Source organism: Panthera leo, chromosome D1 (genome assembly GCF_018350215.1).
Source record: "Panthera leo isolate Ple1 chromosome D1, P.leo_Ple1_pat1.1, whole genome shotgun sequence".
NCBI lineage: Eukaryota > Metazoa > Chordata > Mammalia > Carnivora > Felidae > Panthera > Panthera leo.
Genome location: NC_056688.1, coordinates 61,186,124 through 61,258,212, shown reverse-complemented (window position 1 = coordinate 61,258,212; position 72,089 = coordinate 61,186,124). Strand labels below are relative to the sequence as shown.

The 72,089-nt window shown below is 37.3% G+C and overlaps 5 protein-coding genes across 5 annotated transcripts; 4 read left to right on the top strand and 1 right to left on the bottom strand.

Annotated features, from left to right (window-relative positions):
- Nucleotides 1-22,142: 22,142 nt before the first annotated feature.
- Nucleotides 22,143-23,089, top strand: LOC122201226 (olfactory receptor 52A5-like). The gene is given in 2 exon segments (XM_042907143.1): nucleotides 22,143-22,398; nucleotides 22,401-23,089. Coding segments are annotated over 2 exon segments (945 nt in total).
- A 6,755-nt stretch (nucleotides 23,090-29,844) lies between these two features.
- LOC122200467 (olfactory receptor 52A1-like) lies at nucleotides 29,845-30,783 on the top strand. The gene has a single exon (XM_042906089.1). It carries the CDS (start codon nucleotides 29,845-29,847, stop codon nucleotides 30,781-30,783), a length of 939 nt encoding a protein of 312 aa, XP_042762023.1.
- A 10,783-nt stretch (nucleotides 30,784-41,566) lies between these two features.
- On the top strand, nucleotides 41,567-42,523 carry LOC122201225 (olfactory receptor 52A5-like). The gene has a single exon (XM_042907141.1). It carries the CDS (start codon nucleotides 41,567-41,569, stop codon nucleotides 42,521-42,523), a length of 957 nt encoding a protein of 318 aa, XP_042763075.1.
- Nucleotides 42,524-48,041: 5,518 nt separating this feature from the next.
- Nucleotides 48,042-48,992, top strand: LOC122200165 (olfactory receptor 52A5-like). The gene has a single exon (XM_042905635.1). The coding sequence runs from the start codon at nucleotides 48,042-48,044 to the stop codon at nucleotides 48,990-48,992; it is 951 nt and encodes a 316-aa protein (XP_042761569.1).
- A 7,712-nt stretch (nucleotides 48,993-56,704) lies between these two features.
- On the bottom strand, nucleotides 56,705-60,474 carry LOC122200164 (olfactory receptor 51V1-like). The gene is made up of 2 exons (XM_042905634.1): nucleotides 60,452-60,474; nucleotides 56,705-57,650 (listed from the first exon to the last, which is right to left on the bottom strand). Exons 1-2 carry the CDS (start codon nucleotides 60,472-60,474, stop codon nucleotides 56,705-56,707), a joined length of 969 nt encoding a protein of 322 aa, XP_042761568.1.
- Between the last annotated feature and the right edge of the window lie 11,615 nt (nucleotides 60,475-72,089).

Sequence of the window (72,089 nt, the reverse complement as noted above, 5' to 3'; positions counted from 1 at the left end):
AAAGCACACAACACAATAGTATATTAAAATGATCATAAATCATGATTAAGTGGGATTTATCTCTGGGATGTAAGGATGAGTCAACCTATGCCAATCAATAAATGTGATATGCCACATTAATGGAATAAAATAAAAAGTGATGTGATCATCTCAATAGATACAGGAAAAAGAATTTAACAAGGTACATTATCCTTGCATGGTATAAACTCCCAAGAAATTGAGTATTGAAGAAACATACCTCAACATAATAAGGGCCATATAAGACAAACCCATGGTCAACTTCATATTCAATGGTGAAAGGTTGAGTTTTTCATCAAAGATCAGGAATAAGACAAGTGTGTCAATGCTCCCCACTTTTATTCTACAAAACTGAGAATCCTAGACAGAGCAGTCAGGCAAGAAAAAAAGGGCATCCAAATAAGAAAGAAGAAATAGAACCATCTCTGTTTGCAGATATGATCCTATACAGAGAAAATCCTGAAGATTTCACCAAAACAAACAAAGAAACAAACAAAAAACAAACAAAAACAAAAAACAAAAAACAAAAAAAATCCCTGCTATATTTAATCAGAAAATTCAGTAAAGTTGCAGGATATAAATCAACATACAGAAAACAGTTGTATTTCTATACACTAACAACAAAGCATTTGAAAAAGAAGTGAGGGGGGCGCCTGGGTGGCGCAGTCGGTTAAGCGTCCGACTTCAGCCAGGTCACGATCTCGCGGTCCGTGAGTTCGAGCCCCGCGTCGGGCTCTGGGCTGATGGCTCGGAGCCTGGAGCCTGTTTCCGATTCTGTGTCTCCCTCTCTCTCTGCCCCTCCCCCGTTCATGCTCTGTCTCTCTCTGTCCCAAAAATAAATAAAAAACGTTGAAAAAAAAATTAAAAAAAAAAAAAAAAGAAGTGAGGAAAGCAATCCATTTACAATAGCATAAAACAATAAAATACTTAGGAATAAATTTAACTGAGCAGTTACAATATAACACCCCCCATGTCCATCACAGCATGATCCACAACATGGAAATAACCTGTGTGTCTACAAATGAATGAATAAAACAACATGATATATGTATAAATAATATTATAATAAATAAATATTAATAATAAAATATTATTCAGCCATAAGAAAGAAGAAAATCCTGCCATTGTGACAACTTAGATAGAACTTGAGAACATAATACTAAGTGAAATAAGTCAGACAGAAAAAGGCAAATATTGTACAATACATCTTATATGTGGAATCTATTGAAGTTGAAGTCAAAAACAGAGTAGAGTGGTTGTTCCCAGGGACAGGTGGGTAAGAGAAATAGAGAGATATTAGTCAAAGGGCACAAACTTCCAGTTATAAAATTAACAATTTCTGGGTATCTAATGTATAGCATGGCCATTATAGCTAATGATACTGTATCATATAGGTGAAGGTTGCTAAGAGAATAGACTGTAAATGGTCTCACCACAAGAAACAAAAATGATAATTATGTGACAAGACAGAGATGTTAGCTGATGTTATGGTGGTAATAATTTTGCAGCATGTAAATGTATCAAGTCAACATGTTATACACCTCAAACTTTATACAATGTTATAAGTCAGTTATATCTCAATAAAGCTGCAGTTGGGGAAGAGACAGATTGAGAAAGTTTTCTATTGACGGAAAGCAGTTGCTCACCAACGTTGAAAAGTCTCTGGGGCAACAGATGAAACAAGAGTGTCCACTCTGAGGTAGCTGATGAGAGTTGAAAGGCTGGTTTGTGAAGAAAGGGAATATGATAGAGTATCTTAGGCTCACAGATGATCTTGTTGAAAGCAAATAGAACTGATACATGAGATAGTTTTAATAACCTTTTAAAGAATAGAGAGAACATGTGAAGTCTTTATAACCCTCATGCCATAGAAGCAACAGGCAGAGAAAGTTGATTGCAGTGAAACTGAAAACTGAGCAGAGCAGTTAAGAGCATTGGCCTTGAAGCCAGCTTGCAAAGGTTCAAATATTCACTTACTGTGTGTCTTTACCACGCTGCTTAACCTCTCTTGAACTCAACTTATTCATCTATAAAGCATGGCTTATAACAGCACCTGCTACTTAGGGTTTGTGTGATATTACCTATTTTTTAAGTATAACTAATGTACAGTGTTATATTAGTTTCCCAAATATTTTTTTAAAATTCATGAAACAGTGTTTGAACAGTTCAGAGCATCAAATAAATATGTGTTTGTTAAATAGAACAAATGTTCTCCCCATGGATAATTCCAGATTGCAGTCAGATGATAGATGTTTTGATCATTCTCTTTGAAGTGTGAACAGAATATCCCTAGGGGCATGATGTCCATTTATACCAATCTCCTTTCTGATGTACATCACAGCCCTCTAGCTCTCTCTTCATGCAAATACTTACAAAGATACGATCTGCTTTCTTGGGAGCAGAGAAACAAATATACCTGAATTTTGTCAACTGAGTTAAGACTTGAACAGGATTGCCAGATAGAAGAGACAGATGGAATCACAGGATATATGAAGAGATATACTGAATCACACTCTGAAGGTGAAGGGCAACTACTTTTCACAAATACTCTGAAAGATTAATATACATGTGGGAAGTTAAAATTTATCATAATCTCTAGTTTCTTGAGAAAAGACAAAACTGATGTAAGATCAGTTTTTCCTTTGTCTACCCTCAATGTTTTACTAAATAGAAATAGTAGTAGAAATAGTAGAAATAGTAGATTCTTAAGTGTGGAGACGTACTTGGATAACAGATGTGAACAATAGTGAATGTGACTTTTTTTTTGAAAGAATTCAAAAAGAGCCAAATAATGGAAGGAGCCTAAATGTCCATCAACTGATGAATGGATAAAGAAATTGTGGTTTATATACACAATGGAATACTACTTGGCAATGAGAAAGAATGAAATATGGCCTTTTGTAGCAACGTGGATGGAACTGGAGAGTGTGATGCTAAGTGAAATAAGTCATGCAGAGAAAGACAGACACCATATGTTTTCACTCTTATGTGGATCCTGAGAAAATTAACAGAAGACCATGGGGAGGGGAAGGAAAAAAAGTTAGAGAGGGAGGGAGCCAAACCATAAGAGACTCTTAAAAAATGAGAATAAACTGAGGGTTGATGGCGGGTGGGAGGGAGGGATGGGTAGATGATGGGCATTGAGGAGGGCACCTGTTGAGATGAGCACTGGGTGTTGTATGGAAACCAATTTGACAATAAATTTCATATTAAAAAAAAGAAAGAATTCTGTATTATATACATATACCACTTTTGCTCAGATTGGTCCTGTATGAGATAACAGGCTATGTGAAAGTTATCTACCGAATGAACATAAGTGCTGACTCCTAGAGAAAATACCTCAAATTATCTATGCCTGCTTTCCCTGATTATGACACCAATTCCTCAACCTTTCTCTCTGTGAAGACCCAACAGATCCAGGGCAGGATTCAGACGTGGTTCTCCATGAAGAGGGAATAAACCATTTTAGGTTAAACAGACAGACACAGATCATTTACATGTAGAAAACTTCAGGCAGGGAGAGGGAAGGAATCTATTTATTTAAGGAAGTTAAAACTGAGGCAACTGAAACCTTAGACTTACAGGATATGCCAAGTCTTGAAAGATTTCTGAGTGTCAAGAATAGTAATTAAGCCAAGGTTTCCCAATTTAACTATAATGTTGTAAGTTCTGATAGTACAGTCATTCATCAAATATTATCATTTCTTACTAGGAAAAAATAATACTCACATTTGTTCAGAAAAGTTTAACTTGCAAGGAATATCTACAAAAAAGTGCTCCAAAGACACAGTGAACATTCATCAGTGGAGGCACAATTTTATCACCACTTGGTGTGGTTGCCTTGATCCACATAGACATTACAGTTGGTCTCTAACCTTAAGTGATATTTTCAGGCCGGTTAGTAGTTTGATCATAAGTCATTCCAAAGCATCATCACCCTTCTTTTCTTATTTAACTTTTTAAATGTGTATTCATTTTTGAGAGACAGAGTGTGATCAGGGGAGGGGCAGGGAGAGACAGGGAGACACAGAACCCAAAGCAGACTCCAGGCTCTGAGCTGTCAGCACAGGACCTGACGCAGGGCTCAAACTCACGAACTGCGAGATCATGACCTGAGCTGAAGTTGGATGCTTAACCGACTGAACCACTCAGGCACCCCACCCTTCTCTTCTTATTAATTCATCAACAGACAACTCTGTTTCCTGCTCCTCAGAAGAACTTCTATCATTTTTTTATAGATCTCTAAATGACTACTAAAGTGACTATCTTAGAGTCTTACAGAAATTGATGCCCTTTATTGTGTAGAATATATACTTCACTGATCTGCTTTACTGGATCTTCTTTTTTCTCTATGGACTTATAAGTATCAGCAAGATGAGCTTTTTTATTTTTATTTTTTCCATAGGGACATTTCCTATTGATGGGGCAAATTTGTGTTACTTAATAATTAAGGGGAGGTCAGATAACTAGCCATTTGGGAAAGTAAAAAAGCCCAGTCTGTACTGCAAGCCATGTGCAATTGTCATTCATGAGGATCTTGAAGAGAGAGAAGATACTGTTACCTTTTTGTTTTTCTAGCAACAACTCACCTTCACCATTTTCACCCTCTTCACCATATTAGGAAAAATACTCACGCATATGCTGGTAGGTAGAGCCGAGCTTTATTGCTTTGTGGAACTCTGTGCAGAAGTTTCTGAGAGCAAACGTGGTAAACATTTCATCTCCTTAAAGGACTTCTCTAACTTTGCTAATTCACAGTCCTCTCCCTCTTCTATTGTTGGAGATTCTGAATCATTAATCCCATGATTCAATTGCTATGGCATGGATCCCTGAAGAGGCAGTCCTGTTTTGACATACATAAAAATGTATTAAGACATGTGGATGTATATGAGATCATCTGATTGATAGCAAATACATAAATGTATAAATTGATAGCTGTTAAATTTCAGTCTTTCAGAAAATGTATAGAGATAGAAGAATTGGCAAAAAACTCTACCTAGGGAAAATGTATGTTTGTTAGTAATTCCTTTGAAGTCCTTACTTCTATTTTGGAAACTCAAGATTTGAACAAATCATTAATGACATAGTGGACTGATAATAAAAATAACGGTCAATCTTCCAGGGTAATAGGACATCAGGTTTACATATCATATTGGCCTTTGTTCCTACTTCCAACTAACACGCATTTACATGTATATCAAAAGGTAAAAGTTCACAACAACTTGAAAATAAGAAAAAATAGTAAAATGACTGAAAACATGGAAGTTATTTTAATAATGTAAATGAGGCTATACTCTAAAGGAATCTGGTTCAAAACATACACTTGATGATTCATGCCTCTTGACTTTATAAACATGAACAGAATCACCAATCCAAATAGAATAGGGAATACATTTTTTCCTTTCAACTACTAATCAAAGAGACAGAGTTGAAAACAACAATGTGTATTAAAACAGATTTTTCATAGATTATGTCACAATTTTCTTTAAAGTATGGAAAAAATAAAGAATTTTCACTATAGGATGATAATTTAATTGTATTCTTTTATTAGTCAAAGAAATGAATTCAGACATTAATTTAAATGTTCATATGAAATGGAAGAAGGCAATGTTCTTATTTACTTCAAACTTATTCTAAATGTGATATTCAATAATTTTTTTCTAACAATTTGTTGAAATTATAAGCATTTAGCAAACAACACACCCTAAAAATAAGCCTTCCATTTATTTATATTCAAAAATACAATAGAAAGCAAACTAGAATGACAAATCCCATTCACAAATGCAGCACCTGTAGATATAAATGTACATAAACACATGTAGAAATCATTAACACTCCGATGGGGCTTGTAATGGCATGCACCTGAAATAGAAATATATTCTTTACGTAACTATATCTATTCTCCTAAAACATTTCCATAGTTGCACTGTGACTAAACAAATGGCAATATTTTTAACTTAACAAATATTTTAAAGCTTCTTAGGGAAGATTAAAAGTCAGAGAGATAAAAGAATTAAGGGGCCCCTGGGTGGCTCAGTCGGATGAGTATCCTGTTCGTGATTTTGGCTCAGGTCATGATCTTAAGGTTCCTTGGGATTGAGCCTTGCATAGGGCTCTGCACTGAGTGTGTTTCCTGTTTGGGATTCTCTCTCTTTCTCTGTCTGTCCCTACTCTGCTCACATGTACACACTCTCTCTCCCTCAAAAAATAAAAATTAAAAATACACTTCAAGTAATGCTTGGCAGTAGTTTCTATAATTAATAAAATACATATAAAGCAACAATATTTTATACAATAAGAAATATGAGGGAGGAGCCAAGATGGCAGAACAGCATGGAAGCTTTTTGTGCCTCGCATCCATAAAATACAGCCAGACCAACACTGAACCATCCTACACACCCAGAAAACTGATTGGAGGATTAGCACAACAATCTGCACAACCTGAACCACAGAATTCAGCAGGTACATGGAGTGGAGAGCTAAACTTGGGGAGCAAGAAGCCCCGAAAGGTAGGTAATCTCTTTTGCGGGCAGAGAGAGGATGGAGATTGGGGAGGGGGGGAGAATACGGGAAAATCACCCCTCCCCAAAAGCAGCTGGAGAGAAAGCAGAAAATTGGAAACAGCTGCAGGGACTAACCTAAAAAGGGAGAAGGGAGAAAGGAGAAAGGAGAGGGTTTAAACTCTATTAAGACTGTAAACAAGGGAAGCAGAGTCTGCAACTCTGCAGCTCGATACCTGGCGGTGCTCTGGTGGGAAAGGTGAATCCCCAGGAACAGAGTGGGGCCCGGGAGGTTCTTGGGCCACACGGGAAAAAGCAGTTCCACTGCTGGAAGGACATTTGGTAGAGACTGTTGAAGCCACCTGGTCCCAGCAGACCCCAGAAAATGGCCACATTCGCTGGTGCTGTAACAAGGTCGTTAAGGGTGAAACCTGGTGCCAGATGCGTGTTGCGATTTTCCATAATCCCTGAAATGCTGCTGCTACACTCTCTTTTGAACTTTTTCTCAGGCGAGCTGGTACCTGGCCACAGTCTCGGGGCACCAGCAGCAGCAGGGTCCAGAAAGTATTCCTGGGTACAGCCGACCTTCAGCCATTGCTCATTCGGCCATTGCTCGCTGAGACCCTCCTGAAGAGGGGCGGGACGGGTCAAAGCCGTAGTCCTTCGGAAGCAAGGGGCCAGGGAAAATAGCCACATATCTGAGACACAACTCGGGAGACAAGTACTGCCTGGGGCCTGGTCACGGAGAGTGAAAACACGGGGAGTAGACGAAACCTGAAGACAAAGGTGTGCGATTGCTGATCAGGGAGAACAGAGTTGGTAGCTGGGTGATGCCATTTTTGCCACTCCCGCGAATGCGCATACACATGCACCTAGGAGCCCTGCAACAATCCACCCCAGTAGGCTAGCAGCGCCACCTAGTGAAAAGCGGAGCCATTACACTGAGCCCCGCCCAACTAGGCCAACATTGCTCTTCAAGAACACAAGACTCACCGCCAGCTTAATTTATGGACTATAAAGAGCTGCATAGACTGACTTCTAGGGGAAAATGAATCACTTTCAGTCCTACTTCAATATGTTAGCAGGTTCATCTATTCAATTTTCTTTCTTTTTTTTTTTCCCTCTTTTATACTTCTTTTCTGTTTCTTGAATACAGAAAGAGAAAAGACTCATTTTTATTTTCCATTTTAATTAAAAATATTTTTCCTTAATTTTTATTAGTATATTTTTGATGTTATGTACATTTTTTCAAATTCTATTTACTTCATTTTAGTTTAGTAACTTCAGTTTAGTAAATTCTATTTACTATCATTTTAGTTTAGTCTACTTCAGTGTATTCACCTTTTCAAATTTTCAAACGATATCCTTTTTTTCTTTTTTCTTTAGTTTTTTCTTTTTCATTTCTTTTCTTTTTCTTGAGTGCAGATAGAGAAAAACTTCATTTTTACTTTAAATTTCTATTAAAAATGTTTTCCTTTAATTTTTTCACTATATTTTTTGCTTTTATGTAAATTGTTTCAAATTCTATTCACTTCCATCATTTTATTTTAGTCTACTAGAGTGTATTCACCTTTTCAAATTCTCAAACGATTTCCTTTTTTTATTATTTTTTAAATCTTTTTTCTCTTTTTTGTTTCTTTTCTTTTTCTTGAATACAGGAAGAGAAAAGATTCATATTAATTTTTAATTTTTATTAATTTTCGTTGATTTTTTTCTACTTTATTCTTTACTTTTCTGTATATTTTTTCAAATTCTATTTTACTCATATTATCTCATTTTAGTCTACTTCAGTGTATTCATTTTTTCAAATTCTCAAGTGATTTCATTTATACTTCTTTATTTTTTATTATTTTATTCCCTCCCTTTATTTTCTCTAATCTGTCAAACCACTTTCAACACCCAGACCAAAACACATCTAGGATCTAGCATCATCTATTTGATGTGTGTGTGTGTGTGTGTGTGTGTGTGTGTGTTTGTGTTTAATTGTTTAATTTTAATATTTTTTATTTTAATTTTTTTAACTTCGATTTTCCTACCTCATTAATTCCTTTTCTGCCTTAAAATGACAGAACAAAGGAATTCACCCCAAAAGAAAGAGCACGAAGAAACGAGAGCCCCAGGAATTTAAGCAACACAGATACAAGCAAGATGTCTGAACCAGAATTTAGAATCACGAAAATAAGAATACTAGCTAGAGTCAAAAAAAAATTAGAATCCCTTTCTGCAGAGATAAAAGAAGTAAAAAATAGAATGAAATTAAAAATGCTATCACTGAGCTGCAATCATGGATTGACGCAGCGGCGGCAAAGATGGACAAGGCAGAACAGAGAATCAGTGATATAGAGGACAAACTTTAGAGAATAACAAAGCAGAAAGAAAGGGAGATGAAGGCAAAGAGCACAATTTAAGAATTAGAGAAATCAGTGACTCATTCAAAAGGAACAACATCAGAATCATAGGGGTCCCAGAAGAGGAAGAGAGAGAAATAGGGATGGAAGGGTTATGTGAGCAAATCATAGCTGAAAACATTCTTACCTGGGGAAAGACACAGACATCAAAATCCAGGAAGGAGAGGACCCCCATGAGACTCAACAAAAACCGACCATCAACAAGACATATCATAGTCAAATTCACAAAATACTCAGGCAAGGAGAGGATCGTGAGAGCAGCAAGGGAAAAAAAGTCCCTAACCTACAAGGGAAGACAGATCAGGTTCACAGCAGACCCATGCACAGAAACTTGGCAGGCCAGAAAGGAGTGGCAGGATATATTCAGTGTCCTGAATCAGAAAAATATGCAGCCAAGAATTCTTTATCCAGCAAGGCTGTCATTCAAAATAGAAGGAGAGATGAAAAGTTTTGCAGACAAACAAAAATTAAAGGAGTTTGTTACCACTAAACCAGCCTTGCAAGAAATTTCAAGGGGACATCTCTGAGGGGAGAGGGAGAAAAGATATATGTATATATGTATGTATATATGTGTATATATGTATATACATGTATATATACATGTATATATACATATATACATGTATATATATACATATATATATATGTATATATATATATATGTATATATATACCAAAAGCAAGAAAAATTAGGGACCAGAGAACACCACCAGAAACTCCACCTCTACAAGCATCATAATGGCAATAAATTCATATCTTTCAGTACTCACTCTAAACGTCAATGGTCTCAAGGCTCCAATCAAGGACATAGGGTAACAGAATGCATAAGAAAACAAAATCGATCTATATGCTGTTTGCAAGAGACCCACTTTAAACCTCAAGACACCTTCAGATTGAAAATAAGGGGATGGAGAACCATCTATCATGCTAATGGTCAACAAAAGAAAGCCGGAGTAGCCATACTTATATCAGACAATCTAGACTTTAAAATAAAGACTGTATCAAGAGATGCAGAAGGGCATTATATCATAGTCAAGGGGTCTATCCACCAAGAAGACCTAACAATTGTAAACATTTATGTACCAATGTGGAGGGATGCAAATATATAAATCAGTTAATCACAAACATAAAGAAACTCATCAGTAGTAATACCATAATAATAGGAGACTTCAATATCCCATTCACTGCAATGGACAGATCATCTAATCAAAAAATCAACAAGGAAACAATGGCTTTGAATGACACACTAGACCAGATGGACTTAACAGATATATTCAGAACATTTCATCCTAGAGCAGCAGAATATACATTCTTCTCCAGTGCACATGGAACGTTCTCCAGAATAGAACATATACTGGGACAGAAACCAGTCCTATGTATGTACAAAAAGATCGAGATCATACCGTGCATATTTTCAGTCCACATGCTATGAAACTCGAAATCAACCACAAGAAAGCATTTGGAAAGGTAACAAATACTTGGAGACTGAAGAACATTCTACTAAGGACTGAATGGGCTAAGCAAACAGTTAAAGAAGAAATTAAAAAGTATATGGAAGTCACTGAAAATGATAACACCACAACCCAAAACTTCTGGGATGCAGCAAAGGCGGTCATAAAAGAAAAGTATATAGCAATCCAGGCCTTCCTAAAGAAGGAAGAAAGGTCTCAGATACACAATGTAACCTTATGCCTTAAGGAGCTGGGAAAAAAACAGAAAATAAAACCCAAAACCAGCAGAAGACAGGAAATAACAAAGATTAGAGCAAAAATTAATGCTACCGAAACCAATAAACGAGTAGAACAGATCAATGAAACCAGAAGCTGGTTCTTTGAAAGAATTAACAAAATTGATAAACCACTAGCCAATATGATCAAGAAGAAAAAGGAAAGGACCCAAATAAGTAAAATCTAGTATGAAAGAGGAGAGATCACAACCAACACAACAGAAATAAAAACGATAATAAGAGAATATTATAAGCAGTTATATGTCAATAAAATGGATAATCTGGAAGAAATGGACAAATTCCTAGAAACATATACACTATCAAAACTGAAAGAGGAAGAAATAGAAACTTTGAACAGACCCATAACCAGTAAGGAAATCGAATTAGTAATCCAAACTCTCCCAAAAAACAGGAGTCCAGGCCACATGGCTTTCCAGGGGAATTCTACCAAACATTTAAGGAAGAGTTAATACCTATTCTCTTGAAGCTGTTCCAAAAAAATAGAAATGGAAGGAAAACTTCCAAACTCTTTCTATGAGGCCAGCATTACCTCGATTCCAAAACCAGACAAAGACCCACTAAAAAGGAGAACTATAGACCAATTTCCCTGATGAACATGGATGCAAAAATCATCAGCAAGATATTAGCCATATGGCTCCATTAAAAAAATTATTCACCACGATGAAGTGGGATTTATACCTGGGATGCAGGGCTGGTTCAATATCCACAAAATCCACAAAATTAATTAACATGATTGATCACATCAATAAAAGAAAGGACAAGAACCATATGATCTGCTCAATAGATGCAGAGAAAGCATTTGACAAAATATAGCATCCTTTCTTGATAAAAACCCTCAAGAGGGTAGGGATAGAAGGAACATACCTCGAGATCATAAAAGCCAGATATAAATGACCCAACGCTAATATCATCCTCAATGGGAAAAACTGAGAGCTTTCCCCCTAAGGTCAGGAACGAGACAGGGATGTCCACTCTCACCACTGTTATTCAACACAGTATTGGAAGTCTTAGCCTCTGCAATCAGACAACACAAAGAAATAAAAGGCATCCAAATCGGCCAGGAGGAGGTCAAACTTTCACTCTTTGCAGATGACATGATACTCTATATGGAAAACCCAAAAGATTCCACCAAGAAACTGCTAGAACTGATTCATGAATTCAGCAAAGTTGCAGGACATAAAATCAATGCAGAGTAATCGGTTACATTCCTATGCACCCACAGTAAGCGACAGAAAGAGAAATCCAGGAATCGATCCCATTTACAGTTGCACAAAAAAACATAAAATACCTAGGAATAAATCTAACCAAAGAGGTGAAAAATCTATACACTGAAAACTATAGAAAGCTTATAAAAGAAATTGAAGAAGACACAAAAAAATGGAAAAAGATTTCATGGTTCTGGATAGGAAGAACAAATATTGTTAAAATGTCAATACTACCCTAAGCAATCTACATATTCAAGGCAATCCCTATCAAAATAACACCAGCATTTTTCACAGAGCTAGAAAAATAATCCTAAAATTTGTATGGAACCTGAAAAGACCCCGAATAGCCAAAGCGATCTTGAAAAAGGAAACCAAAGCAGGAGGCATCACAATCCCGGACTTCAAGCTATACTACCAAGCTGTAATCATCAAGACAGTATGGTACTGGCACAAGAACAGACACTCAGATCACTGGAACAGAATAGAGAACCCAGAAATGGACCCACAAACGTATGGCCAACTAATCTTTGACAAAGCAGGAAAGAATATCCAGTGGAATAAAGACAGTCTCTCCAGCAAGTGGTGCTGGGAAAACTGGACAGCGACATGCAGAAGAATGAACCTGGACCACTTTCTTACCCCATTCACAAAAATAAACTCAAAATGGATGAAAGACCTAAATGTAAGATAGGAAGCCATTAAAATCCTCGAGGAGAAAGCAGGCAAAAACCTCTTTGACCTTGGCTGCAGCAACTTCTTACTCAACACGTCTCCCGAGGCAAGGGAAACAAAAGCAAAAATGAACTACTGGGACCTCATCAAAATAAAAAGCTTCTGCACAGTGAAGGAAACAATCAGCAAAACTAAAAGGCAACTCACAGATTGGGAGAAGATATTTGCAAATGACATATCAGATAAAGGGTTAGCATCCAAAATCTATAAAGCACTTATGAAACTCAACTCCCAAAAACCAAATAATCCAGTGAAGAAATGGGCGAAAGACATGAATAGACACTTCTCCAAGGAAGACATCCAAATGGCCAACTGACACATCATGAAAAAATGCTCCGCATCACTCGTCATTAGGGAAATACAAATATAAACCACAATGAGATACCACCTTACACCTGTCAGAATGGCTAACATTAACATCTCAGGCAACAACAGATGTTGGCGAGGATGCTGAGAAAGAGGATCTCTTTTGCATTGTTGGTGGGAATGCAAGCTGGTGCAGCCACTCTGAAAAACAGTGTGGGGGTTCCTCAAAAAACTAAAAATAGAACTACCCTAAGACCCAGCAATTGCACTACTAGGCATTTATCCAAGGGATACAGGTGTGCTGTTTTTAAGGGACACATGCACCCCCATGTTTATAGCAACCCTATCAACAATAGCCAAAGTATGGAAAGAGCCCCAATGTCCATCCTTGGATGAATGGATAAAGAAAATGTGGTATATATATACAATGGAGTATTACTTGGCAATCAATAAGAATGAAATCTTGCCATTTGCAAGTCTGTGGATGGGACTGGAGGGTATTATGCTAAGTGAAATTAGTCAGAGAAAGACAAAAATCATATGCCTTCACTCTTATGAGGACTTTAAGAGACAAAACAGATGAACATAAGGGAAGGGAAAGAATAATAATATAAAAACAGGGAGGGGGACAAAACAGAAGAGACTCATAAATATGGAGAACAATCTGAGGGTTACAGGAGGTGTTGTGGGAGGGGGAAATGGGATTAATGGGTAAGGGGTCCTAAGGAGTCTACTCCTGAAATCATTGTTGTACTATATGCTAACTAATTTGGATGTAAATTTAAAAAAATAAAAAATTAAAATTGCAAAAAAAGTAAAGTAGAGGGATTTAATTGTTTTTGGGGGTGGGGACATTTGGTTTAAGTGGGCCTCAATTTAGATTTTCCTTATCACCACATTGATTGAAAGAGTTCATCTGTACAAACAATTCTTGGCTAGTGAGTTTTCCAAAAGCAGGCAGCAAGCCATTTTAGGATGGTCCACTATAATTTCAAGCTTATCGGGAGAATTTTGAAATACATGTAACAATGACCAGTCCTGACAGTTATACTAAAAATAGTGGGAGTCTAAAACAGACATGAGACAGGACATGAAACTGGCAACTGTTTGCACCATCCTCAGTTGTCAATGTGTCATACAATATCTGGTCTAGGATGCGGATGTTTCCACTATTGTAGCCTTCAATCATCAAGACCAGCTCCAACCTGAGACCTAAAAATGGAAAAGAAAAAAACAAACGGCTCATTGCAAACCCAAGAAGATAAGCAGCACTCTCTATCCTCCCACACACTTGGCCAGGAAAATTATAGAACATATTCTTGAACATAAAATTGCCTGGAAAAGAAAAAGGCATATTTTGTAAAGGGTAATGTTACTGATTTCTAGAAACTTCAAAATGATCCTTCGAAAAGAGTACATCAATTACAAAAGTGACTAATAGCACGCTATATGTCTGCGTTCTCAAAAGCACTGGTTATGATTGAGATTTTTAATCTTTGGCAGTCTGATTGGTGAAATATGATTGTCTTTACAAGTAGCATTAACAAAGAGTACAATAACTCTTTGCTGCTGTTTTCCACTTGTATATCCTTTCTTTGAAGTACTTTATTTTGTCCTTTGATTATTTTCTGATTTGTATTCATTTTTGTCTTTGTATGCTTGAAATCTAACAGCTAAATAATCAATTAATATTTTCAAGGGCTTTATTCCTCAGGAGTGATTTCAGAAAAAGAAAGAGGTCTTCATAATGGTGAGTTTTGACATATCAGGTGTGGGAGTTGACACTTGTCACTCTTGGTGCTGGTGTTCAGTTGAGGGAGCAATAATGCATTGACCCTTTGGATTTTTTGAACGCTTATTTAAACGTTCAATTTGTACAGAATAACATGCAACATTTGGCCCCTCTCCACTCTTGTCATCTTGGTAGAAAACTCCATTGGCTGCTATAAAATTCACCCTCTAAAGTGTACAAGCCACTGGTTTTTGGCATATTAAAAAAGGTGTGCGACAGTCTCTTCTCTAATTCTAGAACGTTTTCATGACCCCCAAAAGATACCCCATTCCTACTAACAGACACTGCCTCTCACCCTATCCCCAGTTTATGGAAACCCCACTACCACTTTCTGTCCCCATGGATTTGACTAGTGTGGATATTTCACGAAACTAGATCATATAACACATGGCCTTTTACATCCGGCTTCTTTCACATAGTGTCAAGTTTTCAAGTTTGCACCTTGTTTTCAAGTTTAGAACTTCCTCTTTTATAGTGGATGAAATGGCATTGCATGGATGTATGTGCTATTCTTGCACGTGGCAGGCGGGACTCCAGCCACATAAGTTTATCCATGATCCTTCTCCTCTGTGTGTGGTAAGGACCCCCATTTTAATTCAGAGATTACCACAAAAAGTATAGGCACGTCCAAGTCCTCCTAATTTGTATTTCCCATAATTCATTTAAATTTATATCTTCTCACTTGATGAATTTTATAAACCATTGCAGTAAGAGACGAATATTCAACTCCATCTCTAACACTGTTGTATGGGAAAATTAAACCTTTGTTTCTGGTCTTCTCAAAAATACATGCGGAATGAAGAACCACTTATGAAAATTTGAACTCTGTAGTTCCCATTACATTACTCAGAGGTAATTATTTCTATTTAATATTAGGAATTTTAAGGAGTCACATGGTTTTTAAATTTTTTTAACGTTTATTTATTTTTGAGAGACACACATTGTGAGCAGGGGAGGGGCAGAGAGAGAGGGAGACACAGAATCTGCAGCAGGCTCCAGGCTCTGAGCTGTCAGCACAGAGCCTGACATGGGACTCAAATTCATGAACTGCAAGATCATGACCTGACCCGAGGTCAGCTGCTTAACCAACTGAGCTACCCAGGTGCTCCAGAAATCTCATGCTAAAACATCTTATTCCCCTTTAGCTCTAATGGGTTTTAACTAAACATTATCCGAGAGTAATTTTGTCTCTAACATTAAATAGTACTATGATTCTGTGAGGTTCAAATACTTTTTACATTTCCCAAAAGTATCACTTTTGTGAGTCATTATGTATGTTTATAATATTACTATTCTCTATACAAAGAGTCGTGTACAAATTTCAGACCCTGCTCACCTTACCTCAGCCTACTTCATACTCTATCTGAAAAGCATTCTTTTTGTTTTATCTGAAAAGTATTCTTTTTGTTTTACCTGAAAATATTTGACTTTGAGTTCATCAGATTCTACTCTGTTGGGTGACTGGAATTCTGATATATATTGTTTGTCTTCTGGTCTACCGATTTCTGCTCTGTTGATTTCAATCTACCATGTAACGTTATCAGTCAGAGCTGGAAAGAGATGCACACAGCCAGCACTCCAAAGCCAGTGTGAGCTCATCGAGCACACAATGCAGCCAATCCTATACCGTTGTTTTTGTTTTTTGTTTTTTTTCTAGGATGAATAGAATTCCACGGCAGTTTAATGACAAGTGGAGACTCAGAGAGTTTTTCAATGTAAACGGTTTCCTAAATAGGGCCAGACTCAATGACTCAAGAGAAAAATCATGTAACTCTATAAGGCCATCATTTCTCTCAGGGAGATATATGTAATGGAGCCTTGTTAAACTTTTTCTTGTACATACAAAGATTTGGATCTTTTCCTTTTCCCTCTTTGATACCAAAACTTAAAATCCATTTTAAATCATAACACCCATTTTTTAAAGTAACTAAGTCAACACTGGTCATAAATAATATTTAATAGGGAAAGTTGATATATATAAGGTGACTGGCACTAAAACTTGAAAAAGCATATTATTATTTCATGAGAATTCTAAACATATGGGACAATTTCTATATCATATAGAAATAGTCCATTTATTTCTCTGTTAGCAATTCTATACTAATTAGTCTGAATATCTTGAGATGTTCTTATTCCCCTTCTCTGGCTCATTGTTTGGTAAATAAGTGTCATTGATTGTGTTACCTTGGGGCACTGTGTTCTCTTAGAAGTTTCTAAAGAGACAGTCATTTTGGCTTCCAGTCCCCAAGGACACCACAATTTGTGAGTTTTTATTAGATGCAGATCTGCTATTAGACAAGTTCTTCCAGGTTTTGAACCATATTGCCCCTCCTTTTCACATTTGTCCCAGGTTAATTTAAAGCTCACCAGCCATTGGTGAAAAAGAATCCCCCAGGTGGCTTCTATAGTACAAAAGAGCCATCCTCATGATCTGAAACACCAAAAGATTTTCACTCTGTGGCTTCTACATATGATATCACAGATGATTCCTGGTAAGTCTCGGGGCTTATGTCTTAGCTTAAGTGTGGGAAAATGGAGCATTGGTTTCAAAGAGAACACGGAATGCTAAGATCCAATAAGATGCTATGGTGATTAACAAACAATAGACTCTTACACTAGTTGGCAGTTTAAACATGAAGGTTTTGTCTCATGCTGTTCAGAATATTTCCCAATCAGTTTATCACACAATGGGTGATAATTTTTAAAGTGAGCCTGACAGGACCCTAGAGAGGGATCTGTGCTGCTCAATGTGTAAAAACCTTATTGGTTAAAAGGTCAGAGAATTATATAGGTTTAGACTGGAAAACTTCGGTAGAAATGGTGCCCTCAAGTCATTCAGGGAAAACCCCATCTGGTGAAATGATCTTTAAACATTGGAAGTTATTCATGGGAAGGAGAAACACATCTATGAATGAGTCACTGCATTTAGACAAAATGATACATTTTATATTTCTTTCTAAATATGTTAATACATTACCTCGTTAAATCCTCACAGTCACCCTGCAGTGTGTTTCTATCTGTTAACTTTCAGCAAGAAAGAATTGAGACAATTATAAGTTTTACAACTGCCTGAAGAACATGCAAAGCTAGAGTGTCCTAAGGATTTAAACTGTCTGATTGACTTTAGATCCATGCCGTAACCACCGTGTTCCACGACTGATGTGTATCTTTAGAAGGTGGGTTGAGGACTTTTATGAGAACTGAAGAGGGAAGCAGTCTGGGAATCACTAGAAAGAAGCCAAATCTGACATTTGCAGCTGTCTTGCGATGGACAAGCTATCTCCGAAACAAAGAGAGTCCATCCCTGGGGGCTTGAGGCAGAGAACAAAGGGTGGATGTCAGTGACTTTGCAGGGGGAAAGCTTTCCTGAGACTGTAGGGTGTGTGGTTTAGACCTAAATCCTTTGATTCTTTTAGGTTCCGCGAGTCAGCCCGAGTCAGAATTGGAGTTGTCAGTAACATTAATGGCTGACGATTCATGCTGTAAATGAGACCCGTGATTGTTTTCCTGGCCCCTGAGTCTCAAGGGCTTATGATATGTCTCCTCCATCTTCTAAACTTGCACATATGTGTGCACACACAGCTGTTTCCAGCTTGTCCTTGTCACCCGTGCTGTTACTCTCAACCCAAGAACATCTTAGCCTGTCCTCCCACCATTCGCCTCCATCAAGTCAGCGAGCAGCACAGATATTGTTCCCTTGTGACTCCTCCGATGTGGCCAGGCCACTTCATCATGTCCCATCCGGACTATCACACGTGTCCTTCTAACTTCGTCTCCCTATGCCAGCTCTCATCCTTTTTAGACATTCATCCATCTGCCGGCAGAGCAGAGTTTTAAAGGCAAAAGACCAGTTATTCTACCTAAGGCTTAAGTTATTTCATTTAAACCTGTAACTTTACATTGGTTATTCTTCCCCTTTCCTTAGCCTCAACAACCACCATCTCTGCTTATGAAATCATTCATATGTGAAAATTGCTTATTGAACTGCAACCCCACTGTACGTTTCATGCTGCTTTGATTTTGTCCGAAGTATTTCCTCTTGGAATCCTCTTCCATCTCCTCTATCTGGCTAATACCTACAGAAGAATGATTTCCCTTGATAGCCAGACTTATTCTGCCCGGTTTTTATTACAGCTATAAAACATTAATTCTTATTTAATTGAAGACTCTGTTTTTTCCAGGGTAAAATTCTAGAACAATGGTTAGCAACCATGTGTGATGTGTCCCACCCCACACATGCATTGGTATTTGGCAATGCAGGAGATGGTTTTGATTGTCATGACAAGAGAGAACAGCTGGAATCTAATGGTCAGGAGTCAGGGATGCTGCTGAACCTCCCTCCTGCAATATAGAGAATTACTGCAGAACCCAAAATTTATCTCACCACAGTGCCAGTTGTGCTGAGAAGGAAAAATCCTGGTCTAGAAGAATATCCAGTTGGCCTCATGAAGTTGGAAATGTAAAACTATCAGGAAGGAAGGTAACTGCTTTCTTTATAAGATGTGTGGTGTTTGAGACCTTAGGCATGATCTCCTATTTTATTTACCCACTACTTTGTTTACATTTCTCTTTCCTTTCTTTTTTACTCTCTTTCCTCTGGTTATTCACAATATATATTTCTGATGAGCTTCAGTTTGCACAGCATCTTTTACAGATTCTCTAGGCCAACTCTGACCCACGTGGCCATTTAAATCTCCCCAATGAAAATTCCAGATAAAGGCAGTAGCATACACTTTTGAGTCAAGTCACAGAGAGCGTTATCCAGTATACGGATGACATGGCATCGATATGTGGTTTTGTATCAGACGTGCACCAGATGGTAACGTGTATGTAATGTGTGTATAATACTTTTTTGGTAAAAATGAAAAAGGAATATTAGAGTTTTTCCATAAGATTCTAAACAGACACTACTGATTAAAATTTGTTTTATATATTTGTACCACCCAGCCTCACGTAGTTTCACACTGTTGTATATCCCAAATCCTTACTGAGGTTTAATTATAAAATCTCAGAAGACACAAATTATTTTTTGTTCTTCCTAGGTCTGTATGTCATGGAATTTGGATCCAAGCAGATTTACCTGTAACAATAAGTCTTAGTTTTTCATTAATATAATATAGGTTAATAATGTGGGTATAAAATTTAAGGAAGATAAAATATCCTAAAATGTCTAAAGATTTTATGAGGATGAATGCTGTAGTACTTATTTAACAAATGGTGAACAGCAACTTTGAATTTCAAGACTTAGCATAATTTAGATGCTTCAAAAAATTGAATAGATATATTTTACTTATTCTCCAATTGTTTCAAGAAATCCTTGGAACATAGTAAATACTCAAGCATTGAGTATTTACTGAAGAAAATTATTAGAATATAAACTTCTGATTTGTGGGTCATAATGTTATTTGTGAAGATGAGGAAGATCTAGTTTGGCATACTGTACGTTTGTTGAAAGGAAGAATTTGTGAACAAAGGATATCTAAAAGGAAAGCCTCTCTTGGAGTTGAATAAATTTGGAGAAAATGAGGCAATAAATACTCCTGTAATTGACCTGAGGTGTGTTCTAGGCAATCCTACATGATTATAAATTTTCTAAGTGTATAGATGGTCTACATTATTCTCAGTACTTAGGAATAGGGATGCCTGGGTGACTCAGTCAGTCCAACGTCTGACTCTTGGTTTCAGCTCAGGTTATGATCTCACAGTTTCATGAATTCAAGCCCCATGTAGGGCTCTGTGTCAGCAACAGGAAGCCTGCTTGGAATTCTCTGTCTCCCTCTTTTTCTGCCCCTCCCCCACTCTCACTATCTCAGTTTCTCTCAAAATAAATAGATAAACTTAAAAAATAAAATAAAATACTGAGGAACCAGAGAGCAGCCATCTGATTCATTTAATTTTTCTCACTATAAATGATTAAGGCATGTAGAAACATAGAACTTGATGGTTGTTCTTACAATGACTTTGTGAAAAGAGAAAATTTGAAAGGAGTAGTTGAAAAGAAACAATAAGATGGGGGTAATAGTCCATTGCACTTATATGCCACATCTTTATCCATTCATACGTAAATGAGGACTAAGGTTGTTTCCCTATTTTGGCTGTTACGAATAAAGCTGCAGTAAACATGGGATTACAGATATCTCTTCAATATTCTGTTTTCCTCTCCTTTGAATATATGCCCAGAAGTCGAATTGCTGGATTATATGTAGATCATTTTTTCAAAATTTTTGTTGAACCTTCATATTTCTTTCCATAGTGTATACATTCCCCCCATCAATGGGCAGTGTTACCCTTTCCACCAAATCCCCCAATCCTTATTATCTCTTGACTTATTGATTTCAAGTCTTCTAACAGGAGTGAAGTGATATCTCATTGTGGCTTTGATTTACATGTTTCTGATTGTTTATTTAGCCATGAGAAAGAAGGAAATTCTTTCATTTGCAACAGTAATAATGGCCTTTGAGTACATTGTGGTGAGATTAATTACAGAGAAAAAGAAAAATACTGCATGTTATCACTTATATGTAAGTGGAATCTTAAAAAAAAAAAGCCAACTCCATATGGTTTAACATATATGGAATCTAAAACAAAACCAAACAAAACAAAACAAATGTACAGACAAATAAAAATAGAAACAGATCCAAAAATACAGAATAAACTGATGGTTGCCAGAGGGGCAGGGATTGCAGGGTGGCCAAATTGGTGAAGAGGAGTGGGAAACAGAGGCTTGCAATGATGGGATGAATAAGCTATGTGGATAAAAGGTACAGCATGGGAAATATAGTCAACGGTTTGTAATAACATGTACAGTGACATGCCATAGCTATACTAGTTGTGAGCACAGCACAGTGTAAAGACTTGTTGAATTACTATGTTGCATTTCTGAAACTAAAATATTGTGTATCAACTCCCCTGCAACAAGCACAAAAAGCCAAACTCATAAAAACAGATAAACTTGATAAAAACAGATATAATTGTGGGTACTAGGGGCTGAGGCTGAGGAAATAGAGGACATAGTGTTTTAGTAGGTAAATAAATCTTCCTAGCAATCTAATATACAGTATAGTAAGTATAAACAAAAATATTATATAAAAACATCAAACTTGCTAAAAGACCAGATCTTCAATTATTCCCATCACAGAAAAGAAAACATAATTATGTGACATTTTAGAGTATTAGCTAACACTGCAATGGCACTCATATTGCAATATGTGAATGTATCAAATCAACATGGTATGCAAGTAAGCTTTAGAAAATGTTTGATGTAACAGTATTTCAATACTAAAGGAAAGAGAAGATCATGTATGTTTTATCTAACTAAATATACTTTGCTAAAAAAAAAACGTAATTTCTTCTCATTTTTAATTCATGTCGTCTTGACAGGGGATAGAAGATGAAACAGCAAAGCCACTACTTGATTCTGCTGACCAAATCATCATGCTCCTCCTCAATGGCTCAGTCTTTATGCCCTCTGTACTAACACTCATTGGGATTCCTGGACTACAGTCAGTGCAGTGTTGGATTGGGATCCCATTCTGTGTCATGTATGTCATCGCTGTGATCGGGAATTCCCTAATCTTGGGTATCATCAGATATGAACGCAGCCTCCATAAGCCCATGTACATATTTTTGGCCATGCTGGGAGCCACAGACATTGCACTTAGCACCTGTATTCTTCCCAAAATGTTAGGCATCTCTGGTTTCATTTGCCAGAGATTTCCTTTGCAGCCTGCCTGCTACAAATGTGGCTTATCCATTCGTTCCAGGCAATCGAATCAGGCATCCTACTGGCAATGGCCCTAGATCGCTATGTGGCCATCTGTGACCCCTTGAGACACACCACCATCTTCTCCCAGCAACTCTTGACTCACATTGGAGTTGGGGTGACACTCCGGGCTGCCATTCTTACAGTACCATCCATTATGCTCATCAAATGTCGTCTGAAACTCTACCGAACTACAGTCATCTCTCACTCTTACTGTGAGCACATGGCCGTTGTGAAGCTAGCTATTGAAGATGTCAGGATCAACAAAACATATGGTCTATTTGTTGCCTTCAGTATCTTAGGTTTTGACATAATCTTCATCACCTTGTCTTACGTTCAAATCTTTCTCACTGTGTTTCAATTGCCCCAGAAGGAGGCACGATTCAAGGCCTTTAATACGTGCATTGCCCACATCTGTGTCTTCCTCCAGTTCTACCTCCTTGCTTTCTTCTCTTTCTTCACACATCGGTTTGGTTCTCACATACCACCATATGTTCATATCCTCCTATCAAACCTTTACCTGTTAGTCCCACCTTTTCTCAACCCCATTGTCTATGGTGTGAAAACCAAACAAATTCGTGACCATGTCCTAAAAATGTTTCTTCCTAAAAAACCTTAATCATTAGTGGCTCCTGTTACATAGATTTTAGGTTGATTCAAAGTAACAACATGAATGTGGTAAAAGTCAAATCATCTACAGAGGTCTGTATTCAAACTTTGGAGCGTCTGCATGGCTCAGTCGGTTGAGTGTTCAACTCTTGATTTTGGCTCAGGCCATGATCTTAAGGTTTGTGAGTTCAAGTGGGCATTAGTTCTGTGCTTTCAGTGCAGAGCCCATTCGTGATTGTCTCTCTACCCCTACCCAGCTTGTGCATGTGCTCTGTCTCTCAAAATAAGTAAATAAATAAATAAATAAATAAATAAATAAATAAAACAAAAAAAAATGTGTAAATCTCAGATGCTCACAACTACAGGAGGCATTTAAAAACTCATGAAATACCTAGGAACTTTGGTTTGCCACTCACATACAGAACAAAGTTCTCTTGGGCTGAGATTTCAAATTGTTTTCATTTTCTTTTGTTTTTGTTCTGTTTACCCTAGAAATTCCTGTCTGGCAACACTTAGACTTACATAGAAATAAAATGTGAGAAAGACAAATCTTGATTCCTGGTAACATCCAAGGACCATGTCACACATCAATATTCTTCAATAGCCAAACCAGCACATAGCTATGTGCTCCTGGCTATGTCTCTTTTTCAATATCCGAGCACCCAGTTAGGTGAAGCAAATGTTAATACAGCTTAAGGGGAAAAAAGACAGCAACATGAAAGTAGTATGAGAGCATCCAGAAAGAAGATCAATTAGCGACTGAGGACTTGAACACTATTGTCCAAATAGACCTAACATGCACATACAGACTATTTCCCCTAATGGTATCAATACACATTTTCCCTTAGCACACAAGAAACATTTTCCAGGATAGATTACATGTATGATCACAGAGAAAGTCTGAAATATTAAAGAAGATTCAATAATAATGAGTGTATCTCTTCTGATTACCATATAATGAAAGTTGAAATCAATAACAGAAGGCCAACCAGAATATTCGTAAATATGTATAAATTAAATAACACAGTCTTGAACAACTAACTGATGGATAATGGCTTAAAGAAGAAACCAGAATGGTAAGTACAAAATCTCTTGAGACAAATGAAATTAAAAGACAACAAACTAAAGCCTAGGGGACACAATAAAAGTAGCACTAAGACAGAAGTTTATAGGAATAAATGTCTGCATTGAAAAGATAAAAGACCTCAAATAAATGATCTAACTTTACACCCAGCTAGCAGGAGAAGAACAAAGCGAACCAAAATTAGCAGAAGTGAAATAAGATTACAGCAAAAGTAAACATAGTGGAGAATAGAAAAACAATAGGAAAAAAAATACAAAAATAAGAAGTTGTTTATTTTGAAACGATTAGAAACGTTGACAAACCTTTAATCCTGAAGAGCGATAGAAGACTGATAGAAGTAAATCATAAGTAAAAGAGGAGACATTACAACTGAGGTCACATAAATACAAAAAATCATAAGAGACCCTGATCAAAAATGACAGGCCAACAAGTTAGATAAGCCACAAACACGGGTTGACATTTTATTTTTTGTTTTTAAGCCACAGTAAGAAAAGAAGTTAGTATAGTCATTTTCCTTGAAGAAGTGACGACTGCGATGCAGAGTGTTAAGGAGCACAGGGGAAAGGTGGTTCATTCTAGGATGGAAGTAATGTGGTACTCCTCAATGGGGGGCTTACTGATTTACGTCTACCTTGTGACAGTTATTTAAACTGGACAACATATGATTTTTGTACGTATGTTAGAATTCAATAAACTATTTTCAAAATGTTAGCTAAGTAAGTGCTCAGATATGAAATAAAACAATCAGAAAGAAGGAAAAGATCTGCTAATGACCTGTTGTACATCAAAGGATTCTGAAGAGACATCAACATGAAATGCAGTGTGAGATTCTGGATTGGATTCTGGGGAATAAAAAATATACCTAGGAGAAGTCACTCTTTGGATTATTGTCTACATGTGAATATGGCAAGTACATTTGGTGATAGTTTTATTGCAATATTAGGTGCTCTGATCCTGGTTATAGTATAGCTAATGCAATAGAATATCTATGTTCTTGGTCAAGAAACAGAATTACTTAGGAGCAACCATGTCTTCAAAGTACTCATAAATAGTGCAGAAAAAGATTATCTATCTATGTATCTATCTATCTATTCATCTATCTATTATCTATCTATCTATGTATCATCTATCACCTATCTAGCTACCAAATAATAAAGCAAAATGTGGAAAATAGAGACAATTTCTGAATCTGGACTATTCTTGCACAATTCTGTACATTTTGAATTATATCAATATAAAGCTTTTTAAAGAGCTCTTTTCTTGAAAGTATTTTTTAATTCAGTAAAGGATGCAACACTCACTTACTTGTCCATTCCAGAAATATAATCATTGCTTCTGATGTTGGGCTCCACTGTATGCCTACTCCATCACCAATCCTAGTGATTATCTACTAAATAATTCTGAAATACGATCTCTCTTTCATATCAGTACTTATTCCCAATTTAATCTTTCATGAAATCTCATGAGAAATGAATATTTTTCATCATTCACTTATTGGTATTTATTTATACATCTTACTTCTGAAAATTATGACAATTAGCTTTCTAAATTTGAAAACAGATGTATCTCCATATATTATGTAATATTTTTTTCAAGATGCTCTGAATTGCTTGCATTTTTTCCAGAAAATAAACTGCTCAATGCATCTGTTTCTTCTATTCTATATGCAAACATATACAGTTTTGCTAGCCTGACTGCTATTCAGATTTTAGAATTTAGTTAGGAGTTTCTTTAACTAAGGAATATTGGCCATTTCTCTTTTTTTCCCTATAACCTTTCTAAACTTTTCACAGCATATATCACATTAGCTTCCCCTTCCATTTTTTCTTTATGCAACTGCTTCTTCCATATAGATCACATCTGATTTATCTGTGCTAATGACCTGGATAACACATAACACATTTAATGATAAATGTATATTGAATGAAGGTATGAGAGAATAAATACATATTAAATTTTTAACCAAAACTTACATAATATATAAGCATTAATTTTTTACCATAACATTATTTATATATTCTCCAACTGGAAGAACAAATATAGGAAGAGGTGTTCCAAACTCAAATAACTTAAAGAAATGTTTTATTAACCCAGAAAAATTTTATAATTCCTGGTAGTAATAGCCTTGTATCCTAATTCTAACTTCAAAAGCATCCATAATTAAAGCCATGCATTTATTTCACAACAGCTGTATATAGTGTACCATATTAAGGACATAATTTATATAGACTAAGATGTCTTAATCCATAGAACAAATGTATGAAGATAGAGATATGGAAACAGAAACATAGAGAAGCCTACTAGAATGCCTCCAGTACAGAGTTAAATCATGGTAGAATCTGGTTTCAAAACTAGACAGTCCTACTCAAAACTCGTTTTTAAAAATATTTTATTTATTTAATTTTTAATGTTTATTTTTGAGAGAGTGTGTGCGCACATGAGTGGGGGAGGGGCAAAGAAACAGGGAGACAGAAAATCTGAAGCAGGCTCCACACTGTCAGCACAAACCAAGTATGGGGCTTGAACCCACAAACTGTGAGATAATGACCTGAGCCAAAGTCAGACACTTAACTGACTGAGCCACCCAGGCACTCCCGGAAACTCATTTTTAATCAATCATATCACAAGTGGTCTCATAACGGAAAAATAAAATCCATTTAACATGAAATTTAAAGGGCCTCAGGCAATTATATAAACCATTTTCCATTTAACATGAAATTTAAAGGGCCTCAGGCAATTATATAAACCATTTTCTCTTTTGAGACTCAGTGAAAGAAGAGTCACAAGGATATTTATTTAACTCATGGCATAGAATCATGTCTACCTTTAAGTGTTCTTTACATATTCTCATAATGAGGACAGAGGGAAAGAAACTGAACTCATAAAATATAATGTATATATATTAATTTTTCTGCATTTACTTTGAGGAGAAAACAGAAGAGAACAAGGAGGTTCTGCCAATGTAGACATGATTTCAGAGACATTAGGTGTGGATAGACCCAGGAGGGCTTTATTATGAGCTGCTGGGTCCCTGGTGGCTTGGGCTTGTGGCTAGGAAATCTATCAGTCCATGTTCAGACCTCCTGCTCCCTAACACTCACTGGGGAACATTACAATTGGCAGCCAGCTGCTTTCTCCTACAATTTGTCCTCAATAAATTTATGCTATGTCTCAGAATAGCACAGACCTTGCTGCAAATTTTGTTGGAGATGAACACACCGACATGATCTCAAACAAATTTACAGAATAGGGAGCATGCCTGTTTTGCAGGGACTGAAGAAAGCAGGAAAGACTATCCCACAGATGTCTACAGATTGGCAGATGGCCCCAGCAGCAATAGATCAGAGTTCATGACGTTGAAGAGAGCTGTTACAGAGGGTGAAGATGGAAGAAAGAGGCATTGCCCATCACAAGATGCAAGTAAATGAGACCAGAATCTTAGGAGGAGGAAGAGGGAGGAGGTAAACAATGAGTGATGGTGCTATGAAGACTGGCCATGGTCTTCAGGTGTCTGGTAAGAGCAGAACTGGCTCCCAACAACAAAGGGTGAGGAAGTCTCATTATCCCCAAGTTCACCCCATAATGTTTCGCTTCCAGCTTTTCCAGTGATAGCCACTTCATCCCTCCTGCCCTGTACTAACTTAAGTCCTCTCCCACGTGCCTTCCCACCATCTGTACCTGTCAGGTAATGCTCCCATGTCAGCTCCCTACTCTTGAATATGTCAGACAATGTGATTGTTACTAAATGATTTCTATTCTGATTCTGAGTAAGTCTAGGATGAAAAAGTTAATGAAAGTATCCATGATCTAGGAATCTGTAGAATTAAGCATTGGGGAGCAAAGCTTTGGAAATCAAGGACTTAGTTGATTAGTCTATTCTAAATATATATCAGCTGATACAGACTTTCTTCATAGAATGGCCCCTGTTGATTGGGTTACATCATTTTAGGGTTAGCCATGTAAACCACAATTCTTCCTGCATTACTGGCATAGTTGGTGACAATAAGTATGTGATTAGAGACCTTGAGCTTGCTGACATAAGGCACCAGAGGTGGAGGTGTCTAGGAAAGAATGAAATAACTGAATCCTATTTTTTTTTTTTTACAATATAACAATTTGTTTGTTTTATCTTGAGAATGTCTTGATTCAAGATATTGAATTTTTTAAAAAAACAATGGTTTTGATCCAAGAATTACTTTATGTAAGGACAAAGACCCCATGGTTTCAGACAGTCATTAGTAAATTGAGAGGTAACTAAGTGTTCCTCAATTAATCTACATCCTTGTCTTGACTCATTTGTGGTATTCCAAGGTTTGCTCTTTGTCTTGCATTTCTACTTCTTTATTTGACCACTTTTTTTTTTTTTTAAGGAATTTTTTTTTTTTTAATTTATTTTTGGGACAGAGAGAGACAGAGCATGAACGGGGGAGGGGCAGAGAGAGAGGGAGACACAGAATCTGAAGCAGGCTCCAGGCTCTGAGCTGTCAGCACAGAGCCTGACGCGGGGCTCGAACTCACGGACCGCGAGATCGTGACCTGGCTGAAGTCGGACGCTTAACCGACTGCGCCACCCAGGCGCCCCATGACCACTTTTAAGGAACCTGTCTTTCACCGCTTTATTTCCTATACATTTCCTATGTCTGAGCTCCCAAAGTGATACAATCATTCATATGGTCTATATTACATTACATACATTACATGACATACATTAAGAATGAATGAAGCTATGGGTCAAATCTCATGCTAATGGAAGTTCTGAACTATTAGACCCAGGAAACTGGTATCTATTCTTCCAAGTTACCCATTTTCCTATCTTCTGTAGTCAGCAAGAATGAGTCCTCTTGCCTCCTACGGATTCCTCACTTCTAGGCATTCAGTGATGTGTATTAGAGAATGGCAGTTATTTTAAGCACACAACTAATTTCCAGGATTTCAGTTGTTAATAATATAGACAAAACATAATGCAGTCTTATTAGAAATGTAAAACTTGCATGGAACTTTGACTCAGAACTCACCAAAGTACATTGAATTAGATCATCTTTTCCAAAGCTCTTCCTTCAGATTCTTTTGAAAGGACATGCACTCTTACATAGACCCAGAAAATATAGATAGATATAAATATCTATATACATTTCACACTAGGATTTCAGCTGTTCCTCTCTGTTCTTTAATAGGGAGCTTTAATATGAATGTACCGGTAAGAGATTTTCTGGTTTACACTGACAGTTACAGACCTAGAGACAACAGAAAATAATAGTACTGTTGAGTAGCAGGGACATGGGATAGGGAGAGATTCATCAAACTCTGATTGAAATGCCCTTTATACGCAAATTAAACAGGTATAATTCTTTTGTCCACAGGCCCAGAAGGAAATAACAAACAGATCGGCAGTCAATTCCCTTATGCAGATGATCTGAGGGATCTAATGCAGTTGGCTTGCCTTCTACATAACTTCTTATTGTGCTACACTACTCGTGGATGTCCTTCCTGAACGCAGTAATGTGTATCTATGGATCTATCTTTCCCCTTCAATAATGTAAATGAGATGGATGGTATGATCTTAAGGTTCTGCCAAAATCAGAGATACTTGCTATGATGACAGGATAAAAACAGGAGGAGAAGAGAAGAGTGCCACTGACTGAGAACCTTCTTTCATTTTCATCTGGAGGCCAGAGGACATTATGGCCATTTCCAACATCACCGTCTTCAGGCCTTCTGTGTTGACGCTGATAGGGATCCCAGGCCTAGAGACTGTGCAGTGCTGGATTGGGATTCCATTCTGTGTCATGTATCTCATTGCTATGATTGGAAACTCCTTGCTTCTGATCATCATCAGGTCAGAGCGCAGCCTTCATGAGCCCATGTACATTTTCGTAGGCATGCTGGGAGTCACAGATATTGCACTTGGCACGAGCATTGTGCCCAAGATGCTTGGAATTTTCTGGTTTCATGTGCCAGAGATTTATTTTGATTCTTGCTTGCTTCAAATGGGGCTCATCCACACATTTCAAGGCATAGAGTCAGGCATCCTTCTGGCCATGGCTCTGGACCGTTATGTGGCCATCTGTTATCCACTAAGACATGCTGCCATCTTCACCCACCGCCTAGTCACCCAAATAGGGGCTGTGGTAACACTCAGGGCTGCCCTTCTCGTAGCCCCATCTTTAGTACTGATAAAATGCCGGTTTCAGTTTTACCATACAACCATCATCTCCCACTGCTACTGTGAACATATGGCCATTGTGAAACTGGCTGCATCAAATGTGCGGGCCAACAAAATCTATGGTTTGTTTGTGGCATTTATAGTTGCAGGGTTCGACCTCACATTCATCACTTTGTCTTATGCACAGATCTTTTTTACAGTTTTTCGTTTGCCCCAGAAGGAGGCTCGGTTGAAAGCATTCAATACGTGCATCGCTCACATCTGTGTCTTTCTCCAGTTCTACCTCCTTGCCTTCTTCTCCTTCTTCACACATAGGTTTGGTGCTCATGTTCCCCCTTATATCCACATCCTCTTTTCTAGCCTCTACTTGCTGGTTCCCCCGTTTCTCAATCCACTTGTCTATGGTGCCAAGACCAAGCAGATCCGCATTCATGTGGTAAAGATGTTGTATTCATAAAATGCACTGTGATTAACATCTTCAGCCTTCCCCATTATGCAATAGTAACAATCTCTCAAAATTAAATATAATAGTTAAAAGGCCACATTATCTGCAATGCTTCAGTTTTATATATTTGTTTTGTTAAATTTGTTGGCATTTTATGGTTTTCACCTCATCATACCCCATGACAAATATCAGTCAGTGTGCTTTTGGATGCTACTAGGTAATGAGAACAAGGAACATAAGAACAAATTAGTGAACATACATTGTTTTCATTATTTATTTATTTATTCATTCATTCATTCATTCATTCATTCATAAAGCTTACTTATTCCTTTGAGAGACAGAAAGAGAGAGATAGAGAGAGTGGAAGACGGTCACAGAGACAGAGGGAGAGAGAGAGTCCCAAGTAGGCTCTTTGCTATCAGTGAAGAGCCCGATGTGGGGCTCAAACTCACAAACCATTGGATTGTTACCTGAGCAGAAACCAAGAGTAGGGCGCTCAATTGACTGAGCCCCTCAGGCACCCTTCTGTTTTATTTTTTATTCCGTGGTTGAGCGTCCTCCTCTAAGAATTATTTTCCAGAGATTCACATATATGCATCAATCACTGAATTTAAATGCATCCAAAACCATTTTTCTATAGTGTCCAGGTACTCAATGAAAACAAGTTGTTGACCTGTCTTGAAACTTCTGAGTCAACTAAAAAATGTTTTTTGAGAAACTGTTGAAACCATGCTGTGTCAAAACAAACAAACAAACAAACATATAAATAATAAAAACCAAACACTTATGGATGCAATGAGATAATAATACAAAAATTTCAGTACATCTCCAGAGTCATTCAGGAATTTACAGGTAAAAAAATCATGAGAAGTGAAGTGTTCCATTTTACACATCAAGACATTTCTTTTTTTCTTATTTAATTAAATGTTATTTATTTATTTTTAGAGAGAGAAAGCGAGATGGAGAGAGAGGGAGAGAGAGTATCTTAAGTTGGTGCCACACTGATGGTACTGAAGTAGGGTTCGATTCCAAGAACCCATGAGATCGCAACCTGAGCTGACAAGGGTCAGACTCAACCAACTGAGCCACTGAGGAACCCCCACATCAGTACAGCTCTGTTACTTATTTATTGATTCAGCAATTTAAAATCAAACTACAGGGGCTCTTTTGTGGCTCAATCAGTTAATCTTCTGACCCTTCATTTCAGCTCAGGTCATGATCTCACAGTTCATGACTTTGAACCCTGCATCAGGTTCTGTGCTGACAATGCAGAGCCTGCTTGGATTCTCTCTCCCTTTCTCTCACTCTCAAAATAAATACATAGACAACTAAAAAACAAATCTTAGAGTAAAATAAAATCACAAAATTGTAATTATTACACTAGACAATATTGACAGACTGGGAATTTGACACATTGCTTAACATATCCTTATATTTCTGGAAGAGAAACAGAGAGAAAGAAAGAGAAGGGCAAGTGAGAGAGAAGTTGTGGTGGTTTTCAGGGACACTGTCCATTAGAGAGAATGAAATACCCAAGTCCAACAGAAAGTAGTAAGCAGGAGAGTGAAAATTGTGCTTCTCGGGGTTTAATTAGGAAATCTGATTCTTAAGGAATCATGAATGATTGACCAAGTAGGGACACACCACGTCAGGTAGATGAAAATGAGACTTATAGTACAAACGATGGGCATGTAAATGCACAGGGATTGTTTGTTTGTTTTAATGTAAGATACAATTTGCAGAGACAAAGGTAATGTGAATATCAAGAATGGCCCCACAGGGCAAAATAGGTGAAAGGCGAGCAGGAGATACAGCTTCCAGTTATGGAAAGAACAAGTTATGCAGATAAAAGGTCCAGCATCGGGAGTATAGTCGGGGGTACAGTAATAGGCTCGTATGGTGACAGATGGTAGATACACTTGTGAGCATAGCATTAGGTATAGACGTGCTAAATCACCATGTTGTACACCCGTAACTAATGTCACATTTTGTGTCAGTTATACTTGAAAAGCACAAAAAAGGAATAGCCATAGACACTCTGCAAAGATGTTGAACTTTATTATGAAAGCTATGTGTTATTATAAATTTTTCTCTGTAAAAAGGGCACGTGTTTTTTGTGTGCTTGTGGCAGCATACTTCTCAGTGAATATAAGACAACACACTTTTGGGGCGCCTGGGTGGCTCAGTCGGTTGAGCGTCCAACTTCAGCTCAGGTCACCATCTTGCGATCTCATGGTCCGTGAGTTCCAGCCCCATGTCGGGCTCTGGGCTGATGGCTCAGAGCCTGGAGCCTGCTTCCGATTCTGTGTCTGCCTCTCTCTCTGCTCCTCCCCCCGTTCATGCTCTGTCTCTCTCTCTGTCTCAAAAATAAATAAAACGTTAAAAAAAATTTAAAAAAAAATTAAAAAAAAAAGACAACACACCTTTTAATCAGTAAAGGTTACTAAATTAGTGAAGAGATGGAGTTTTTATCTAAGATTAAAGACTTGAGCACTTAAGGATAGCAGACTATTCCTGAAAATTTCAGCTCATAGATCATTTAATGAATGGTCACGGAAAACATGCACATGTGTGCAAATGCCCATAATTTGATTTATGACATTAAAATCAATGCATCTATAAAATATACTAGATTGCATGTCACATAAATGAGGAAAACTCTGACTTGTTTCATAGAATCAGCCTCACCACATATCAATGACTGCTGAGGATGGTTACTTATAAATCTAAAGGCCATCTTGGGGAATGTTTTGAAAATATTTTCAATATCAATATCTGTTGCCTATGATTAGAACGGGTTGCCAGTAGGAATTGTTGTTCTTACGTAACATAATTTATTTAGGAACAAAGCTGAAATAACATCAGAAGTAATTTCCTCGTGCTTTAGCCAGGGTTCAACAACCTTTATGGAAAGGGACAAATACATAGCTCAGGCTTTGTGGACAAAGAGACAGTTGAAGATTATTAAGTAGGTATTTAGGTAGCAAGATAGAAAATATATTTCCACAAAAATTTTGATGACATTCAAAATCTAATATTAGCAATAGTCATAGTTATATAGTTTTTCTTTTGCTAAGTTCTACTAAGTAGAAAAGTGGAATTCATTTTTTCTGGGGGATAATATTCTGCTGAAACTTACATTTCCCTATCACCACACTGACTGAAAGAATTCTGTAAAAACTGTTCTTAGCTACTGGACTATACAAAAACAGGCAGCAGGCAGCTTGTGGTGGTCCACTAGAATTCCAAGCTTATCTGGAGAAGTTCGAAATATATCTAACAATGACTAGTCCTGACAGTTATCCTAAAAATACGGGAATATGAAAACGACAGGAAGATAGAATGTGAAACTGGAACCTAGTTGCACCATCCTCAAGTGTCAGTATTCAATACAAAATCAGGCCTAGAGTCCAGATTAGCCATTATTATGGCCTCCAAATTTTCAAGACCAGCTCCAACCTGACACCTAAAAATGGAAGAAAAAAACAAATGGGTTATTGCAAGGACATAAGGTAACCAGGACTCTCTATCCTCCCACACACTTGGCCAGGACAATTATAGGATACATTCTTTGTTTAAATATGTATTTATTTTTGAGAAAAAGAGTGAGAGAGAGCGATCAGGGGAGGGGCCAAGAGAAAGTGAGAGAGAGAGAATCCCAAGCAGGCTCCATGCTGACAGATCAGAGATCAACATGGGGCTCAGTCTCACGAAATGTGAGATTGTGATCTGAGCCAAAATCAAGAATCGAATGCTTAACCAACTGAGCCACGCAGGTGCCCCAGAATACATTCCTGCACATAAAGCTGACTGAAAAAGAAAAATATATATATATATTTTTAAAGAGTAATTTTAATGATTTCTAGAAACTTCAAAATGATACTACAAAGAGATTGCATCATTTACAACGACTAATAGCACTTTCATGTCTGAATTTTCGAAAACACTGGTTATGACTGAGATTTTTAAGCTTTGACAGGCTGATTGATGGAAGATGCTTGTCTTCATAATTAACATTTATAAGACTGCATCAGTCCCCTGCTTCTTTTTTCCACTTGTATATCCTTACTTTGAAGTACTTGTTTCCTTTAATCATTTTCTGATTTGGGTCCAGTATTTTGTGTGATTAAAATATGATAAATAAATATTGAATGAATATTTTCAAGGGTTGTATTCCTCAAGACTTCATGACAGAGCTTCCAAAAGGCCATGGATTTTTCCTAGGAGGAGTGATTGCAGATAAAGAAAGAGGTCTTAATGATGGTGAATTTCGACCCATGGGGTGCAGGAGTTGACTTTCCTCACTCTTGATGTTGGCTTTCAGGTGAGGGAGCAATAATGCATTGACCTTTGTGGCAAAAACCCAAGTTTGGCTACCTGTCTGGAAAAGCCAATACTCAAGAAAGGAGTATTGATTGGAAAGGTTTATGAGCTTTATTCAGGAAGCTGGATCCCTGGGGAGAAGGTAGACTCTTGTCCAAAAGCCAAATACAAGGTTTCTGCCTGACCCAGACACTTTTAGGGGGGGTTTAGGGCACTGAATCAATAAAGGGAGTGCCATGGTCTGTAACGTTTCTTGATTATGTGCAGACTTGATGGTGCCAGCTACAGAAGTTATCTCAGTGCTCAGAGGTTGTGCAAGGGGGATCTGGTTCCCTAGTGCCTGGAGGTTGTGCAGGGGGGTCTGGTCTCTGCTTTGTGACATGCAAGAGTTCGTTGTTCCTTCAAGGACGAATGCATGATATATACAAGTACAAAGAAAGATTAATCAATTACACAGGCTAAGAGCATTTGCTAATGTTTAAAGACTACTAGACTTGACAGAGGGGCTGAGATGGCTTCACCTTCTGGGTTTTTGCACGTCCTTATCTAAATGTCCAACTTGGAAAGAATAACTTGCAACATTTGGCTCCTTTCCCCCCTTCCTCTTCTTAGTATAAAAGTGCCCATGGGTTGCCATGAAATTCACCCTTTTATAAAGTGTACAAGGCACTGTTTTTTTAGTATATTTAAAAAGTTGTGAGACTGTCTCTACTCTCTAATTCCAGAACATTTTCATAACCCCAATAAGGTTACCACATTCTATTAACAGGCATTTGCCACTCATCTTTTCCCTGGTTTATGGAAACCATACATCTACTTTCTTTCTCTATGAATTTGACTAGTCTGGACATTTTAAGAAGTAGATCATACAATCCATGGCTTTTTGTGTCTGGCTGTTTGCACTTAGCATGAGTTTTTTGTTTTTTTTTTTTTTTAATTTTAATTATTTGTTTTTGAGACAGAGAGAGAGAGAGAGAGAGAGAAAGAGAGAAAGCATGAGCAGGGGAGGGACAGAGAGAGAGGAAGACAGAGAATCCCAAGCAGGCTCTCAATGTTAGAGTGGAGCCTGATGTAGGGCTCGAACTCATGAACTGTGAGATCATGACCTGAGTGAATCAGGAGTCGGACACTTAACCAACTAAGCCACAAAGGCACACCTAGCATAAAGTTTTTTGAGGTTCATCTATGGCATAACATGAACAGAATTTTTATTTTATTTTACTATTTTAGCTATGTCATAACATGAACAGAACTTTTATTTTACTATTTCATCTATGTCAGAACATGAACAGAAGTTTTATTTTATTTATGATTTTATTTTATTTTATTTTATTTTATTTTATTTTATTTTATTGTTGACACAATATCACAGTTTCAGGTGTACAGCATAGTGATTTGACATCATGCTATGTTCATCACAAATGTAAAAACCATCTGTTCCATATACCACTATTACAATATAATTACCTAGAATTTCATTTCTTTTTATGTCTGAATGAAATGTCACTGTGTGGATATACTGAAGTCTACTTTTGAAACTGGCAGTCAATACTCTGGCCACATAAACTTTTCCATGAACCTTCTCCTCTCTGTGTCGTAAGCATCCCCATTTTAATTCAGACAGTTTCACAAATAGTACAGGCATGGCCAGGCCCTTCTGTTTTGTATTTCTCATAATTCATTTAAACTTATACTTTCACAACTGATGACTTTTATCACGCATTGCAGCGAATGGTATTCAACTCCATTTGTAACACTGTTGTATTTAAAAATTACACTTTTGTTTCTGGGTTTCTCTAGAACACATGCAGAATAAAGAGCCATTTCTCAAAACTTGCATTCTATATTCCCTATTATATTTCTCAGAGGTAATTTTCTCTGTTAAATAAAATTCTTAGGGATTCTAAGGGACTACATCTGTCACCAAATAAGGAGCCACATGGTTTCTCAAACATCTTGTCACCCTTTAGCTCTAAAGGGTTTTAATTAAACAGTATCCAAGAGTAATTTTGTCTCTATCATTCAATAGCATTACGGTTCTGTGAAGTTCAAATATATTTTGCATTTCCCAAAAGTATCTTGTGAGTTATTCCATATGTTCATAATATTATTCTCTATACAAAGAGTAGTGTACAAATTTCAGAACCTACCGATCTCACCTCAGCCTATTTCATATTCTCTCCAAAAGTATTTTATTTTAATTGAGCTCATGTGTTGTTATCCTGCTGGGTGATTGATACTCTGATGCACTTTGCTCCTTTTTTTTCTGGTGTGACTGTTCTGGGGATGGCTGATTACAATTGGGCAACGTGATATCACTGGGGGCAGAACTGGAAGAGACAAACACTACATGCTCTCCTAAGCCACCGTGAGCTCACCCGGCACACAACACAGCCAATCCTACACCACTGATTTTTTTTCTACGATGAATGTAATTTTATGGCAGTTTAATGACAAGAGGGGAGTCAGAGTCTTTCCAATGCAACAAGAACCGTTCTATTGAATAGGCCCAGACCCAATATCACAGGACCAACACAGTGTGACTCCAAGTAAGGCCATCAGGTCTCTCAGGCAGATGCGTGTAATGCAGTCTTGTTAGACTTTTTCTTGTATCACACAAAGAACGGGAGTCTTTTCCTTTCTTCTTCATGATACCAAAGATTAAAATCTCTTTTGAGGTTCAAACCCTTTTTTCAGCTAAGTAAATATCAGGCGTGAATGATCGTTCACAGCTGGGAAGCTGATCCAGATATTGTGACTGACACTAAAATTTTTGAAAATGCACGTTATCATGTAAAAATGCACATGTATCATATGACCGGGACGTATGAACATGACTGGGGCAATTTCTATATTACATAAATATATTCCATTTCTTCCCCTGTCAGTATGTCTTTACTGATCAGCCTGAATACCTTCAGATGTTTTTATTCCCCTTCACTGGCTCACTATTTGGTAAATAAGTGTCATTGATTGTTTGTGTTGTCTTGGGGCACTGTTTTCTGTTATAAGTTTTAAAAGGAAGTCATTTTGGTTCCCAGTCCCCAAGAACACCACAATTTGTGAGTTTTTATTACATGCAGATCTGCTTTTAGACAAGTTCTTCCAGGTTTTGAACCATATTGCCCCTCCTTTTCACGTTTGTCCCAGGTTAATTTAAAGCTCACTAGCCATTGGTGAAAGAGAATTCCCCAGGTGGCTCTTATAGTACAAAAGAGCCATCCTCATGATCTGAAACACCAAAAGATTTTCACTCTGTGGCTTCTACGTATATTATCACAAATGATTCCTGGTAAGTCTTGGGGCTTATGTGTGGGCTTAAGTGTGGGAAAATGGAGCATTGGTTTCAAAGAGAACACGTAATGCTATGATCCAATAAGATGTTACGGTAATTAAAAAACAATAGACCCTTACAGTATTTGACTGTTTAAACATGAAGAAGATTTTGTCTCATGCTTCTATTTAGAATATTTTTGTGTCAGTTATATTATCACACAGTGGATGACAAATTTTAAAGTGAGCCTGACAGATAGGAGGACAGTAGAGAAGGATCTATATAAAAATCTAATTGGTTAAAAGGTAAGAAAATTATACATATTTGGTCTGGAAAAGATTCAGTAGAAATTATGCCCTTAAGGAATTCAGGGTAAACCTCATCTGGTTAAATGTTCATCAAACATCTGAAGTTATTCATGGGAAAGAGAGTCACTTATATGAAAGAAATCACTGCATTTAGACAGAATAATATATTGTATGTTTCTTCCTGAAAAATTTAAATGAATCACATCACTTAATCCTCACAGTCACTCTGCAGAGTGTTTCATCCATTCACTTTCTCTCAGCAAGAAAGAATTGAGACAATTATAAGTTTTACAACTGCCTGAAGAACATGCAAAGCTGAAGAGTGTCCTAAGGATTTAAACTGTCTGACTGACTTTAGATCCATGCCATAACCACCGTGTTCCACGGCTGATGTATATCTTTAGAAGGTGGGTTGAGGACTTTTATGAGAACTGAAGAGGGAAGCAGTCTGGGAATCACTAGAAAGAAGCCAAATCTGACATTTGCAGCTGTCTTGCGATGGACAAGCTATCTCCGAAACAAAGAGAGTCCATCCCTGGGGGCTTGAGGCAGAGAACAAAGGGTGGATGTCAGTGACTTTGCAGGGGGAAAGCTTTCCTGAGACTGTAGGGTGTGTGGTTTAGACCTAAATCCTTTGATTCTTTTAGGTTCCGCGAGTCAGCCCGAGTCAGAATTGGAGTTGTCAGTAACATTAATGGCTGACGATTCATGCTGTAAATGAGACCCGTGATTGTTTTCCTGGCCCCTGAGTCCCAAGGGCTTATGATATGTCTCCTCCATCTTCTAAACTTGCACATATGTGTGCACACACAGCTGTTTCCAGCTTGTCCTTGTCACCCGTGCTGTTACTCTCAACCCAAGAACATCTTAGCCTGTCCTCCCACCATTCGCCTCCATCAAGTCAGCGAGCAGCACAGATATTGTTCCCTTGTGACTCCTCCGATGTGGCCAGGCCACTTCATCATGTCCCATCCGGACTATCACACGTGTCCTTCTAACTTCGTCTCCCTATGCCAGCTCTCATCCTTTTTAGACATTCATCCATCTGCCGGCAGAGCAGAGTTTTAAAGGCAAAAGACCAGTTATTCTACCTAAGGCTTAAGTTATTTCATTTAAACCTGTAACTTTACATTGGTTATTCTTCCCCTTTCCTTAGCCTTAACAACCATCATCTCTGCTTATTAAAAAATTCATATGTGAAAATCACTTACTGAATTGCAATCCCACTGTATGTTTCATGCTACTTTCATTTTGTCCAAAGTATTTCCTCTTGAAATGCCCTTCCATCTCTTTTAAAAATTATTTTTTAATGTTTATTTATTTTTGAGAGACAGAGAGAGTGCATGAGCAGGGGAGGAACAGAGAGAGAGATAGAGAGTCACAAATTCAAAGCAGGCGCCAGGCTCTGAGCTGTCAGCACAGAGCCAAACACCGGGCTCGAACTCACAAACTGTGAGATCATGACCTGAGTGGAAGTCGGATGCTTAACCGACAGAGCCACCCAGGGGCCCCGAATGCCTTTCCATCTCTTTTATTTGGCTAATACTAGTGGAGGAATAATTCTTCTTGATATTCAGATTTATTCTGCCCATTTTGATTAAGCCTACAAAACATGGTTATTTAATTAAAGACTATTTTTCTCCAAAGTAAAACTCTAGAACAGTGGCTAGCAACCACATGTGATGTGTCCATCTTCCCACATGCAGGTTATTTGGCAATGCAGAGGACAGTGTTGATTTTCATTATAAGAGAGAACAACTGGCACCTACTGGTTTGGGGTCGCAGTTGCTGCTAAGCATCCTGCAATATAGAGAATTGCCCAGGTATCTAGTTTTGTGAAAAGAGAAAATTTGAAAGGAGTAGTTAAAGTGAAACAAAAAGATGGATAAAATGTTATTGCACATCTATGCCACATCTTCGGTATCCATTCATAGGTTGATGGGGACTAAAGTTGTTTCCATATATTGGCTATTGTGAATAATGCTGCAATAAACATGGGATCAGTTATTTCTCTTTGATATTTTGTTTTCCTCTCCTTTGAATATATATCCACAGGTGGAATTGCTGGATTATATGTAGACCTTTTTAAAATTTTTGATGTACTTCCATATCGCTTTCCATAGTGGCTGACAAATTTACATTCCTACCAACTATTTACAATGTCTCCCTTTTCTCCACATCCACCTGCAACATTTGTTACCTCCTGTCTTATTCATGACAGCCATTCTAACAGGAGTGAGGTGATATCTCAGTGGTTTCTAGTTGCGTTTCTCTAATGATTAGTTTACTTAACAATGAGAGAAGCAAATCTTGCCATTTGTGACAAGAGTGATGGACTTTGAGTACATTATGCCATGTGAGATCTTCTAGAGAGAGACCCATACTGTATATCACTTATAAGTGGAATCTTGAAAAAACTCAACTCATAAAAACGGATACAATTGTGAGTACAAGGGGCTGCAAATTAGCAAAATGGAGGAGATATTTCTTAGTAAGTAAATACCTTCTGAAGATCTCATGCACAAGGTAGTGATCATAAACAAAAATATTGTATTCAAAACATCAAACTTGTTAAGAGATTGGTCCTTAATATTCCCAAAAAGAAAATATAATCATGTGACATAAGAGAGCATTAGCTACCACTACAATGATATTACAATATGTGAGTGTATGAAGTCAACATGTTGTGTACCTTAAGCTTAGAAAATATTAAATATCAACTATATTTGAATAGTGAAGGAGAATGGATACTCTGGTATTAACTTTATCTAACTAAATATACTTTGCTAAAAAAAACGTAATTTCTTCTCATTTTTAATTCATGTCGTCTTGACTGGGGATAGAAGATGAAACAGCAAAACCACTACTTGATTCTGCTGACCAAATCATCATGCTCCTCCTCAATGGCTCAGTCTTTATGCCCTCTGTACTAACACTCATTGGGATTCCTGGACTACAGCCAGTGCAGTGTTGGATTGGGATCCCATTCTGTGTCATGTATGTCATCGCTGTGATTGGGAATTCCCTAATCTTGGGTATCATCAGATATGAACGCAGCCTCCATAAGCCCATGTACATATTTTTGGCCATGCTGGGAGCCACAGACATTGCACTTAGCACCTGTATTCTTCCCAAAATGTTAGGCATCTTCTGGTTTCATTTGCCAGAGATTTCCTTTGCAGCCTGCCTGCTACAAATGTGGCTTATCCATTCGTTCCAGGCAATCGAATCAGGCATCCTACTGGCAATGGCCCTAGATCGCTATGTGGCCATCTGTGACCCCTTGAGACACACCACCATCTTCTCCCAGCAACTCTTAACTCACATTGGAATTGGGGTGACACTCCGGGCTGCCATTCTTATAGGACCATCCATTATGCTCATCAAATGTCGTCTGAAACTCTACCGAACTACGGTCATCTCTCACTCTTACTGTGAGCACATGGCCGTTGTGAAGCTAGCTATTGAAGATGTCAGGATCAACAAGATATATGGTCTATTCGTTGCCTTCAGTATCTTAGGTTTTGACATAATCTTCATCACCTTGTCTTACGTTCAAATCTTTCTCACTGTGTTTCAATTGCCCCAGAAGGAGGCACGATTCAAGGCCTTTAATACGTGCATTGCCCACATCTGTGTCTTCCTCCAGTTCTACCTCCTTGCTTTCTTCTCTTTCTTCACACATCGGTTTGGTTCTCACATACCACCATATGTTCATATCCTCCTATCAAACCTTTACCTGTTAGTCCCACCTTTTCTCAACCCCATTGTCTATGGTGTGAAAACCAAACAAATTCGTGACCATGTCCTGAAAATGTTTTTCTCCAAAAAACATCTCGATCATTAGCTGCTCTTTCTACAGATATTTTAGTTTGATTCAAAGTAGCAACATCAGTATAGTAAACATTTATATCTTCTAGAAATATCTATGTTCAAAAAGTATTTAAATGCTCCAAAATATGAGGTGTTCGGCAACCATATTATACTTAATAAAAATGATTTGCAATTCATGTTAGAACCAACTTATCTTATGATGAGATTTCAAATTTTTTCTCTTATTCCTGTGGGTTTTTTTTCCTATTGTTTACTCCTAGACCTTCCCTTCTGGCAACACTTAGACCTACATAAAAACAAAATTTCAGAAAATAGCACAATTCCAGGTAACTTCCAAGACCGTGTCTCATATCAGTATTCTAAAACTGGTAACCCAACCCATAATTATAGTTCTAGATATATATCATTTTGTAATATTTTTTTGCATCCATATCTTGACAAATTTGGAATCACCCCCTATGTTTGTCTACACTCTCTGCAATACTGGTAAATAAAGAAATACTGTAAAAGAGTGATAATAATATGAGCAACTCCAAAACCATATGGACATAGAATACAAACAGTGATGAATTTGTATAGGAAAAAAATACACTGAAAAGATTTATAGAAAAGTTAAGCACATTCACTACTGTGTTTTTGTTTGTTTGTTTTTAAAAACAGTCTATTGAAGTGTAATCCACATACAATAAACTTTCACATACATAAAGTATAAAACTTGGTAAATTTTGGCATATACACATGTATGAATCCATCACTACAATTAAGAAAATGAACTTAACCATCATTTCCAAAAGTTTCCTTATGCTCCCCTGTGACCAATCCCTCCTGACGCTCCTCACACCCCTGACAGACCCCTAGGAACTACTGCTGTATTTTTTGTCACTAGGGAGTAGTTTGTATTCCCAAGAAGTTTAAAAAGTTGACTCATACAGTGCATAACCCTTTTTGGTCTGTCTTCTTTAACTTACTAGTACCCTATTTTCAGAAATGAAACTGTGATCAATACCTACATAGAATCAATTCTTCAAGAGGCACACATCTTAACAATTTTACCCAATTAGAGTTTCACCCAAATTGAAAAATTATTCAACGACTGCATGTAGTAATTGCCTACTGCAAGTATCTTGAGTAGAAGACCTGTATCTTCTTTATTCCTGTATCAACAATACATAGGGCAATCAATGCCTGAGACTTCTTAGAACCTCGGTAGATTGAATAATGAACAATTTAAACATTTTCCGTATGTGGATCAATGGTTCAAAAGGACCCAATCTAGAGGCTTAATGTAATATGCAAAATCATTGTACAGAATATCTGCACGGAAGTGAGTTTATTCTGATATTAATAAGATAAACTAATAAGATAAACTTGAATGGATCATTATGTAATGCTGAAATAAAGTATGAGCCAAACACAAAACTGGCATATGAGAAACTGACTCCCAAAACAGTGACTTCATATCTTTACCCTTTGGTGCTCCTGTGTCTACACACTTTCAACCTCTTTCAGGATGCTTTGTCAACACGTATCTGGTTTAATTTTCTTCATTCCACCTTCAAGACAGAACCAGTAAGATGATTATTAAAAAGAAATGAGTTGGGGGGGGTGCTTAGGTGACTCCGTTGGTTAAGCATTCAACTCTCAATTTCAGCTCAGGTCATGATCTTAGGATCATGAGATTGAGCCCACGTCAGACTCCATGCCAGCATGTAGCCTGCTTAAGATTCCATCTCTCCCTCTCCCTCTGTGCTTCCCCCTGCTTGTACTCTCTCTCTCTCTCTCTCAAAAAAAAAAAAAAAAAACAGACAAGAAAAGAAAAGAAAACAAAAGAAAAGAGTAGACAGAGAGAACTTCTCAATGTCCAATTACAGACTTATACAAAGTCAAATGAAGAAATAACTCAAAAAACATACAATTACAAAAACTGGATGGGACATTAGCGTTCAACAGGCAAAGGTAGAGGATATTCTTGGAAATTCATGTTGAATCAAATAAGTAAGTGTGAGTCATAATATTCTTAATGTTTAATAAAATTTATGTAAACATGAAATATATAAAACAAGAAATGGCAAATACCATGACAGAAGGAAAAAAACACACTTGTTCACATCAGACATGCAAAAAGAGATGCTTAATGCCATAATAAACACTTAAGTAACTCATTTTAATTCTGTATTAGAGCATTAAGTATTTCAGGAAATTGCATCCTATTATGGCATTATTGTGGAATTATTGTGGAATAATTGATGAGGACGTTATCCCTCAAAGAGGATAAAATGACAAATATATGAATTTTTGAGAGATTATATACAAAAAGGATAAAGAATGAGGATAACTATGTGATATTTCTGAAAAAGAAATAAAAACTAATAGAATACGATGATAATATCGTTATGATTAGGACTTTGTGTACAATGCTGAATAAAGCTATTGACAGTGGGCACCCTGGCATGTGTCTCAATCTAATGGAGAAATTTTAGTTTAACAGTCTTCAATACAGTATGAACTATAGGTATTTCATGGATACATTTAATTAGTTTAATGAGTTCTCTATTATTCCTATTTTGAGGAGGGTTTTATTTTGCATGCATATTCACTATTTTAATGTGCTTTCTCTGCAGCTATTGAAATTATATCATGACTTCTTTATTTTGTTTACATGGGGAGTTATATTGACTGATTTTCCTTTTTGTTGTTTATCTAATATTTAATTGACACATATCATTATAACAACAAACATAACATGTGCATATTTTGATTTAGAGGAAAACAGCTGACTGCCGACCAGCTCAAAATTCAGCTGGGGAGGGAAGGAGAGAAAGGCTGAGGGGAGACCAGCTCAGCTCCTTGGAGCATCAGGTGGTGTGTGCCTGGCAGGGCAAGGGTGGTGCCAAGTTCCATAGTTCACACCCGAAGTCACTTAAGAGCTGTGGATTTTTTTCTTATTTTGCGGATGATCGAAATGAGGCTCAGAAGAGTTAAAATAAGTGCCCAGAAGCACAAATAGGCCGAATTTGGGTCCTGGATAAGAAGGGGCAAAGCTGTTTCCTTCCCAAAGTTGGCTCTTTCTCACCACATGCTGCTCAAATGACCTGCCAGGATTATGTCATGTACATTTTGCCTCTGGCATTTCATTTCTCTCAGGTGGCAGAAGGAATGGCTGCACCAGTTAGCACATGGTTCAGACTCCAAGCAAAGGTAATAACGATAGGTATTTGATCCTCTCAGGACATGAGAGCCCTATATTTTAGTGGTATCTAAATCTCCTTTTGCTATCCCTAGAGATGGTTTTCCAGAGCACGATGCCATCCCTCCTGTCCTCTTTGTTGAATGAACCCCAGTCCATTTATTGAGAGAACTTCCATGTGAAGCACGATAGCCTGGTCCAACTGATTTCAGGTATGCTCCCAGTCCTCACATGGATCTGTTTGGTATTTTGGATGCCTTTTAGTCCTGTTCCCAGACCACACTTGTCCCATGCTGCACGTTTGGGAATATATCACCTTCTGAAGTTAGTATAAAGAAGATGTGACCCCAAAGTGGTGCTGCATGCAGTCACTGAGGAGCTGCTTCACTCCAAAGTTTGAGATTCCCTTTAACTGAGGGTTCCAGATAATTAGATGCAGATGCCAGGGTAACAGGCGACCACATGTACCTGCGCATGGGTTGAGATATATGTCACACTGACATATGCCTGATCTATGATGCAAGGAATGAGGGACTTACTCCAAAAGGCTTGAAATGAGAGCAAGAAGGGATTGCTTTCAGTTAGAGATGAACACAAAAATGGCACAGCCCAGGAATCAGACAGATGAACAAGAGAGTTTACTATACAATAAGCTCCTTACAGCTTCCAAACTTCCTCCCTACAAATTCCAAACACTATCCTCCCTGGGATCACTGAACTGAGTCTGGAAATCCTTTGAGTCTCCATGGGATGGCCAAGAGTAAATAAGTGAAATAAATAAGAGGAGGCTATGCTTTCTTTTGTTTCCAATTTCCTTTCCTCAAAAACCATGGGTAAAGCTGGCCACTCCGCTCAGGCAAGAAGTGGAGTCCTGTGCTAAGCAGTCCCCATTTTGTGTTCCATTTCTCTGCCATCCAGGTGAGCACAAGGAATCCCAATCTCTGGTAGTCTGAAACACAAGTGCACTGTTTGTTTGACCAAAAGAAGATACTTCAACATTGCCCTCTCCTGGCTGCACTAAATAGATCCGTCTCCTGGGACTTGACTAAGAAGTTAGTCTTGAGAAATGGCAGCTGTTCTCCTCCTCCTTTACCATAGGGAGTAAAAAATATCTTAGTATTTGCAAGAAGCTTATGAAGTTTGGTCATCAGGGAAAATTATGGTAGAAAACAGAAATATTCCACTGCTGGGACCAGCAAAGAGCAACTTCTCTTGCTCCAGTCACTTCCCACTGCTGCTTCTGGATACTAAGTAAGTGGGTAGTTAGGAATGAGTACGAGCTTAACTGGGGAGGAAACTACACGTCTTGAAGTATGAGTACAAGTACAGTCAATGAATCTAGACTCCACTTGCAACACTACAAACCATGAAAGTAGAGAGTGCAAATATGTTTTTGATAGAGAATGACTTTGAAGTTTTAGGAACCACAATACAAGAACAGTCATGATAAAAATGAGAATCTGGTTGAGGAGATTGGGAGGTGGAGGAAGTTAGCAGCATGCTACCAGACATGCTTAAGTGCTACCAGACATGCTCTTTTACAGCAGGTAATCGTTAACCCTTTTAATTTTATTTATATAGTGAAACTGTCCTTCCTCTCTAATATGTGGAAGAAAGAGTGTGAAGAGCTGTGGGTGCTTATCTAACTACAGGGTTCATATTTAACACTTGTGTCCTGAATCAGAATTGCAACTGAAAGTTATGCAGCTGCCAATGTCTGTCTGGATGGAGCCTGAGTTCCACAGCAATGTCATATTGACAAGTTCTTCAGTGAGAAGGAAGCTTAAGGTGAGGAGAGGTCATTTTATTAACGGAGTCACAACCTTAGAAAGGGACCTGCAATCAAAGAAGTGCTGGTATGTTCTGCAGAAATACCCAGCTTTGCTAGTCTAAAGTGAATGGAGGAATGAGAGGAGAGAGAAAACAAGAGAAAAGTCAGGCTCAAGGCACACGGATTTTGATGTTTCTCTGTCTCAAGTTATCGTTTCAATTTTTTTTTTCTAATTTCCGTTACAAGGTTAGAAGGAATCGAAGATGGAGTGGGGGAGGAAGGAGAACACCACTAAGCAGCCTGATCACGTTGACCCCGTCAGAGGCATGGTGTGCAAATACTCAGTTTTCACATTGTGGATATCACTGCGCATGGGTGGATGATGTTGCTGAGTGAACCTTTCCTTCGAAATTTTCTCATTCATTTAAAAATGATAAATAAGCTGATGTAGTTGTTTCTCCTATTTTTGTCATTCAGTAATTCTGTGACTGGATGAGAATAAGACATATCAGAGAACACAGCATCATAGTTTGGCAAACTTTTCCCCTTTGCTAAGGAGACCTCTGAATAACCATGCCTATTGCAAATGGCACTATGTTCATACCCTCTGTGCTGACTTTCATTGGGATCCCTGGTCTGGAAACTATTCAGTGTTGGATTGGGATTCCATTCTGTGTTATGTACATCATTGCTTTGGTGGGAAATTCTCTGCTTTTGATCATCATCAAATCTGAACCCAGTCTCCATGAACCTATGTATTTCTTTCTGGCCATGTTGGGAGCCACAGACATTGTACTTAGCACCAGCATTGTCCCCAAGATGCTTGGAATTTTTTGGTTCCACTTGCCAGAGATCTATTTTGATGCTTGCCTCTTTCAGATGTGGCTTATCCACACATTTCAAGGTATTGAATCGGGAGTCCTTTTGGCTATGGCTCTGGACCGCTATGTAGCAATCTGTTATCCACTGAGGCATGCTAGCATATTCACTCGACAACTGGTCACACATATTGGAATTGGGGTGACCTTGCGGCCTGCCTTTTTGGTAATCCCATGCCTCTTGCTCATAAAGTGTCGTCTGAAACTTTACCGAACCAAGTTAATATCCCACACTTACTGTGAACACATGGCCCTTGTGAAGCTTGCCAGTGAAGACGTTTCCATCAGTAAATTCTACGGTCTCCTTGGAGCTTTTATTGTTGGTGGCCTGGACTTCCTTTTAATCACCCTCTCCTATGTACAAATATTTATCACTGTCTTTCACCTGTCCCAGAAAGAGGCACGTCTTAAGGCCTTTAATACATGTATTCCCCACATATGTATCTTCTTCCAATTCTATCTCCTTGCCTTTTTTTCCTTTTTCACTCACAGATCTGGATCTTCTATTCCATCATATGTACATATCACCTTGTCTAACCTTTACCTACTGGTTCCACCTTTCCTCAATCCCTTTGTATATGGGGTGAAGACCAAACACATTCGAGATAAAGTGGTAAAGATGTTGTGTTCCAAAGACCAGGCATGACGTTTGATGGAAATATTTCCTCCTATGGATTTAATGGCTCACCTAATGGGCCCATAGGATCTGAAAGTCCAGTCAATAGTTTGGAGTATCATCATGTTTTATGAATAAATTAATAAACATATAAATGATTGTGTTAAAAATCCCATAGGATATTGACTTGGAGTTACAAGGCAATTAGAAGAAATTGAGGAAAATAGAAGATCAGATGAGATACTGGAAAACTAAATGCTTGGCTATAGGAAAAGTCAGAATGCATGATTTTCCTTACCACCTGAAGCTGGCCTGTGTGGAATAGACAAATCAAAGATCATTCTGCAGGTTGTAGTGGAACACACTGATTCTTTTGTACTTAGAGCTCCAAGATCAGATTCTTTTATATAATATACAAGTCCCACTACATTCTTTCTCCAACTATTCTAAAATCTTCTTTAGTGTTTACTTTGTCCAGTAAAAATTTATCCCTTGAATATCTCTTCCTTATATATAACCTGAACTTTGTTTGAAATAAGTATCTATAAATATCTCCTTCTTCACAAAGCCTATCCTCATCAAGTAATTCATGCTATAGTCAACTTGGTGCTTCTCATGACATCAAATATGTTTGCTCCAACAAATCTAGGACTAAGGCCATGCTTACACCATGGCTTATATTTATTGTTTTTAAGTGTTCATTTAATTTCTCACTTGCATAAAAGCAACGTGAGAAATGCTGTGGCATTTGGTGATTTATTTTTTCAGTAACGTGAAGACAAGTTTTAGATTTAGATTAGAGACAACGTTATTCTAAGCCTCTTTTCAATTATTTTCCCGATTCAATAAACAGTAACCCTGTGGCCTAAAAAACCTGGACAGAATTCTGGAGGCTAGGATTCTCACGATATTTGTTTTCCAAGTATGTTTTTCTTTTTATAAAGCAAAGTACATTTTGTTCTGCATTAAGATGCTCATATACTAATAGTATTTCGTAGAGAAACTGCATTTTGCAAGTCCATCATAAATGAGGGCAGGTAGTCAAATATTTGTCAAGAATATCTTATACAAAAAGCAGATTTCAATTTGGTAGGGAAACAATTGCTGAAGAAGTTGGTTACGTGCCTGAGCTCTGGAGTCAAAATGACCTTGTTCGAAACTCTTATTTTGCCAGTTCCTAACTACAGGCATTGGAATACAATTTACTATCACACATTCAGCTGCCTAAACTATAGATAAGGAAGAATAACATACATTTTATTGGGAACTAGAGACATGATTGTCACTGTAATTTAATGGATACGTTTATGTAAGTCCCTTCACATGGGGTTTGGGAACTGGTAGGTACTCAGTAGAGATTATTCTGGTTATCATGCTTATCTTCATTTTCCTTGTGAGAATCTGCATCATTCATCTTGCGCTTGAGCTGAAATACTGAGCCACTGTTTTCAAACAGTTGTTAATATAACACTAAAATTAATTTAAAAATACAAATTAAAGCTTTATGTATGACCCAATCTTGCGCTTTTTGTTCACCTGTAACTGTTGATCGAAGTGTTACTTGTACCTATATCTATTCCCATATTTATGGATCTATATCTATCCATATATCTGTATTTATATATGTGTGTGTGATCAAGTTTATTAATTTTATGTGATTCTATCCTTAGATTTATTTGCTTGTGTTTTCAGTTTTTGATAGAAGAGTGTTAAAATGTTCCATTATGAATGTTGATTAGTCTGTTTCCCTTGTTACAGCTGCTGATGTCTTTGATTTGTGTACTTTTAAGCTATGGGTAGGTAGGCACTTCCATTTATTGATGCATGAAGATTTTAAAGAGATCTTCCTTGTTGATTGACCTTTTTATCACTGTGAAACACTTCCTTTCCCTAATAAGGCACTAAAGTCTCATGTTTGTTATTTTCTACTAACCTCTCATTTAGCTCAGTAATCCTGTCTTCTGCTCTCTGATTCAGCTTTCCTGAATTATCAGGTTTAACTCCTGTGCTTTAGCATTTTCTAATGTGCATCTGATTCATTCTCTCTCTCTCTCTCTCTCTTTATTTTAATTTAAATTTCTGGTATATTCTAATTTTCTCGTAAAATTCTTCAACTCTTCATTTTTAAGGATTAATAAATTATTTATCATTGGTTCTTCTATTTCCTTGCACATATTAAGCATTGTTACCTTAAAAATCCTTGACTGCTATTTACAATAAATACAGCTGTGGAGGGGTCCGTTTCTACTGCTTTTCTCCTTGTTTTTGAACTCATGTTCTTGTCTCTTGCCATGTCTACCAGTTTCTCACTGGGTGTTTGACATTATATATAAAAATCATGAAAGCCAGGTAAAGTGATATTTTCCTCCAGGGATAATGCACATCTTGCTCTGTGGTAAGCCCCATATAGGATCTTTACCTTGACCTAATCAAAATTTGGACTGAGTGGAAGCTGGTTGTACCACTGTATTAGCTGGTTTCACTTTTGCACCTAAGGCTTGGTCTGTTCAGGCTTTCAACTGTGAGCTGGGGTGCAATCCACACCTTGCACTGTAATCTTTGTGCGCCAAGGAAGACAAGAGTACCGAAAACAACTCTGTCTTGTTCAAATGTTCCCTGCCCACTCTTTTGGCCTTCCAGTCCCATGCAGTTTCAGAGTTTAGCAAATATCTTGTCTGAAACCTAACACATTGCCAGTCTCAGGTCTCTGTTCCTCCATTGTCACCTGGAGAGAGATCCTTTGGTTTTCTACTTTTTTCTTTTAGGCTATGCCAGAATTCCAAAAATCTGTTTTCTGACCCTCAAAACTGGCTGTATGCCAGGAGAATTTGTCCTTTTTGACCAGACATAGCAGATGGCTTTTGGCAGATGTGGCTTCAGAAAGAGCTCTCTCTGTCCTCTGAAAGACTCCTCTCTGAAATTCTATTTCTTCAGGATGTCTCTGATGCATTTTAATTTCTTTTTACGTACCTTATTTACTTGTTCATCGAGTGAAATGTTGCCTTTAGGTTCTCCTTGCTCCTCTTGAGCTGAATTATAATTTAGATTTTATTTTACACAAAATATGTTTTACTTACCTTATTTTTCCCTTTTTAATACTTTTTTTGGTATGCTTAGAAAACTTTGCCAATCACAAAATTTATGTATGGCTTTTAATATAAACAAAATTGTTTGTGATGCCTACGTGTATGAAAATTCAGTGGACAAGTTAAAATTATGCCATACCCCATGAAAAATCCCTATAGTTCTCTCCTTGGATAAACATATATGTTTTAAATTGAAACAATACCATTAATTGTATAAAACTCAAACAATTTAAAATGTTTTTTTCGTCCTTTCTCCCTACTCTCTCATTAGAGTTAGTTAGTAAGTATGATATTCAGGCTTTTTAATACTAGAATATATGTAGAATTATTTTAAATAAAAATTAGATTATATCAAGAATATTTTTCTGCATAGTTTTTCAGCTACTTATGAATAACACGGATAACTTTTAAAATCACAACTTTTGGACTTTTTCTATTTTTAAAATGCCAATGACGTTGAATGTTATAGAAGTACTACAATTCAATTAATATTTCTCTCTAAATGAATATTTTTGAAGCATATTAATGATGTAATGAACCTTTGCATGCATGTATGTATTTTCATAGCTGTGTAAGCAATTTTGGTGTATATATTAATAAACATAGAATTACAGTATAAATATATATACGGTCTATTTTTATTATTTGCTGCAGTTATGTTCTGTAAAGTCACTGAGTTCTGAACCATTTCTCTTTAGGAGAAACACAAGCATCAAGTTGCTTTGAGCTCTGATCACATTTTCAATAACCATTAACACGTAATCTGTGTGTGTGTTTCAATTTAAAGACACATTTTAATATATATCAAACACATTCAATACACATTTCTTACAAATAATACATTTCATGTGGCATTTCCCTGTAATAAACATTAACCAAGAAGGATTTCACCCTTTCTGACCTTGGATAATGGATCTGTAGATTCCTTTGGATTTCACACTTGCAAAAGTGCCATCCACTACATTTTATTTAATTGATCATAATACCATGAATTCACAAACTTAGTCAACTTTCCATTCTCTCCATAGTTTCATCACACACTCTAGACGTTGCCCTAGCAATTGGAGGAGCAACCTCATGCACAGATTGATAAAACTCCTCTTCCTTTTTCTGGATGTTCAGTATTTTTGATTCATTAACATTGAGCTCACGGGCAATTGTAACTTCTGCCTACAGGGAGCTTATCTGACACACTGTCACCTCCGTAAGATGGATCACAGCCTTGGGTTTAGGAACACTGGATGCACTTCAGTAGGATGCTTGGGGGCCATTTTCACCATCACCACCACCAACAAAAAGGAGTAAAATAGAGCATTAAATAGACCACAGAAATGTATACTCATTTATTTGTACTAGAGATGAAACAAGAAGGCAGAGCTTAAGCCTGTTCAACCTCAGCTGAGGACATGTGTATTAGGCAACTCAAATTTTTTGCTGCCTGGCATATGTCCATTAATGGTGACAACACTGGGGGCATTGATTCTGGGGTTTCAAATATATTTGAACAAGTAGATGAATTCCCATATACAGAATCTGTAAATAATAAGTATCACCTGAATATACACACACATATATATATAAATGCAAACATACATATGTTGATATATACCCACATACACAAATATAATGCATTAATAGCTAACTTCTAATTCTGTTATCATTTAGGTACAACTTAATAACATACAGTATAAATATGTAAGCACGGAATTTTAACTCTGACCTTATGAAATGCTTATTGAAACTTTTTCCTTTTCACTATTATTCACTTGGGGTAATTATAGTCTATCATATTTCTGCTCAGTTTTTAGAGTTAAGACACTGAAATTTTATAGAAGACTATAGGAAAACTTCTTTTCTTAGACATATTCATGGGGAAAAATAAAAGCTCAACTTATGCAAAATGTAAAGTTCACCAAACCCATTTTATTGTCATGTTAAGTGGGGATAATATTATTGCCCTTGGACAACTCAAAATATTCTTACTCCAAAATCTGACTTCTAATATGCATAAAAATTTTAAAAAAATTATTTTTGTTTTTTTTGTGGGGGGGGAGGGGCAGAGAGAAGACAGAGAATCCAAAGTGGGCTCTGAGCTGACAGCAGAGACCCTGATATGGGGCTTGAACTCTTGAACCAGGGGCTCATAACCTGAGTCAAAGTTGGATGCTTAACCAACTAGGTCACCTACGCGCCCCCAAAAATTTTGTTTAATGTAAACCTTAATGCATATATACTAGGGATCACTTATATTTTCATCATCAATGAATATTATAATATTGATTATATTTAATATAATAATGTGAAGGTTCCTCTCCATCCTTTTTCTCAAATTCCCCCTAACAAAGAGGAGAAATAAGGTCTATTATTTCCCACTATAACTAGAACATGTCAACTACCAATGATTGGCCAGAAGTTTCTTTCAGAAATGAGCTACACATAGAGAAATAGGACTGATAGGAGAGGCAGGCATTCTGAAATAAAGTATGGTTACAGAGAGCCTAACAGAAAGGAGCCATCAGGATAACGTAGTCTGACATGGACAGAGATGTTTAGATAGACTGAGATATAGAGATGTGTGGGCTTTACACAGTGACAGTTCTCAAAGGCAAGAGTAACAAACACAAATGTGATATCTTTTAATCTAAAAAGCATATCAATTTTCTAATAAAACACTAAAACATAAATTAAAGGTAACAAACCAAACGTTAGTTTTCAAAATTGATTTTTTTCTCTGTTTGTGAGAATATCGATGATGGAACTTCATACACCTGAAGGTGTATGTGCAACAATATGCTTCCTCCCATCTCTGTAGCCTAACTGTAATTAGTCTCTGCTAATAACTCTGCTGTCCCAGTCATGGCTTGATATAGCTGTGATGAGGTGACAATATTTAAAGAAATTTAAAAAACAATCTTGAGACTGATAATATGGGATTCTTTTTTTTTTTTTTTTTTTACTTTTTGATTTTTAATTTAGGAGGAGGTCAAGGTTTTTTAAAAAGCAAGAAACAACAAAAAATAACAATATCTGCATTTTGTTATTGACTTGAATTTCCTAATTTTATCTATGAAGAGGGTGAGACTTAGAAATGGGATATACAGGAGTACCTGGGTGGCTCAGTTGGATGAGCGTCTGACTCGGCTCCGGTCACGATCTCATGGTAGAGAGTTCGAGCCCCGCGTCAGGCTCTGTGCTGACAGCTTTGAGCCTGGAGCCTGTTTCGGATTCTGTGTCTCCCTCTCTCTCTGCCCTTCCCCCACTCAATGCTATCTCTCACTCTGTCTCAAAAATAAATACAAACATTACTTAAAAAATGGGATATATATTCGAAAGATTCTCACAACCATAATTCTATCCCCAGTTTAGGTGCAGATGTTTTACTTAATATATATGTGCCTTCGCATCCTACCTTAAAGATAAAGAGGTTGATCTGTCTTTAAAATTTCATATACACTGACACCAAGATTAAAGTCAATTGACAACTCTCATGAGTATTGTAAACTATATAGAATTGGGGGTACATCGTAGACTATGTAGAGATATGACAGCTGATTCAGTCACTGTTCACCCAATCTTTTACATTAAACCGTGTAATCTAATCTACCAATCCTGCATTCTATTAGGTGAGACAGAACAGGCTTTCTAGGCACTTTTGCTTAAACAAAAGGTGTGAAGAGGTGTGAATGATCTTACAGGGACCTAGGGAAGGCTGCCCCGAAGTATGCCACAATACCATAAAGATTATGCTGAATTAAACTTATGTAAGAAACAGCCAGTGCAAGACTACTGACTCTTTGTCTCCAGAAAGCAGGAAGCACATCTCCCATGTGAAAGGTACCTTCTCTGCATCAAGAGGTAAAGGGACATCCTTATCATCAGAGATAGGGAATTCAGGGCCAAAGTAGCCTATGTAAATAAATCTTGTAATTTTTACAGATTTATTACCCCAGCCCAAATTCTAGTCCACAGTTAGAATTCTTTACTAATGGAAGCTCCTGAGCATAAGTTTTCTTTGTCCTGTCAATTCCTCACAGATGGATGTTTCTTTGTCTAAAATGTATAAAAACTTCATGTCTTGGTCATTTCCTTTGGTCTTAATTTTACTATGGACCTCTGTGTGCATTAATTAAATTTTGTTTTTTTTTTCTCCTGTTCATCTGTCTCATGCCAATGTAATTATTAGACTAATTTAGAAGAACCTTGAAGGGTAGAGTAAAATTTTCCTTCTCAACAAACTCAACAGAGTCAACTTGTGACACATGGTAATAATATGTAAAGGCTACTTGTCCTATACAAGTAAATGTACCGATATACCAGTTCTATGAAAAATAAAACCACATGCTGAACTAGAATTCAAAAAGCATGGATGGTACCATAAACTTAGTAACTACCCAGGCAAGTGCTCACTGATACACTGGGGACACAAGTCAGTGTAGTTAACGTTATACTTAATTTTAAAATTAGGAAATGAGATCAGTAACAGTTTCTCTGCTTATTTCTCCGGCTCTGGAAAACTAAATTAAGAAATGACTATAAATATGCCTTTAATCTGTTAAATATTACATATACATTTATTATTTCTGCTACAAATCATTATCAGTCATTCCTCTTGCAAATACGACCTTCCCTTCCTTAGAACACACTAACTTCTAGTACTCAGTTTTGTTTAGTGAACCATCTCTGGATCCTGCTACGTATTTGTTGGGTTCTGACACTGTAGATGATAGGGTTCATCAAGGGTGGGAAAAGGATATAGATATTGCCCATGAGGACATGGACCACAGGAGAGAGGTGCTTTCCAAAGCGGTGCACCATAGTCAAACCAATAATTGGGATATAGAAAACCAGAACAGCACAGATGTGGGAGACACAGGTCTTCAAGGACTTGAGCCGCTCGTCCCGGGATGCAATAGTCAAGACTGAATGCAGGATCGAGATGTAGGAGATGAGAATGAGCACCGAATCCAAAAAGAGCGTGCAGATCACCAGGGCTAACGCATAGAAGCTGTTGAAGCGGACGTCGGAGCAGGCAAGCCGAAGTAAGTCTTGGTGCAGGCAGAAGGAATGGGAGAGGATATGAGGATGGCAGTAATGGAAGAACTTTAGGCGGACAATGGGAGCAGTAATGAACAGGAAACTCCTCCCTAAAATGGCCACACCAATGGTGATGATTCTCATATTGGTGAGGATGGATGTATATCTCAGAGGATTGCAGATGGCAGTAAAGCGATCAAAGGCCATGGCAAGAAGGACTCCAGACTCCATGCATGATAGACCATGAACAAAGAAGGTTTGAGCAATGCAGGCATCCAGACCAATCTCTTGGCTGATCCCCCACAGGATCCCGAGCACCGTGTGCACTGTGGACAGCCCCATGCACAGGTCAGTGAGGGCCAACATGGCCAGGAAGTAGAACATGGGCTCATGTAAGCTGGGCTCTGTCCGGATCACATGCAACACCAGGCAATTCCCTAAGAGTACCATAGCATAGATACAGGAGAAAGGAATGGAGAGCCAAGGATATTCCCGTTCCAGGCCAGGGAAACCCGTAAGGAGAAAGGTGGAGTTACTGATTTTGGAGTCAGGTTGAACAGACATGGATCTCTAAAGATGGATACCTCTCAGAAAAAAAAAAATACTTAACAGCTTATTAAGAATCACATGTGTTTTCCACTGCCTTAATATACAGTTTGAAGTAACAGCTGTAAAAGGAATGATTACATTTAGCACAAGAACTCATTACACGTATTACCAATGCTTGTATTTTATAAGAAGCTTCATTTGCTCTGAAACAGAAACTATGCCTCCATATGAAACCTTCTTATTCGCTCACTGACCCCATCAGAGGAATTGAGTCCATATCCATAATCTCACTGTCACTTTCTACCTCAGTGCTTCACACACTACAAATAACAGAGAAAATACTCGGCTCGTGAAGGTATTATAATGAAGTTTAAGTACACCAAATAGAAAAGGAAAACACATTCAAGTGTTTGCCTTTAAAACTTCGTGAAATGAATTGCAACTCACTGCCGTAGCGTGTAAGATTCACCTCTGCTTATTACATAAGACACTCAGTCATTTATAGAAGTCATCTCTCAGTCATGTTGTCCACTTGTTCATGTACATTTCATGGACTTAATAAAGAATAACTGTCGCTCACAGCAGAGATGGTCTTGCCAATCTTGAAAATGGACCTGGTTCTTTTCTCTTTGTCACGGTGGCATGGACATTCCAGAAGGAGCAAGATTTATGCAGGTCTAGGAGTCACTGGAGTAAATCCCAAACCCTGGGAGGTTCTGAGAGTGAATGATGCAACATATAGGGGTTGTGCTTCCTTGGGAGAGTGAGAGAAAACCCATGGGGAGTATCTGTAAAGCAGATGTTCCACTCCACTAAATTTTGAGTATTCTTACAAGTGCAAGTTTATAAAAATAATTCCTTCATTCAGGGAGATTTTGAAATGAGTACTGGACAGACAGTTCCAGAAACATGTAGTAGTTTGCTTCCTCCCTCACTGGTCTTTACATGTTTTTTTGGAGGACGGCAGATACATCCTATATAAGACAGGTTATTCCTATTGACATAAAATTTCATTTTATTTCCCTTCATTTCAGTATACCTTTTCTCTTTTTATTTGAACTCATGCCATCAGTATTTAAAGAGTTTGTGTGCTGGCAAATAAAATGTTGCTTTGTAAGTCATAACAGATTTGTATACGGTTGATAATCCTTTTAAACTGCTTGAATTAGAGTCTCTATTTTCATAACAGTAATGTTACCGAGCATTTTTTTTTTTTGCATTTACTGTGTACTAGGAATCTTAGCATTATTTAACTCTCAGAATTAGAGTACTTCTGTTATTAATTTAATTTCTAGAATTACTTAAGGATTATATCTTTTCATAGGCAGTAGACCACAGAGATAAATAATGTGCTTACAAAGCCAGACTTTCTGGGTTGAAAACCCTTCTCCAACCCCTGTGAGTACTGTGTCCTTGGGCAACATACTTAACCTTATATCAATTTTCTCATCTAAAATGGGGACAATTGGGATGCCTGGGTGGCTCAGTCGGTTAAGCATCTGACTTTGGCTCAGGTCATGATCTCATGGCTCGTGGGTTCAAGCCCTGTGTTGGGCTGTGCTGACAGCCCAGAGCCTAGAGCCTATTCATTCTGTGTCTCCTTCTCTCTCTCTGTCCCTATCCACTTGTGCTCTTTCTCTCTCCCTTTCAAAAATAAACATTTAAAAATTAAAATAAAATTAAATGAGACAAGAAAGGATATCTGTGTGGCTCATTTGGTTGAGCCACCAACTTTTGATTTCAGCTCAGGTCATGATCTCGTGGTTCATGGAATGGAGCCCTGCATCTGGCTCTGTGCTGACAGTGCTGGACCTGCTTGGGATTCTCTTTCTCCCTCTCTCTCTGCTCCTCCCCTTGTGCTGATGCTCTCTTGCTCTCTCTCTCTCTCTCTCTCTTTCTCTGTCAAAATAAATAATCATAAAAAACCCATATGCAATGATTCAATAGCAGTTTTAAGAGGAAGTCTATAGCCATAAATGCCAACATTAAAACAAGAAATATTTCAGATAAAAACCCTCACTCTTCTGGGGTGCTGGGGGGCTCAGTCAGTTAAGCATCTGACTTTGGCTCAGGCCATGATCTCAGAGCTTGTGAGTTCAAGCCCTGTGTCTGGCTCTGTTCTGACAGCTCAGAGCCTGGAGCCTGCTTCAGATTCTGTGTCTCCCTCTCTCTCTCCTGCCCCTTCCCAGCTCACACTCTGTCTCTCTCTGTCTCTTCTTCAAAAATAAATAATAAAACATTTTTAAAAACCTCACTTTTCATCTCAAGGAATTAGAAACAGAACAAACTAAGCCCAAAGATGGCAAAGAGAAAGAAAGAACAAAGGCCATACTAGAAATAAATGAAATGGAGATTTTAAAATGTGGAAATTGTCAATAAAACTAAGAGCTGTTTTTTTTTTAAAAAAAGATAAAATACATAAATGTATAAATTGATAGCTGTTAAATTTCAGTCTTTCAGAAAATTTATAGAGATGGAAGAATTGGTGAAAATCTCTACATAGGGAAAATGTATGTTTGTTAGTAATTCCTTTGAAGTCCTTACTTCTATTTTGGAAACTCAAGATTTGAACAAATCATTAATGACATAGTGGACTGATAATAAAAATAACTGTCAATCTTCCAGGGTAATAGGATATCAGGTTTACATATCATATTGGCCTTTGTTCCTACTTCCAACTAACACGCATTTACATGTATATCAAAAGGTAAAAGTTCACAACAACTTGAAAATAAGAAAAAATAGTAAAATGACTGAAAACATGGAAGTTATTTTAATAATGTAAATGAGGCTATACTCTTAAGGAATCTGGTTCAAAACATGCCTCTTGACTTTATAAACATGAACAGAATCACCAATCCAAATAGAATAGAGAATACATTTTTTCCTTTCAACTACTAATCAAAGAGACAGAGTTGAAAACAACAATGTGTATTAAAACAGATTTTTCATAGATTATGTCACAATTTTCTTTAAAGTATGGAAAAAATAAAGAATTTTCACTATAGGATGATAATTTAATTGTATTCCTTTATTAGTCAAAGAAATGAAATCAGACATTAATTTAAATGTTCATATGAAATGGAAGAAGGCAATGTTCTTATTTACTTCAAACTTATTCTAAATGTGATATTCAATATTTTTTTTCTAACAATTTGTTGAAATTATAAGCATTTAGGAAATAACACACCCTAAAAATAAGCCTTCCATTTATTTATATTCAAAAATACAATAGAAAGCAAACTAGAATGGCAAATCCCATTCACAAATGCAGCACCTGTAGATATAAATGTACATAAACACATGTAGAAATCATTAACACTCCGATGGAGTAACGGCATGCACCTGAAATAGAAATATATTCTTTATGTAACTGTATCTATTCTCCTAAAACATTTCCATAGTTTCACTGTGACTAAACAAATGGCAATATTTTTAACTTAACAAATATTTTAAAGCTTCTTAGGGAAGATTAAAAGTCAGAGAGATAAAAGAATTAAGGGGCCCCTGGGTGGCTCAGTAGGATGAGTATCCCGTTCGTGATTTCAGCTCAGGTCATGATCTTAAGGTTCCTTGGGATTGAGCCTTGCATAGGGCTCTGCGATGAGCGTGTTTCCTGTTTGGGATTCTCTCTCTTTCTGTCTGTCCCTACTCTACTCACATATACACGCTCTCTCCCTCAAAAAAAATAAATAAATAAAAACAACAACAACAAAAAAAACACTTCAAGTAATGCTTGGCAGTAGTTTCTATAATTAATGAAATACATATATAGCAACAAATTTTATACAATAAGAAATATGAGGGAGGAGCCAAGATGGCGGAACAGCATGGAAGCTTTTTGTGTCTTGCGTCCATAAAATACAGCCAGACCAACACTGAACCATCCTTCACACCCAGAAAATTGATTGGATGATTAACACAACAATCTGCACAACCTGAACCACAGAATTCAGCAGGTACATGGAGTGGAGAGCTAAACTTGGGGAGCAAGAAGCCCTGAAAGGTAGGGAACCTCTTTTTCGGGCAGAGAGAGGACAGAGACTGGGGAGGGGGAAAGAATATGGGAAAATCACCCCTCCCCAAAAGCAGCTGGAGAGAAAGCAGAAAATTGGAAACAGCTGCAGGGACTAAACTAAAAAGGGAGAAAGGAGAAAGAAGAGGGTTTAAACTCTATCAAGGCTGTAAACTAGGGAAGCACAAGGCTGCAACTCCACAGCTCAATACCTGGTGGTGCTCTGGTGGGAAGGGCGAATCCCCAGGAACAGAGTGGGAGCTGGGAGGTTCTGGGGCCACACAGGGAAAAGTGGTTCCACTGCTGGAAGGACATTTCGTAGAGACTGTTGAAGCCACCTGGTCCCAGCAAACCCCAGAAAATGGCCACATTTGCTGGTGCTGTAACAAGGTCATTAAGGGTGAAACCTGGTGCCAGATGCGTGTTGTGATTTTCCATAATCCCTGAAATGCTGCTGCTACACTGTCTGGCGAACATTTTCTGGGGCGGGCTGGCACGTGGCCACAGTCTTGGGGCACCAGCAACAACAGCATCCAGCAGGCATTCCTGGATGCAGCGGATATTCGGCCATTGCTGGGTGAGACCCTCCCATAGATGGGTGCAGTGGGTCAAAGCCGCAGTCCTTAGGAAGTAAGGGCCCAGGGAAAATAGCCACATCTGAGACAAAACTTGGGAGAGAGATACTGCTTGGGGCCTGGTCACAGAGAGTGAAAAAGCAGGGAGTGGATGAGAGCTGAAGACGGAGGACTGGTGTGTGATTGCTGATCTGGGAGAACAGACTGTGTGGCTGGGTGGTGCCATTTTTCAACGCTCCTGCGTATGCGCATGCGCACCAAAGAGCACCACAACAACCCACACCAGCAGGCTAGCAGCGCCACCTAGTGGAGAGCGGAGCCGTTACACTGAGCCCCGCCCAACTAGGCCAACATTGCTCTTCAAGAACACAAGACTCACCGCCAGCTTAATTTATGGACTATAAAGCGCTACATGGACTGACTTCTAGGGGAAAATGAAGCAATTTCAGTCCTACTCAATCTGTTAGTAGGTTCATCTATTCAATTTTCTTTTTCCTTTTTCTCTTTTACAATTCTTTTCTTTTTCTTGAATAGAGAAAGAGAAAAAATTCATTTTTATTTTCATATTTATTAAAAATATATTTCTTTAATTTTTATTACCATACTTTTTACTTTTGTGTAATTTTTTTCAAATTCTACTTCCATCATTTTATTTTAGTCTACTTCCGTGTACTCACCTTTTCAAATTCTCAAACAATTTCCTTATTTTTTCTTTGTTTCTCTTTTTCATTTCTTTTCTTTTTCTCGAATGCAGAGAGAGAAAAAATTCATTTTTACTTTCAATTTCTATTAAGAATATTTTTCTTTAATTTTTTACTATATTTTTTGCTGCTATGTAAATTTTTTCAAATTGGATTTTACTTCCTTCATTTTATTTTACTCTACTACAGTGTATTCACTTTTTCAACATTTTTTTTTTTTTTTTTTTTTTTTTTATTTATTTTTGGGACAGAGAGAGACAGAGCATGAACGGGGGAGGGGCAGAGAGAGAGGGAGACATAGAATCTGAAACAGGCTCCAGGCTCCGAGCCATCAGCCCAGAGCCTGACGCGGGGCTCGAACTCGCGGACCGCGAGATCGTGACCTGGCTGAAGTCGGACGCTTAACCGACTGCGCCACCCAGGCGCCCCTGTATTCACTTTTTCAAATTTTCAAACAATTTTTTTCTTTTCTTTTTTAATCTTTTTTTTCTCTTTTCATTTCCTTTCTTTTTTTTTAAATACAGAAAATAAAAAAATCGCATTTATTTTTAATTTTTATCAAAAATATTTTTCTTTAATTTTTTCAACTACATTCTTTACTTTTGTGTATATTTTTTCAAATTCTATTTTACCCCATCATCTCATTTTAGTCTATGTCAGTGTATTCATTTTTTTCAAATTCTCAAACGATTTTCTTCCCCCCACTCTTTTTTTTTCTCTAATCTGTCATACCACTTTCAACACCCACACCAAAACACACCTAGGATCTAGCATCATCTATTCAATTTTTGTGTGTGTGTGTGTGTTTTTAATTTTTAATTTCAGTACTTTTTTAATTTTACTTTTTTTATTTCAATTTTTCTACCTCATTAATTCCTTTTCTCCCTTCAAAATGACAAAACAAAGGAATTCACCCCAAAAGAAAGACCATGAAGAAATGAGAGCCAGGGATTTAACCAACACAGATACAAGCAAGATGTCTGAACCAGAATTTAGAATCATGAAAATAAGAATACTAGCTGGAGTCGAAAGTAGATTAGAATCCCTTTCTGCAGAGATAAAAAGAAGTAAAAAATAGCCAGAATGAAATTAAAAATGCTGTACCTGAGCTGCAATTATGGATGGATGCAGCAGCAGCAAGGATGGATGAGGCAGAACAGAGAATCAGCAATATAGAGGACGAACTTATAGAGAATAATGAAGCAGAAAAAAAGAGGGAGATTAAGGCAAAAGAGCACGATTTAAGAATTAGAGAAATCAGTGACTCATTCAAAAGGAACAACATCAGAATCATAGGGGTCCCAGAAGAGGAAGAGAGAGAAATAGGGGTAGAAGGGTTATGTGAGCAAATCATAGCAGAAAACTTTCCTAACCTGGGGAAAGACACAGACATCAAAATCCAGGAAGCACAGAGGACCCCCATGAGACTCAACAAAAACCGACCATCAACAAGGCATATCATAGTCAAATTCATAAAATACTCAGGCAAGAAGAGAATCATAAAAGCAACAAGGGGGAAAAAAGTCCTTAACCTTCAAGGGAAGACAGATCAGGTTTACAGCAGACCTATCCACGGAAACTTGGCAGGCCAGGAAGGAGTTGCAGGATATATTCAGTGTGCTGAATCAGAAAAATATGCAGCCAAGAATTCTTTATCCAGCAAGTTGTCATTCAAAATAGAAGGAGATAAAAAGTTCACAGACAAACAAAAATTAAAGGAGTTTGTGACCACTAAACCAGCCCTGCAAGAAATTTTAAGGGGGACTCTCTGAGGGGAGAAAAGATGAAAAAAAATATATATATACATATATACATATATATATATATATATAAATATATATATATATATATATATGTATATATATATATATACCAAAAGCAACAAAGATTAGAGACCAGAGAACACCACCAGAAACTCCAACTCTACAAGCATCATAATGGCAATAAATTCATATCTTTCAGTACTCACTCTAAACGTCAATGGACTCAATGCTCCAATCAAAAGACATAGGGTGACAGAATAGATAAGAAACAAGACCCATCTATATGCTGTTTACAAGAGACCCACTTTAGACCTAAAGACACCTTCAGATTGAAAATAAGGGGACGGAGAACCAACTATCATGCTAATGGTCAGCAAAAGAAAGCCGGAGTAGCCATACTTATATCAGACAATCTAGACTTTAAAATAAAGGTTGCATCAAGGAATGCAGAAGGGCATTATATCATAATCAAGGGGTCTATAGACCAAGAAGACCTAACAATTGTAAACATTTATGTGCCAAATGTGAGAACACCCAAATATATAAATCAATTAATCACAAACATAAAAAACTCATCAGTAGTAATACTTTAATAGTAGGAGACTTCAACATCCCACTCACTGCAATGGACAGATGATCTAATCAAAAAATCAACAAGGAAACAATGGCTTTGAATGACACACTAGACCAAATGGACTTAACAGATATATTCAGAACATTTCATCCTAAAACAGTAGAATATACATTCTTCTCCAGTGCACATGGAACATTCTCCAGAATAGACCATATACTGGGACACAAATCAACCCTAAGTAAGTACAAAAAGATCGAGATCATACCATGCATATTTTCAGACTACAGCACTATGAACCTCGAAATCAACCACAAGAAAGCATTTGGAAAGGTAACAAATACTTGGAGACTGAAGAACATCCTACTAAAGAATGAATGGGCTAAGCAAGCAGTTAAAGAGGAAATTAAAAAGTATAAGGAAGTCAATGAAAACGCTAACACCACAACCCCAAACCTCTGGGATGTAGCAAAGGCAGTCATAAGAGGAAAGTATATAGCAATCCAGGCCTTCCTAAAGAAGGAAGAAAGATCTCAAATACACAACGTAACCTTACGCCTTAAGGAGCTAGAAAAAGAACAGCAAATAAAACCCAAAACCAGCAGAAGACAGGAAATGATAAAGATTGGAGCAGAAATTAATGCTATTGAAACCAAAAAAACAGTAGAAAATTAATGAAACCAGAAGCTGGTTGTTTGAAAGAATTAACAAAATTGATAAACCATTAGCCAGTTTGATCAAGAAGAAAAAGGAAAGAACTCAAATAAAATCAGGAATGAAAGAGGAGAGATCACAACCAACACAACAGAAATAAAAACAATAATAAGAGAATATTATGAGCAATTATATGCCAATAAAATGGGTAATCTGAAAGAAATGGACAAATTCCTAGAAACATATACATTACCAAAACTGAAACAGGAAGAAATAGAAAATTTGAACAGACCCATAACCAGTACGGAAATCGAATTAGTAATCAAAAATCTGGGGGCGCCTGGGTGGCGCAGTCGGTTAAGCGTCCGACTTCAGCCAGGTCATGATCTCGCGGTCCGTGAGTTCGAGCCCCGCGTCAGGCTCTGGGCTGACGGCTCGGAGACTGGAGCCTGTTTCCAATTCTGTGTCTCCCTCTCTCTCTGCCCCTCCCCCGTTCATGCTCTGTCTCTCTCTGTCCCAAAAATAAATAAAAAACGTTGGAAAAAAAAAAATCTGCCAGAAAACAAGAGTCCAGGGCCAGATGGCTTTCCAGGGGAATTCTACCAAACATTTAATGAAAAGTTAACACCTATTCTCTTGAAGCTGTTCCAAAAAATAGAAATGGAAGTAAAACCTCCAAACTCTTTGTCTGAGGGCAGCATTACCTCGATTCCAAAACCAGACAGAGACCCCACTAAAAAGGAGAACAATAGACCAATTTCCCTGATGAACATGGATGCAAAAATCCTTAACAAGATATTAGCCAACTGGCTCCAACAATACATTAAAAAAATTATTCACCACGACCAAGTGGGATTTATACCTGGGATGCAGGGCTGGTTCGATATCTGCAAAACAATTAACGTGATTCATCACATCAATAAAAGAAAGGACAAGAACCATATGATCCTCTCAATAGATGCAGAGAAAGCATTTGACAAAATACAGCATCCTTTCTTCATAAAAACCCTCAAGAAAGTAGGGATAGAAGGAGCATACCTCCAGATCATAAAAGCCATATATGAATGACCCAACACCAATATCATCCTCAATGGGAAAAACTGAGAGCTTTCTCCCTAAGGTCAGGAATGAGACAGGGATGTCCACTCTCACCTCTGTTATTCAACATAGTATTGGAAGTCTTAGCCTCTGCAATCAGACAACACAAAGAAATAAAGGCATCCAAATTGATCAGGAGGAGGCTAAACTTTCACTCTTCACAGATGACATGACACTCTATATGGAAAACCCAAAAGATTCCACCAAAAAACTTCTGGAATTCATTCATGAATTCAGCAAAGTTGAAGGATATAAAGTCAATGCACAGAAATCGGTTGCATTCCTATATACCCACAATGAAGCGACAGAAAGAGAAATCAAGGAATCACTCCCATTTACAGTTGCACAAAAAAACTTAAAATACCTAGGAATAAATCTAACCAAAGAGGTGAAATATCTATACACTGAAAATTATAGAAAGCTCATGAAAGAGATTGAAGAAGACACAAAAAAATGGAAAAAGATTCCATGTTCCTGGATAGGAAGAACAAATATTGTTAAACTGTTGATACTACCCAAAGCAATTTACATATTCAATGCAATCCCTACTGAAGTAACACCAGCATTCTTCACAGAGCTAGAACAAATAATCCTAAAATTTGTATGGAACCAGAAAAGACCCCGAATAGCCAAAGCGATCTTGAAAAAGAAAACCAAAGCAGGAGGCATCACAATCCCAGACTTCAAGCTATACTACCAAGCTGTAATCATCAAGACAGTATGGTACTGGCACAAGAGCAGACACTCAGATCACTGGAACAGAATAGAGAACTCAGAAATGGACCCAAAAATGTATGGCCAACTAATCTTTGGCAAAGCAGGAAAGAATATCCAGTGGAATAAAGACAGTCTCTCCAGCAAGTGGTGCTGGGAAAACTGGACAGCAACATTCAGAAGAATGAACCTGGGCCACTTTCTTACCCCATTCACAAAAATAAACTAAAAATGGATGAAAGACCTAAATGTGAGACAGGAAGCCATCAAAATCCTCGAGGAGAAAGCAGGCAAAAACCTCTTTGACCTTGGCTGCAGCAACTTCTTACTCAACACGTCTCCGGAAGCAAGGGAAACAAAAGCAAAAATGAACTAGTGAGACCTCATCAAAATAAAAAGCTTCTGCACAGGAAGGAAACAATCAGCAAAACTAAAAGACAACTGACAGAATGGAGGAAGATATTTGCAAATGACATATCAGTTAAAGGGTTAGTATCCAAAATCTATAAAGCACTTATGAAACTCAACACCCAAAAACAAATAATCCAGTAAAGAAATGGGCAAAAGACATGAATAGACACTTTTCCAAGGAAGACATCCAGATGGCCAACCAACACATGAAAAAATGCTCAACATCACTCATCATCAAGGAAATACAAATCAAAACCACAATGAGATATCACCTCACACCTGTCAGAATGGCTCACATTAACAACTCAGGCAACAACAGACGCTGGAGAGGATGCAGAGAACAATGATCTCTTTTGCATTGTTGGTGGGAATGCAAGCTGGTGCAGCCTCTCTGGAAAACAGTATGAAGGTTCCTCAAAAAACTAAAAATAGAACCACCCTACCACCCAGAAATTGCACTGCTAAGCATTTATCCAAGGGATACAGATGTGCTGTTTCAAAGGGACACCCCCATGTTTATAGCAGCACTATCAACAATAGCCAAAGTATGAATAGCCAAAGTATGGAAAGAGCCCCAATGTCCATCGATGGATGAACGGATTAAGAAAATATAGTGTGTGTGTGTATATATATATATATATATATATATATATATATACACACAATAAGGTATTACTCGGCAATCCAAAAGAATGAAATCTTGCCATTTGCAACTTCGTGGATAGAACTGGAGGGTATTATGCTAAGTGAAATTTCAGCCAGACAAAAGACAAAAATCATATGACTTCTCTCATATGAGGACATTAAGAGACAAAACAGATGAACATCAGGGAAAGGAAACAAAAATAATATAAAAACAGGGAGGGGACAAAACAGAAGAGACTCATAAATATGGAGAACAAACAGGGTTGCTGGAAGGGTTGTGGGAGGGGGGATGGGCTAAATGGGTAAGGGGCATTAAGGAATCTACTCCTGAAATCATTGTTTCACTATATGCTAACTAATTTGGATGTAAATTTTAAAAAATAAAAAATAAAATTAAATACAAATAAATAAATTAAATTAAATGACTACAACATTTAAAATAATAGGTCAAATACAATTTAATATTTGATACACTCTTGGAAAAATAAATTACGGTTATCAGGATCTAGTGTTGCTGAACTTGTTAAGATACAGTAGCTCGTTTATGCTTTTAATATGAGTGTAAGTCAGCAAAAGATTTTTGGAGATAAATATCACATATTTGAACACCAAAATCTCTTATTTAGGGTAGATGGGGAGCTGTTAAAATAAATGCTATTCTATAACTTGTATACCTTTGTGTTTCAGTAGCTAATATTTATTAATTTTATGACAATAAAATTGTCAAGATATACTCTTTATTTTAATGTATTAAAGAGCCATTCCATGTTATTTCCCAAAATATTAACAAAAAGTTTTAATTAAATGAACTCTAAAATTCACTATTCTTGTTCTAAATATATTCTATATTTCCATGATGACAAAATGGAACAACAGAAAGAAATCAGAATAAGGCTTTAGTTTGTTACAGAAACAGTTCCACACATCACTAAATCTTGGCTGAATAAATTTAAGGTTAATCATTGTCAATAAGATTTCTCAAGAAACTTAGCTTATATTTAATTTTAGTAAATAATTTATGAAATAATTTTTCGGAGTAAATTTACCTCTGGGCTCTAAGACATCCAACACGTTATATTTTTATTTTTTATTAAAAATTTTTTTGAATATTTATTTACTTTTGAGAGAGAAAGAGACAGAGAAAGAGAGACAGAGAAAGAGAGAGAGAGGGATTCCTAGGCAGGCTCCATATTTTCAGCATAGAACTTGACCTAAGGCTCAAACTCACCAACTGTGAGATCATGACCTGAGTGGAAATCAAGAGTTGGACATTTGACCGACTGAGTCACCCAGGAGCCCCTGGTACAGTAAGCACTTTATTTGTGGCAAGTGAACACTGGTCACAGAATAGGTTTAAAAATTGAGACAAAATTTTCTGTCATGGTAAGGGTATTCAGATATTTAGATATTTAGATATCTTTAGATATTTAGATTTAGATATTTTTAGCTCATTTAGATATGATTAGCTCATATGTCTTTGGATGCAAACGTTAGTCTCCATTTTCATTAATTAAAGTTATGTCCATGTGAGCTAAATGGAAGAAGCTGATTTTGGTCTAAATGTCTGTCAAGAAATATACTAGCTCCATGTGGCTTGCAACATAACCTAGTAGAGTTATATGGTAACTTATGTAAAACCAAACTCAGATGTAATTATAATCAAGACCAATTTCTTTCATTTAAAGCAATAATTGTCACAGAACATCTTTATTCCTCTCAAACCCTAAGACCACGTATCACGTATTCAAAATGATTTTGGTTTTATGGGCATAAAATTAGGCTATCACATTTATTTTGCTATAATATTTATTTATTTATTTATTTAATACAGTGCCAAAATAGATTTAGATTTATTGATAATTAAGTAGAAGGAGGAAAATAAAATTTGGGGGTGATGAAAGGCAGAGATCAAGAAGACAAAAAAAATCCATTATAACGGTGGTTCCCAACCTATGGACTCCTGAGGCCTAGGGAGCAATAAACTCACTGCAAATGATGCATAAGTCCAAGCATTTATCAAGCATCTTTTGCAGATTGTTTGAATACAATTTTACATGCATATAAGTGTTTTTCAAGGTATATAAATGCTATGATTGATAATATGCAGCTCATTTATTATTACATTGTTACCACTATATTTTTCATAATGTGTTTTTTCAATATACAATTACTGAAAGCAAAATTATTCCTTATGTGAGTCGATAAAAAAACTTACCCAAAGCATGTCTTTATATTTAAATAGACTAGAAACTACATCTTTATGCAACTGAAGTACATATGTTTTCTTTTTTTTTCTTAAAGTTTTTATTAAAATTCTACTTAGTTAGCATATAGTGTAGAATTGGTTTCAGGAGTAGAATTTAGTGACTCATCACTTACAGGTAACACCCAGCGCTCATCACAAGTGCCCTCCTTAATACCCATCACCCATCTATCTCATCCCCTGCCTACCTCTCCTCCAAGCAACCCTCAGTTTTTTCTCTATAGTTAAGAGTCACTTATGGTTTGCCTCCCTCTCCTTTTTCTCCTTCCTCTGTGTTCATCTGTTTTGTTTCTTAAATTCTACATATGAGAGAAATCATATGACATTTGCCTTTCTCTGACTGACTTGTTTTGCTTAGCATAATACACTCTACCTCCATCCATGTGGTTGTAGATGTCAAAGATTTCATTTTTATGGCTAATATTCCATTATATATATAATATATGTATATATATAATTATAATAATATATTGTAATAATCATATATATCTATATCTATATCTATATATATCTCACATCTTTATCCATTCAGCTGATGGGCATTTGGGCTATTTCCATAATTTGGCTATTGTAGATAGCGCTGCTATAAACATTGGGGTGCATGTGCCCTTTTGAATCAGTACTTTTGTATCCTTTGGGTAAATATCTGGTAATGCATTTGCCGGGTCGTAGGGTAGTTCTATTATTAACTTTTTGAGAAATGTCTGTACTGTTTTCCAGAGCGGCTGCACCAGTTTACATTCCTACCAACAGTGTAAGAGGGTTCACCTTTTTTCCACATCCTGACCAACATCTGTTGTTTCTTTTGTTGTTAATTTTAGCCATTCTGACAGGTGTGAGGTAGTATCTTACCAGTTTTGATTTCTATATCCCTAATGATCGGTGATATTGAGCATCTTTTCATGTGTCTGTTTGCTATCTGTCTGTCTTCTTTGGGAAAATGTCTATCATGTCTTCTGCCCATTTCTTCACTGGATTATTTGTTTTTTGAGTGTTAAGTTTGATAAGTTCTTTATAGATTTTATCAGATGCCATTTGCAAATATCTG

Excerpts from the sequence above, each read along its gene's own strand:
- LOC122200164 (XM_042905634.1), bottom strand. The coding sequence starts at position 60,474 with ATGTTTATAAAGTCAAGAGGCAT. Across the intron at positions 57,651-60,451 it reads TTTATAAAGTCAAGAGGCAT|ATCCATGTCTGTTCAACCTG; the intron begins GTTTTGAACCAG and ends CCATCTTTAGAG.
- LOC122201225 (XM_042907141.1), top strand. The coding sequence starts at position 41,567 with ATGCTCCTCCTCAATGGCTCAGTCTTTATGCCCTCTGTACTAACACTC.
- LOC122200467 (XM_042906089.1), top strand. The coding sequence starts at position 29,845 with ATGGCCATTTCCAACATCACCGTCTTCAGGCCTTCTGTGTTGACGCTG.
- LOC122200165 (XM_042905635.1), top strand. The coding sequence starts at position 48,042 with ATGCCTATTGCAAATGGCACTATGTTCATACCCTCTGTGCTGACTTTC.